The sequence below is a fragment of the Lissotriton helveticus genome, chromosome 12 (assembly GCF_964261635.1).
Source record: "Lissotriton helveticus chromosome 12, aLisHel1.1, whole genome shotgun sequence".
In the NCBI taxonomy this organism is placed as follows: Eukaryota; Metazoa; Chordata; class Amphibia; order Caudata; family Salamandridae; genus Lissotriton; species Lissotriton helveticus.
In genome coordinates, this window is record NC_136073.1 from 54,146,468 (window position 1) to 54,218,556 (window position 72,089).

At 44.8% G+C, this 72,089-nt stretch overlaps 1 long non-coding RNA gene across 1 annotated transcript; it reads left to right on the forward strand.

The window, feature by feature from the left end:
• The first annotated feature begins 33,626 nt into the window (after nucleotides 1-33,626).
• Nucleotides 33,627-46,935, forward strand: LOC144798347 (uncharacterized). The gene is made up of 3 exons (XR_013603509.1): nucleotides 33,627-33,961; nucleotides 45,786-45,889; nucleotides 46,481-46,935. It is a non-coding gene; the product is annotated as an uncharacterized LOC144798347 (long non-coding RNA).
• The last annotated feature ends 25,154 nt before the right edge of the window (nucleotides 46,936-72,089 follow it).

A 72,089-nucleotide genomic window follows, 5' to 3' on the forward strand; every position in this document is an offset into this window, starting at 1 on the left:
AAAAATTAGCAAATTCAAAACAATAGAAATCAGGTGGGCAGAACTCAAGGAATTTGACTCTGTGGAATTCTGAGGAGTTACATTAAAAATCTGCGAGATTCAACAGAGCTCCGCCAGTGGATAGAAAATATGCAGGTCGCACTGCTTGTGCTGCCATTTAGCGCCGGTAACATTAGCAGCGCTGACAGATCAGCGCAAGCTGCACCATGTACTGAAAAAGGGGAAACATCCTTTACAACGCAACTTTTACCCCGCACTACCATTACAATGCAACCATTACAACGCAAGTCATTACAACGACTTGCGCTGGAGGGCGCTGTAGGATAGGGAATAGCTAAATTTTCTATCCAACACCTTCCCTACTATCCACGGGGACTGGAGTTGGAATAGAAAATTAAACTATTCCACTATCCAACACCCTGCAACACAAGTCGTTGTAACGACTTGCGTTGTAAAAACTGCGTTGTAATGGCATGCGTGGTAAAAGCATGCATTGTGATGTCATACAACCCTGCACAAGAGCACACAGCCATTCGTGTTGATTTTTGTACCGCCCGAGTAGAAAATCCACTCGAGTTGAAGCATATCTACTCAAGAAGCAGCTCTGACCGGAACCACCGCATTAGAAAATGGCACTTGGAGATGCCTTAATCTTGCTTGCGCTCGCCCGCATTTCTGGAGCCAAATGGGGGGGGGGAACATTCTGCCTACAGAGATTAAAGGAATTTGGCTGTAACTACGTTGATAGAGTATCACAGAGTCACCAAATTCCGCCAATTCCACAGGCGGATTGAAACATTCTACCCACCCTTAAACAAACCTTTCTTCTCCTCCCAACACTGCCCCTTATCTCTATGCTGCCCCTTTATCTATTAAATATTTATTTCTCCCAATCATTCTCTCACTATCCAGCCTCTACCTCAATTCTCTCCTTTCTTACCTTTCCCCATCATTCTCTTTCCCTCCCTCTGTCTCTTGTGCACGTCTTAAGGTTACATGTATCTCTCTACTCAGTCTTTTCTCACTTTCTCCTGTTTCACCTTCTTTGTCTTTTCACCCTTTTCCCTTATCCTCAATGCCCTCACACTCTCATTCTCACCTAACCCTATCCCTCCCTCTTGTATCCCAGTTTAATGTATTATACATACCTCCATCACACTCTACTCATTTTCCCATCCCCCTACCCCTCTGCGTCTCACACAGCCCCTCTCTTTCTTACTTGTCTCTACCACTTCTATCTCTGTCTTCACTCACCTAGGGCCAGCACTAAGATTGTTGCCATCCCTTGATTAAGGTCCATTTTTCTCTACCAATCACACCATCAATGGTTCTACATTTGAAGCTTTTCCTGGAAATATGGGACCCCCACCCCCTCCAGTGGAAGCCTGGGCATCCACCTAGTATTCTCTTGCATAGAAATATCCCCTAATCTCGTCTGTAACTTAAATCAACACAGTGATAACTTCAGAATGAAACAAGGATCATTAGTTGGAGAATTTGAGCAACAAAAGTTTGGGACAATTTGTAAATTATTGGGGTATGTTGATGCTTTGCTTTTTCACGTTTTAAGAAGTATATTTTACCTAGTCGATCATTGTTATTTGGAGCAACACAGTCACAGCCTAAAAAAAGTGGTTCTTAATGTTTTGAGTTCTGTGAACCCCCACTTAATACTTACTGGAACCAAGGGGCCACCAATGAACCATTATTGGAATCTGAAGACCCCCGCACAGTCATTCCTTGAAGTCGGAGTCCCAGACCTAAGCATTTTCGACGACTTGAACTGCCAAATAATACACACAAAAAATCCAGAAACAAGCATTAGTCAAACAAATACACAAATGATGAAATATGTTATTTAATTTAACAAATATATTAAAAAATATAATAATAATGGGAAGGTTGGAGCTTTTCTAAATCCAATTAGGGACACTCGCCGTCCATACTCTATGGTTTCCTTCACTTGCACTGCTCCCAGTAATGAATCTGCGGATACTGATTTTATTTTTAGCCTCCAATTTCAAATGCCTTCACATTTGCATAACATTTTAAAATGCACAATCTTACTTCTTGCCTCTTTATATTCACTTTTTTCATCTATTAATATGATTTCATTTTCTTGGCCGTGGTGAAATCCCAGGGGTCCCACGACCACAGGCTATGAACCAATGCTCTAGGAAGGCCCACAGGTGGCAACGTCTTCAAAAAGCTTCCGAGTGCGCGCGCCGGGTGACGTGCAGTCCCAGCCTCGGTGCTGCGCCTGCGCAAAGCATTGAGGGCCACCCGTGAGGCTAGGATTGCAGTGCACTGGCAGCTGAGTGCCTTGAGCCTCAGTCTGACTCTGAGCAGGGGTGGCACTGTTGTAAGAAACCAGCAGCAGAGCTGCGTTGTGTGTTGCTACGAGGATTGTAATGGGAACTTTAAGTGCAGGGCATACGTCCTATAAAAAGAAGTGGGGGGGGGGCTGATGTCAGGTCTGTAGAACCTGGGGGGCGCGCAGGCTAAGAGCGCGCAATGAGGGACTCACACGGACACCTGGTTTGGTTCGTCGCGTGGTCCCGACTAACTCGGGGACACGCCCACCTTTATTTTTATAACGTACGCGGCGCTGTGCGCCACCGCGTATGCGCACGTCTACGTGCGCTGATCAACTAGACCGCAACTGTGCGGTCGCAACATTACATTCCTTTTCACCTTTGGTATGAACAAGGCCCCCCCCCCCTCAACAAAATGGTATTGCTCTGAGTGTCCAAACAAGTAATAAAACATGGCCATCCGGCCTGTTACCAGTCTCTAGTCTCTTCACGGTCTCTCAGCCCACTGCGTAGTCGGCCAGCTGGGAGGAGGGCGCTGGGTTCCTTCTCAGTCCATAGCCTGCTGCTTCGCCACGGAACAGCACTCTCCGGGGTGGTTCACTGCAGGGAGTGCTCGTGCCCAGAGGGCTCTGGGGGCTCCTGGGGAGAGCGGCACTGGGGGTGCTGGAGGCTCGTGGTTCATCTGCAGAGTCCACGTCCCAATCCTGGACGGCGGCTTCGGGAGTGCTTTGGTTGCTTCCTGGCCGGGCTGGCGATGTTGTTGATCCCCCATTCCTCTCCGAGCTAGGTGGGTCATTCCGGGGGCTGGCAGCCTTTTTGAAGAATGAGACATTCCTGGTGACTGTTTCTCCCTCTCGCTGGGCGGTGATCATGGTCCCGTTCCGGGCAGTGACAGTCCATGGTTGTGGTTCAAACGGGAGCCTGAACTTGCTCCCTGGATACCTGTCTCGGACATAGACCCGGTCATTTTCGGCAATAGATGATTCTTTGGACCTTCGCCGGAAACATGCATAGTCATTAGACTTTTTCCTGTTGGACACAGTCCTCCATGATTCTGCACTGGTGGGGTTCCAGGTGGGGTGATTTGGGAGGGTGTCTCGGATTATGCGTCCCATCGTGGACGGACCTGGGGCTGCCTCAGTGGTGCGGTGTGGAGTAAGCCTGTACTCTCGGAGGAAGGAGTAGATTCCCTTTTCCACCGATGTTCCCTCAGCATGGGCAATTCGGATGGTTTTGTTCAGCGTGCGCATAAACCTTTCCACTTCTCCGTTTGCTTGCGGCCATCTGGGTGTTATTTTCCGGTGTAGGATCCCCCACTCCGCTAGATACTCAGCAAACTCTTGGCTCTGAAAGGGGGGACCGTTGTCGGTCTTGACTCTCACAAAGATGCCATGGGTTGCGATAGTCTTCTCAAATTTGGCGATCACCTCTTTTGCAGTGAGGGATGTAACAATTTCCACTTCCGGATATTTCGTGTAGTCATCCATGATGACAAGCATGTGTCTTCCGTCTGGCAGGTGACCGAAATCGGCGCTGACGTGTTCCCATGGTTTTTCCGGGCCAACTTCTGTGATGACCGGGGGCGGGTTTTCTGGGAGCCCCGCTGCTTGGCACCACTGGCACTCTTTGACGGCCCGTTCCACTTGTGAGTCCATGTCTGGAAACCATAGTTTGGCACGAAGTCTGCTTTTTGTTTTCACCACTCCCTGGTGTCCTCGGTGAGCAAGGGCAATGGCTTGCTGGGTGAGAGTAGCCGGCATCACGATTCTGGGCCCTCTTAGCACGCAACCCTGGCTATCAACTGACAGCTCCTCTTTGACCCTCAAGAACGCTTCCAGGGCTGTTTTCGCTTGCGGTGTTCTCTTGCCTAATGACGCTTGGAGCGTCTTCCACTCGTTCGTGCGTATGGCATTCGAGACAATCTGGAAGATCTCGTCATTTTGGGTGGCTTCGATGATCATGTCCAAACTCATGGGGAGTGGCCTGGACCTTTCAACCACTGCATTCACATATGACTCAGTGTCTTCAGCATCCTCTCTTTCTCCCGGGGTGGCTGCCCTCGGGTGGCGTGATAGGAAGTCCGCTGGGTTGGTGGCTCCCGGTTTGAACTCTAGCAGGTAGTCATATTCCTGCAGCTGCAGAATCCATTTTTCAATCCTGGGCGGTGGTTTCGATACCGTCCCCCTGAATAGTGGAATTAGGGGTTTGTGGTCTGTTGAGACGGTGAACGGGTGCCCATACACATACATGTGGAAATGTCTGCATGCCCAGTGGATAGCTATGGCTTCACGTTCTATCTGAGAGTATCTCTGTTCCGTCTCTGTCAGCGATCTGCTGGCGTATGCAATCGGTGCCCAGTCATCTTCTCCTTGACGTTGTGTGAGGACAGCACCCAGACCGAACGGGCTGGCATCGACGGCGATGTTGGTCTGTTTGGAGGGGTCAAAGTAGGAGAGCGTCTTCTCCGCCGATAGGGCTGCTTTCGTGTTTCGGAATGCGTCATCCTGTTCCTTGCCCCACTGCCAGGGGGTGGATGTCTTCGTGAGCTCGCGGAGGGGTCGGGTGATGTTGGAGAGGTCCGGGATGAAGCGACCACAGAAATTGACCATTCCTAGAAAGCTCCGCACCTCGGAGATGTTTGTCGGGGCGGGAGCTGTCTGTACATCCTTGACCTTTTCTGGATCGGGGGCAATGCCCTTGTCTGAGAATGTGTATCCGAAGAAACTGATGGTGTTGCGGAGGAATTGGCATTTTTCGCGGTGCAGGGTGAGGCCAGAATCCTTTAGTCTTTGTAGAACTCCCCTCAGCCGCTGGTGATGTTCTTCCACAGACTGGGCATATATCAGCAGGTCGTCACTGACGTTGAGTACGCCTGGGAGTCCGCTGAGCACTTCACGGATAGTATTCTGGAAAACTTCTGCAGCACTCGATATGCCGAAGTTGAGGCGGCGATATCGGCGTAGGCCCACATGGGTGGAAAAGGTAGTGATGTACCTGGAGTCTGGGTGGAGTGGTAGCTGGTGGTAGCCCGAGCGAAGATCTACCTTGGAAAACCATTTGGCTCCATTGAGTTCGCTCAATATGTCGTCAACAGTGGGCGTCAGGTGACGCTCTCGCTTGACTGCGGCGTTGGGCAGGCGCATGTCCACGCATATGCGAACCTGCCCTGGCTGTTTAGGCTTCCTCGCTACTACGATCGGTGACACCCAAGGCGTGGGCCCATCCACTTTCTCGATTATTCCTTGTCTCTCGAGACTCTCGAGTTCTTCTTCGACCTTCTTCCGGAGTTGGAAAGCAATTCTCCGGTGTCGAAGTGCCACGGGTTGTATGGATGGATCAATGTGCAGCGATACCTCTTTCCCTTTGAGGCACCCGATGCCCCTGAACGTGTCCTCAAATTCTTCGATGATGGCATCGAGTTCATCCTCTAGGACTGCCATGGCATAGAAGATGAGTTGGAGTTCTTCGGCGGCTTTTCCGCTGAGTAGCATGCCGCTCCCTTCTTTTGTCACATATATGGTGGAGGGGACTGTCCTGTCCTGATGACAGATATTTGTCTTGAAACACCCGATGAGTGGTATTGGGGTTTTCTGTCCATAGGCGAACACTCGGATCTTTGCTTTGCTTAGGGTTGGCCTGTCACGCAGTTGGTTATACACGTCCGCTGCCATTAACTCGATAGAGGCCCCTGTATCTATAGTGGCTCTCACCTCTTGCTGGTTCACTCTTATGCGACACTTCGGGAGGCGCTTTTTCTTCCTGGCCGGATGGTCGATGGCAAACACATAGTGTATGGGGTAGTCATGGACATCGTCGTCCATATCTTCGCTCTCTGGGCTGTCTCTGATGGCGTGCGCTGCCTCCGCCTTCTGTTTCGAGGACCTGCATACCGAGGCGAAATGATTCAAACGCCCACACGCGCTGCATTTCTTGCTGTTTGCTGGGCAGTCTTTTGCTCTGTGAGGTGTGCCTCCACAGTATCCACATTCCTTCCGCCTTTCCTGTGGCTTCTTCCCTCCGAATGACCGTTGTTTGGGGCGGACGACATTCACTTGTTCTGCGATGTTGACTTGTTCACTTTTTACTGGCCTGTGCAGTGCTGCCTCCATGTGTGACGCTCTCGCTCTCGATAGTTCCTTGGAGCGGCCTAGTTTCAGGATCTCAGCAAGGGGCTTCCCATCTTCTTGGAGAATCTTGACCCTGAGATCGGATGAATAACAGTTCTGAATTATCTGACCACGTATCTCTTCTTGCTCATCCCTGAATCCACAAGTGCTAGCGAGCTCCCTCAGCCTCCCATGGAAAGCATCAAGAGACTCATCAGCCTCCTGCCGGGCTTGGCGAAAAAGAAAACGCTCGTAGTCTTTGCTGGCCATGGGCTCGAAGTAAGCGTTAAGCGCTTGTAGTAGCGTGACATAAGTGTGCGGCGTGGCCTCTGTCAAAGTCTTGTAAATGCGGTGAATGTCCTTACCCCCTAGGTGCAGGAGGAGTGCTCGGCGGCGGTCCCTCGCCGTCCCCGCACCTTCAAAGTAGAAGTTGAGGCGCTCCGTCCAGTCTTTCCATCTCGGCGCCAAAGAGGCAGGTGCGCCGTCGACCACAAAGGGCTCGATCGGGGGGATGGCCGTCATCGCGGCGCGGGCACAGGTGGCTCCACTAGGGGCACTCCGGGTCGGAATACGAGGCTCCTCCACGTGGGGATGGGCGCCACCGGCAGGTCAGTCGCTGCTGGGCACGTGTCGCGGTTTAGCGTGAATGTGCAACGCTACCGCGCGTCATCCTCTGCAGGCGCTATGACCAGGAGGCGCCGCGTGCGTGCGTGGCAGGGCGCACATGTGGCGGCCGCAGTCTCATACCCTTATCCGGGTCTCGGCCAGGGCCTCGCCGGGCCAGTCGGGGCAGCTCATGGGGCCTGGGCCGGCCCTCCAATGCAATACGGGCCGTGCAGGGGGCACAGCGTGGGGTCAGACACCCCTCGTCGCCATTGTCAGGTCTGTAGAACCTGGGGGGCGCGCAGGCTAAGAGCGCGCAATGAGGGACTCACACGGACACCTGGTTTGGTTCGTCGCGTGGTCCCGACTAACTCGGGGACACGCCCACCTTTATTTTTATAACGTACGCGGCGCTGTGCGCCACCGCGTATGCGCACGTCTACGTGCGCTGATCAACTAGACCGCAACTGTGCGGTCGCAACATTACAGCTGACAATATGCAAATGACCTCATGATGTCACGTGCTGAACGTGTCCCGGTGTCTCATGATTACACCAGGACACGTTCAGCATATTTCTGTGGGGCCCAGCTTCTTGGCAGGGGGGACGACGTCCAACCTGTGAAAAGAGTGGGGGCATGATGTGTACCTGCATGTACCCCCGACTCGATCCCTGGTTAAATGGCAGGACTGCAGCGCATTGGCAGAACCAGGACATGCATATGAGACCCGGCCCACTTAAAGCCCTGGTTATAGGGTGTAATGTGTTCTAACTGGACTGGATTTCCCAGAGTGCACTCCGGTGGGAGCACTATGCAAGCTTGTCTTGCAAAAATGCCTTGCGCCTGGGGCAGCGCGTGGCGCTCCTAAGCGCACCTGCGGTTTCTGCGCGGGTGTGGCTGAGGTTCGTGAGAAGGCGGAGGCTTTCGATTGGCGGGTGTGCAGGCAGGCAGGTGAGGCTCGTGAGCTAATTGGGGGTTCTGATTGGGCTAGCACTGAGAGCGATTACCCGAATTGTTTACGCAGGTGCGCACGCGGCGAAGGGTCGAGCCGTGTGTGAACGAGGCGGTGTCTCAGAAGCAGCGTCGGAGCCGAGTACAGAAAGCCGGGTGAGCGCCGTCTGTTCATGGCGAGCAATAGTTTGATATTCAGAGCGAGTGCGCGGGGACTTTATTTTTGATCTGTAGAGACGTGGTGGCAGAAAGTGAGTAATAATGGTTCAGTTTACTCCGGTAGGGTCAGAAAATACGCCATTCCTCCCAGTGCCTGATTTGAACTGGTGCTTGCAGCTGGGGTCCACCGGCCTTTATTTTCTCTCATCGGACTTTGGCTCATGTAAAGAAACTGACAACGCACTAGGAGGGAGAGGAAGGCGGAAAAACTGTGGCAGATGTGTTGCAATTTGCAGTAAAATTTGACATTTCAACTGGTCGGTTTAAGGTGTCTGGAGCGCGGCCCGGGCCCGCATGTGAAATCCCCGCACCGCAGCCCAAAAAAAACCGCGCACTTAATCCTACCTCTCAAAACTGTAAAGAGGAAAGCGCCAGTCCCTTTAAATGGGAACCCATTAAACGTAAGGGATGGAAGGCGAAGAAAGGTAGTGACAGAAAATCAACGTTTGTATCCTCAGCTGACGTCCTTATAATGTGCCCCCCTAAACGCCGCCCCACGCTAGAGGTGAGCGGTCCACCCCCTGGGGGTGAGGAGGCTTCGTGGCACTAGAATGACCAGTCCGCCCTCACTCCTCGTTTAAATGAACTCGGGGCTCTATAATGACGGGTGAACGCGCACAATGGACCTTATTGCTTTGCGCACGAGCGTAGCTTGTTCCAAGGAATGGTTACGAACCTCGTAAAGGATGGTTAAAGCATGTTCGATCAATACTTTTGTTAGCAAAGCTATTTTCTCAGGGGGCGGACAGACTGCTCAAGGCGTAGGTGAAGTGGACACTTGTCCAGGCCCCCAAACTACCAAGCTCCCCATTGCAAAGTGCCCTTTCTCCTTCTCACTGCTACATATTCCTCGCTCATGGCGAACAAAGTGGCACAAAAAAGGGGATGGTGATGGGCGGAGCATCTGAACCAATCAAACACTCACACCAGTCAACAGATCTGGGTTTAATCCATCACCGTGAGTCCCTTGCTCACTTTGCCACTGGATTCAAGCAAGCCTGGCTGAAGACGGTGTCGTGTACTGATACCTCAGCTCGGCAATGAACACGCAGGAGACCAGGTACCAGTTTACAGGTCTTTATTATCATACATGCTCAGTGTGCATCTCACGTCTGTCCTCGTCGTCGTCCTGGTCTGCAGTGTCCTCTTCCTGTCTGTCCACAGGAAGTCGTGTCCAGTGACCTGGACGCTGCCCTGTGGCCCACAGGGTCCTAGTGCCCTGTGTTGGTGCACCGGTCCTCGGAAGCTTGTTTCCGGTCCAGGGAAAGGCATGGCTTGGCAGTTCGGGCTGGACTGTTCCCATGAGGCACAGGGTCAGACTGATTTGCATATAGCCATGTCTGAACTGGGGTGGCAGAGTGGGCTAAAGAACGGTGATGTATTAAATCCAGATCTGTTGACTGGGTGCGAGTGTTTGATTGGTTCAGATGCTCCGTCCATCACCACCCCCTTTTGTACCGACATATTCCTCGCTCAGCATGTGTTCTTGTCTCTCTCCACCAATGCAGGGATAGCTTAATAACTATGGAAACCCTGGGAGAAATTTATTCTGGGGCCCCTGTTCGCAGGGTTTTAAGCAGCGGAGGCCCGTCCAGGTCAGTGGTGATGCCATCACTCTTACCTGCACAGGTGTGGCTGGCTTTAAGTGGGATGAAAAACCTGGGGGTGTCGAAGGGGCGTGGCCGATGTAATTAAGGGCGTGGCTTAAAACGCAGAAGCTAAAAATCTGTGCTTAGCACAGTGTACTCTATTCTCCCCCCCCCCCCCCCCCCCCCCATATTTTGCTGTTTCGGTCGTTGCATCCAGATATATAATTCAAAAAGTAACATTACACCCACAAGAAGACCAAGACTATTGGCTTTGTCAATGGTTGTTAGTTTCATAAGATAAATAAGCAACGACTATGGCTTTGTTGTATAGAATATTAAAAATACTTCAGTTCTGAAATGAGACTGTGAAAGAACTAAGACGAGTCTCTGTGAAGTTGCATCAAAAGCTTTGAGACGTGGTAACGCTGCAGAGTTGAGGTTTTTTCTCACCCTGATGTTGAGGGCAAAAATGGAGAGCTGGGTGGGGACCCGTCTGAGCACCTGGTTTTAGGAACTGCCGACGGCAGAGCACCGGCAGGACCCAGGCCACTTAAAGCCCTGCCTGTTCGGAAAACGGCTTTGAATTCCTGATCAGATTCCAGCTCTCCCACGCCCTCTTTGGCTCGGTCACTGTCAGTGCACATATCCATTCAACACAAGGACAACCCAACATGCCCACACACTACCTCGGTAACTATTTATCGAATAATACAAAATATCACGTGAGACTCACTTAAGGTAAGAAACCTTAAGTGAATTTGAGCGTTCTACAGAATATAGGTGAATACCAAAAAAAAAAACCCAAAAAAGACACGATGTAGAAAATGAAAACTCTCTTAGGGAAAGTAAGAATGCGTAAAATGCAAACCGGGGAAGTATATTCACGAGGCATCTTATTACGGTCATTGTTAAGAATTTACTAATTTGGCCTTTAAAGTTTAGGAACTGAAAATAGCCATTATGGAGCTGTTTAAACATCTATTTTTAATTACTGCTGAGTCCATAAACTTGCAGGATTGGCTCAGTGAAACTGCCAAGGGATTTCAGAAGTTCAAGAGGGGGTAGGTGGCTTAGAAGAGACCAAGGACAGCAAATCAAAAACGGCAGTCTCATAAGTAGCGTAAAGAGCAGAAAAGGAGCTACAAAAAAGGAGGAACAGCCTCTAACTCTGGATTTCTTACCTCACCGGTGTGTGTGCAGGCCTGAATAACTCAGAACAGTTCCTAGAGCTGAAGTTAAAAATAATACCACGTCTGGTCTCACGAACGACCTTGGGAGCCTAAAACTGCAAATGAGGTCCTTGTGAGGCAGTAGTAACAGCAGAGCCCTGGTAAACAGGAGCACCCACCAGGGACTGCACACAAGTCTTGGGATCCTGGATGGAATTGTGTGTGAAAAGGTGGTGCTTATGTGCTTTAAGGTATAGTCTCTTTCAGCCCCCCTACCCAGACAGACAAACCAATCAATAGGCTCTTTCCAACACCGGCAGACGCCAGGGATGCATGCCTTTGTAGGCGTTAAGGGGTCTAAACTGGTTCAAATGAGCACCTAGGAACTCTGTATAGGTGTTCGCCACTCTATCCATCTCTTCTAGACCTTGTAGAAAGCTTGTTGATGTTTCTGGTCTCCACCTGCGCCCTCAGGGCAGCAGTGGACGTGGCAGACAATGAAAGGTCAAATGTACTATTCTAACTCCAGTCCTAGAATATTTTGGTTAAAGTTATAAAGTCCTCTTGTAGTTTAGGAATGGTTGAAAAGTAGTAATTTTGAACTGCAGAAAGCACTACCCTAATGGTATCGCTCGGCCTAAACCACCTAAAATACCTGGCAGAAAGGGCTGCTTTCCATGCCTTTGTGATCTAAAAGTACGAGCATATATTTCATATTCAGCAACATTACAGATGAGCTGGAAACCCACTGCATGCAGTGTTTTCTAGCTCACCCTGATTACTGATTTTTTTTCCCTGCATATTTGCTGCTCACTGAGAGACAAGTGATGCTGGAACAGTTTTCAGACTGGGGGTGCTGCCATCAATGTTACAAAGGCAAAAACAACATGTGATGGACAGAATGCAGAACATTGTCATACATTCACCCCAGTACAGAGATCTGGGCCTAAATCCATCGTTTTTTTGCACCCCACACCACCCCAGGTCAGACATGGCCATATGCAAATCAGCCTAGTCCCTGTGCCTCATGGGAACAGTCCAGCCCGAACTGCCAAGCAATGTCTTTCCTGGACCGGAATCAAGCATCCAAGGACCGGTTTCTGGCTGTCAGCCTTCTTCAGCCTGGATAGCTTGACTCCAGTGGTGTGGAGAGCATGGGACTCACGTCTGAGCATACCCATCCCTCTCTGGGCGACAAAGGCAAAAACAACAGGTGATGGACAGAATGCAGAACATTGTCATACATTCACCCCAGTACAGGGATCTGGGCCTAAATCCATCGTTTTTTTGCACTCCACACCACCCCAGGTCAGACATGGCCATATGCAAATCAGCCTTGACCCTGTGCCCCATGGGAACAGTCCAGATGGAACTGCCAAGCCAGGTCCTCCCTGGATTGGAATTAAGCATCCTAGGACCGGTTTTGGGCTTTCAGCCCTCATCAGCCAGGATAGCTTAATTCCAGTGGCTTGGAGAGCACGGGACTCGCTTCTGAAAATACCCGTCCCACTCTGGCAGACAAATGCAAAAACAGTGGATGGACAGAATGCAGAACATTGTCATACATTCGCCCCAGTACAGAGATCAGGGTCTAAATCCAACGTTTTTTTGCACTCCACACCACCTCAGGTCAGATATGGCCATATGCAAATCAGCCTTGACCCCGTGCCTCATTTTTTTGCAGCCATCAATGTTACATCACTGAAGTCACAGGGATTGTGAAAAGTCCAATTATCGCACAAAGAATAAATATAGTGAGCGATGCGCATTCAGCAGGAGTGGTTAGGGGGTGGTATGTAGCGGGTGGTGCATTTTGGAGCACACAGTCACAAGTATGACACTGAAATATGGTGGGATAGTACACTGTCCTTTAAGGACATCAATTTCCATTGGACAAAAAATCGCACTGACAGTGCAGTTTAACTGATAATGCCATTGCTCATGAACAATGTGTTAAAATAATGTTTCCCCAAATATTTAAAATGTGCACATCACCAAATCGAGTGTTTTTTATTTGTTTTGAACCCACTCAAATCTTTGAATGAATCAGCCTTCAGAATAAAACATTTTTGTATCCTTAGCTGCTGATTTGTTTTGAAATATTTGTCCAGTGTTTTCAGTTAATTAAATGTTGTATATTAGAAACACACAGCATTTCCTTTGTCACTTCTTGTACCCCAGCCGGATTGCCACTTAGTTAACTTTACAAAATGCTCTAAGTTTTCAGTTAAAGAAAAATAGACAATGAGAAATTGGATTCTTGGCTGACTGGGGTGTGAGCCCTGGTAAAGCAACAGCCACAATCCCTTTCAGGGTGAACCACAAAAGTCACTATATTAACCTGTGCTTAATCCTGGGTAACTTGACACAAAAAGCAGTTAGGCATAACTTTAAGGCAATGCGGAAAGTATGAATGCAGTGCACACACAGTAATAGTGAAAACGCAAGGAAAACTTCCACACCATTTAGAAAAATAGAGTAGATGTTAAATATTTAACACCAAAATCCAATCAATAGAAGCAGAGTTATGAATTTAAGTTTTTAGTAAAAGCCAGCGCCCAAAAGTCAAAGCGACAACCATTTAATCTAGTTGTGTGATACCGGGTCAAAGTTAAAAAATATGGCCAACCGTGGTGGAGCACGGACAGCACTTCACTTTGGAGTTAGACAAAATTCTATGAAGGAAAAGTTCTGCAGGGCAAGGCTGCAGGAGGTGTCCATGGAGGAAGTGTCTGCACCGGTGAGCCTTCAGTCAAAGCCGTGGTGACGATTTCTATGTTCTGAATTAGTCATTTTTATGAAAGTCAAAAATCTCCACTATGCCGGGGCAGATGCCTGTAGTTGAAGACAATTCCATGAGGCCAGATACCCCTGGAGAGAAGGACCACTCATAAGGATTTGCTGTTGCAGAGAAGAATTTAGCTGAGAAGCTGCAGTGTAATTCCAACCGGCCATGCACCTCGGGGGGGGTGGGCCAGCAGGTTGGTCATGGTCTCCTCCTGCTTCTCAAAGCAATTTTTGGCCAACATTTTTTAAGTTCTTTGCTTTATCCATCTGGGTACATTTAGCACTGCAAAGAAGGGACCAAGACTGGTCGGACACCTCTTGGGGATTCAGAGCTCATGCAGGCTGGGTCCAGGTGTGGGTTCAAGATGGTGGGAGCCACTTAAATCCCTGTGGCTTTGAACAGGAGGCCGGCAAACTAGCCCTTGGAGTCACTCTGACTGCAAGGGGTAAAGGGCAAAATCCGACTACCATTCAAGAGAATTTTCCATTATAATGTTATAGATCCCAAACATGAAAGGGATACCTGGTCCCAATCTAAAGTTAACTAGCTGACCCAGACTATGAAAGTGGTTCCTGCTTGGACTGGGTGCATACCTATGCTAATATAAATAAACAACAAGAATCCACCAGATTGGGCAGTGTGTTCCCTACTGTGGTGGGGAGCACAGTGTTATTTAAATACCCCTCACACACCAAAAGGACCCTTGGAGTCATGCTTCATCATTGGGGTCTTTGCACCCCTCTACGGGATGCGGCGTGCTGCGACCTACGACTACGCGGGAGCACTGATCAAATAGACTGTGTGGTGTGTGTGTGAGGGTTGGGTGAAAGTATGTGGTGGGATAATATGAGTGAGTGTGTAGTGTAGTTCCTATATTCCCAATAGGCTCTGCGCATTGGAATAATATATTCAGCAGTGTAGACGTAGGACTGAGGTTCGACTAGGTCTCTACTGACTATATTAGACTTAAGGTTTGCCAGCTAGCTCAGAGGTCACTAGAAACTTTCTCGAATAAACGAGGAGGAGTTTAACCTCCCTGGATAGACAAGAAGGGATTAGCTTCTGACAACCATAAAACATGACAACTTTGCTTTCCCTGAATAAGAGTGTATCTCTAGAGTCGTGTGAAAACAAGACGGCTATTTCACTCAGTCAAATGTGCGTACTTAGTTTCACCAGAATGCAGAGAAAAGAGAGACGGCCGTTTTCAATAAAAGGTGTTATTTTATTGAGCAGTCTTCTTCCTCATACAAGAGAACTGAATTGCCACAATTGCAATACTCATAGTAAAGTAAAGTGCGTACAGTAAAAGGAGGATTATAAAATAATACTGTAAAAGCATCGATATGGTTTCTGAGCCGTATGATACTTTAAAATAGATAAAATATATACATACATATATATATATATATACATTGACTAATCGTACTCAACTGGTGCTTCTAAATACGCCTACCCAGGTGTACCTGACCTAAGCCTAATACGTGGGAAGGAGTAAGTAAGTAGCAGTTTAAGTTAAGTTTGTTTTGCCAAGAATCTGACTCAAGAATTCTCTTTAAGGGTTTAGTCATTTCCGTACCTGGGTAAATAGAAAGCAGGAGGTCTGGTATCTCTCTCTCAGGACTCGATATCCCAGTAACCCGCAAAGGTAGGCTGGAAACGCCGGAGCTGGATTTTCTCGGCAGGAGAAAAGACAGCGTCTTTCTCAGCGCGTCAAAAGCAGGGGCAGCGTCCGTGGGCTCTCGCATCAGCTGGGCTCTCGGGCAAGTAGATAGCTGCTCCAAAATCACCACCGTGTGTTTGCTTAAGGCAACGTTGGTATATTTATACCTGAAATGTGCCGGGTTTGACGTAAGGTTGGACATAAGACGTCAATAAAGATGTCACTAAGAACTGGCTGTTCTTACAGTGCTTTACAGGAGTTCTAGGACGAAATCAAAACAAAGGCAAGGGGGATTTCCCAGGTTGCTGGAGGCTTGGTTTTGTTTAGAGAACTCGGTGTGCTTTCTAGGGGGCTGGGGAAGTAGTCTTGCTTAATGTGACAGCATGTGCTACGACTGAATTATGGATATGATTACTATGCCGTTGTATGGATATTATTGACTATAACCGGACAAGGGCATATAATAGAAATATCGATTCTGGTTCCTAGATAAACACACTACAAGTGAATGGTTAAAAAGTGCCTGGCTCGTGGGGTAAGACAGAACTATTTTAATGAGACCCCGGGCTGGTACTATTAAAATGGGTGCAGGTCGAGGTGATTATGTGATATTAGGCACATTGCCTTGGGGGTGCGTCGACATGTTTCGGAGTTCAACTCCTTCAGGACAGGGTGCAACACCCCCCACCTTACTCACATTTCTCTAAATAAGTGTATTTACAAAATAGTGGACATGTAGTACTGTTATGCGCCTAAAAAATCAAAGAAGATTATTTTGCCAATATGCAAAAAACTTTGTGTTCTTGGTTCAATGCCTCATCAGCCTCCAAACGTTGGGGTATGCTTTGGCCAAATGACTCGAGTTTCAGCATAGGTAATGTCCTTGTTTCCCCGAACGCGGCTCCGCTGTGTGCATACCTATGCTAACCAGAAACCCAATTTCAAACACAATATTACCATGTTTAAAGGAGATAGTACAAGCATTTTAGCACTGCTTAGCAGTGGTAATGTGTGCAGCGTTTTAAGGCCAGCAACAACAGGAGGCTGGAAGACAAAAAATGGTGAAGGTAAAACCACACCAATGATGTTGGGTTGAACTACAACATTTTTTTTTCTTTCTAGATAAGGGATTCTTTGAGGAAATTGTCACATTTGCATGCCAAACTGAGGGAGAATAAAGGCACTATGGGGGTCTAACTCTAGGGCAAGCCTGTGGACTCCCACTGTACTTGGGGAGTGGGAAATATTCATGGGGCTAACACTCAATGTGGTAATAGTGCACAAACCATAGAGGCCACTGGTCTACTCATTTATTTTGGGCAACATCCAGCATCACACCGGTCATGAGGAGAGAAAGACGTTTGATTCTGTAGTGTATGTTGCATTTCAATGATAATTGCACTGTATTGCCCTTTGACCACCCAGACAGGGCAGGTTGTTCAAAATTCAACTTGTTGTGGAAAATTACTCTGCCAACTTTCTAGAGATCTGTACTGCTACAAAAAATATAGTTGTCAATGAGTCCTGGATCGTGTTCTAAGCTGATGTTCTTACAGTACATGCCAATGAAAAGAGCTTGTTACAGCATCAAGATGTACATGTGCGTGAGAACTCTACCGGTTAAGTCAAAATCTCCAGCTTACACAGTGGCACCATGTCACAAGAATAACAGCTCATTTAAAATTAAATCCTGCATAGACGCCTGAGGTAGGGGTGCTGCAGCATCTCCAAAATAACTAGACCAGGGTTCAGAAAGTGAACGGGTAACAGATGCCTTTACATTTTTTTTTTTATCATGACACATTTGTGGTGCTGTCATAAAGAGGTCAAATGTCAGGCTATGCCGTCTTAAAAATTGCTGCTTATACTTTGCATATAGTAATTTACATATGTTAGACCTAGCGTCCTTAGTGTGGTTTTCTTCCAAACTTTCTGTCCATTTACCTTAATTGTTGTGCCTAGGTTTGTTAGCCTAAGGACTCTTTGCACTTTACCACTGCCAACCAATGCTAAAGCACATGTGCTCACTTTCCTAAACATGGTTTGATAGCTGACACCTGATTGGCAAATTTAATTTAAGTATACACTCCTTGTAGAGTGGTATACTATGTACGCAGAGCCTGTAAAACAAATGCTATCAATGGGCCTGTAGCACTTATTGTGCCATCCACTTAAGTAGCAATATAAAACCTGTTTCGATGTGCCATTGCAGCCTGAATGCAATTTTATACTGCCAGTTTGAGTTGGCAGTATAACCCCCTTGTTGCAAGCCTTCGACTCCCCTTTTATTGGATATGTCACCTCTAAAGTATGCCCTAGGTAGCCCATAGGATGGGGTGCATTGTAATTAAAAGGTTCTCGTGATTAAAATGTTCTTTTAAGTTTTGTCTTGGTACTAAAAAGCTCCTTTGTTTTCTACTACTGTGATGCCTACCTGTTGCATAGGATAACACCGAGCTGTCTATTTTTAAAATGTAATTAGTGATACACACTAAAAGATAGTCTGTGCTCACCCTCTGGTAGCTTGGCACAGAGCAATTGAGCATATCTGAAGAGGCAATATCTCATGTGATGTATTTGTGCAACAGGCAAACACAGCAACGCAATGAAAACACCACAAAGACTCCACATAGGTTTAGAAAAACAGAAAAGAATGTCATATATCAAGGCCAGCGTCACTAGAATCCAATAAGTAGAGGTTGAGTTATGATTATGAATAATGCATAGTTTTAGCGCTTAGAAGCTGTAAGCACCAATGGGTGTTACCTGGTCGTGGTTGACTGGGGCAATGTCAATTGCTCGGGGCGATTGCAATTGAGTACAGGCTGGCCACAGGACCCACGGAGGCCCCGATGAACAAAGTCATTTTTCCTGGTCTCCACTGTAAGATGCGGGTTGCGGTTGAGAGACGGGTTGATCCCCCAGTAGATGATGCATTCATTTTCTCCATGCAGTAATGGTGATACCTCAGTTTTGTAGATGAAGCAGAGAGGTGTTGGTTCCGAAGTGATGCAACGGGTTTCTCTGTGCAGTCAGCAGGATGTGCCAATCTCAAGCTGCTGTGCGATGAAGCGTAGTTCTATGCTTCAGGTTCTGCATGCCCTGCAGCGGTTGCGATATGCCTGAGTCTCATTCTTCTAGAGGGATGATTCAGCGATTTCTGCTAACTCACTCAGTGGATGGATCGATGCCTCTGAAGAAAGTATCTTGGTCCACTTCCAGTGCACCAGGCACAAGAGCATTGGTAGAGACTTTGATATCCTTGAGTCTCACACAAAAGGAGGCAAGCCAATAATCCCTTGGAGATCACTTTGGCGCAAAAGAGTCTAGCTTTCTTCAGCAGTCAGAGCAGCAGGACTGCACAAGAGAAAAGCAGGCCTTACAGGTTAACAGTACAGCAGTGTCAGTACTTGATGCAGCTGTTAGAACTGGGGGTCTCTAGTTGACAATGGTATACACCTTTGTCTGAATAGGGACCCTTGCGTCTAAGTCAGAAAAAGGGGATTACACTACTGGATAACCCCCCTGGTAGCTTGGTGCGATCAGGCAGGCTTATCTCAGAGGCAGTGTGTTAAGCATTTGTGAACACATACAGTAATACAGTGAAAGCTCTACAGACGGACACCGCACTGGGTTGTATGAAAATAAGTATTCTGTATATAGACTTATCACAAGATCAAAAACGACAAAAATCCACAATACTGTAATGACAATTAATACTTCACAATGGTATAAGCAATTAAAAAATAGGTCATTCACTTAATCAGTCTCTAGCAACAGATAACCCCAACAGTCTCTAGCAACAGATAACCCCAACAGGAGTTAACACGACATCAAGGTCAAAGGGTTCTCAAGGACCCCCACAGAACAGTACCTTGTAAAGCAAAAACCGACCGCTCACAGCGTCGTGGAGACGCTGTGTCATTGGCGAATTGCAGCATTGGTTCCTTGCTTCGGGGGAGATGATGCGTCTGTGTCCTGGATGCTTGCGCAGGCAGGGGAGGTGTTGGTTCCTGACTGGAGAGGAAGTGACGTTACGATGGCACTGAAACCACGGTTCCTTACGATGTCAGTGTCGATGAGTTCTTGGCCACCTTTGTTGAGGTTCAGCTCCGTGATGATGTCGGTTTTGGAGTCAATGCAGCACAGTAGCAGGCGTCAGCCTATGTGCACAAGTCGGAGCAGCGCTCACGACTTCGATGCAGATTGTGGCGACGTTCGTTGGTGTTACAGATGCCTTCCGTAGTGACTGAAACAGCAAGTTCCAGAAGCAGGCGAACAGAAGGGGTGAAGTCTTTTGTAACTTCAGACATGAGGCAAGCTCAGTTCCAGGCCTTGGAGAAATCCTCCGCAGATTATGGAAGTTCTGTAAAAGCTCCTTCTCCTTTCCTCTGCAATGAAGACACCAATGCAGACCAACCCAACAACAGCACACTGGCAGAGGGGCAGTCCAAACTCCTGCAGCTTCCTTTGGTTCTTCTCCTCGGCAAAGGTACGTCTTGTGTTCCCAGAAGTCATCTAACCTATTGGGGTCTGGGTCCTCATACTTCTCAGAAATCCTTTGTCCTCTGAAGCCAGAGGGTCCTGTACCTAGTCCAAACCAGTTCTGGGTGCATTCTGCCAATGCACAACTTCTTCTTTTGTAAGAGTAGGCCAGGGTCATCAGACGGAGGTGGAGTCAGCATTGTGGAAGCCTGGCACAACTCTATTCAGGCCCAGGTGCTATTCCTCTCACCACTCCTCGGGTAGATCGGCCTATTTAGCCAAGTGCTGACTCACCCTGTCTCCTAGACCCTGCCACTCACAAATCCAGGCACACAATACACACGCTAGCAGAGGCAGGCTGGATGGTTAGGTAAGAATATACCAACTTTCTAAAAGTGTGTTTTTCTAACACAGAATGTTAAAACCAACTTTACTAAAAGATGTGTTTTATCATTCTGAGGTAAGGCATACTAAACTCTAATCTCTACCTCGTCCCCCGGGTCAGTTAGGATTATAAACTGTTATAATCAAACCGTCCGTTCTGGCCTATGGGGACAGGTAGCCTTGCAATAGTGAATCACAACCTATTTCATTTTTCACTATCTGGTCATGCCACACATGCCAGGGCATGTCCTACCTTTTACACACAACGCACCCTGCCCGAAGTGGTGACTGATATGCAGAAAAGGGAAGGTTTAAGGACTGGCGAGTGGGTGCACCTACCTAGTCAACACAGCAGTTCCAGACTGCGTACGGGCTCTGCAGTAGCAGGCCCGAGTTGCACTTTAAGGGCTTCTTCGGTGGGTGGCACAATCGGTGCTGCAAGCCCACCAGCAGCATTTGATTTACAAGCCCCAGGCACACGCGGTGCATGATACGGGGTCTGACAGTAAATCAAGTAAATAAATCATGGATTCGCTAATCAAAACATCAATTTAACACTGGTAGCACTTGCACTGAATAGCAGTGGCACTGTGCCCAAAGCAGCAAAACCTATCCAAAACAGAGGTGGCAGCCTTTCAAAATGGAAGGGAGACTCGCGCCAATGGTACCAGGTCTAACCGCAGCATAGCAGCTCTTCTGATAGTCCAGTTGTAGGTCCAGGATCTGATTCAATGTGGTCAAAGACCCAGTACTTACACCTATATCTGCCTCTGAAGTGGGAGCGACTTCAGAGAATGTTCTTTGAAGTGCACATTAACCTTTCTTCCTCAGCTCTGGCTCCGGACTATCTGTGTGGGATAATCGGGCCTTTGTGTGGAGTAAGTCCACTACCTATCCGATGTGCCAACTCTTCCCACTCTCCCTTCCTGCCCAGGAAGAGCCATCAAAACGAAGAGTAGTACTTAAACACACCTAACCTTCTTGCATTTGTGGCTGTTTTGAGGGAATTCACAAAGTTGCTGTCGTCCACACCGGACATGCTGAGACAGGCTGCAGGAACACAGAGCAGAGAAATATCCACTTTCTAAACGTGGCATTTCTAAAATGGCAATGGTAAATCCAACTTCACCATTAAAGAGGGTTTATCATTACCATTCCAAAGATATAAAACATGACCTGGCTATTCCTTTCTCATCAGGAATTACAGCTCCAAGTATATTAAGGAATTCCAAATTTTAACCTATTAGAGAAGTAGGTCTCACAGTAGTGAAAATGAATTTGGGTGTTGGTTACAACCAGGACACGCAGCCCTTAAAAGTACATGTCCTACCTTTTTTACTTTTACAGCGCCCTGCCCTGGAAGGCCTGAGACAGGTTTGAAGGGCTACTTGTGTGGGAGGCACAGTGTGTGTTGCAGGCCCATGTTTAGCTTTTAAATAGTGGTACTACATGTACACAGGGCCTGTAAACTAAATGCTGCAAGTTGGCCTGCAGCACTCATTGTGCTACCCACTATATTATGTAGCTGTTTAAACATTTCAGGCCTGCAATGCAGCCTGCATGTGCAGTTTTAAACTGCCATTTCGACCTATGGAGATAAACCACTAGCAAGGACCATAACTCCTTGTTCTCTTTTTACTTTTATTTTTTTTAATGCTCCTAAATCACCCCTAGGGTAAACCCTGGACAGCCCAGAGGGAAATTTGCAGTGTATTTAAGTATTTGGACATGTAATTTTACATGCCCTGGAAGCGAAAACCTCAAATTGTAAGATAACGTTGAGTTAACTTATTTCATTTAATAAGTTATGACTTTCAATTGGGAGCAAAAAGGAATGTTCAGTTTGGAGTCTGTGAGATTGTGATTAAAAATAGTCTTTAATGGTAAAGTCTCATTTAAAGTTGCAACATTGAAAATGCCACTTTTAGAAAGTTTACATTTCTTGCTGTAACTATTTGGTGCCTGGACTGGGCCACATGGGTGGGTGTAGTTGATAGTCGGACTTTGTTTCTTCTAGACAGTCCACAACAGTGATTAAGGTATGCCTAGTTGGGTCATCAAATGGCAGGATGGAGGGTGGAGCTGGGTATTATCCCACTTGCAACTAAATAGGCTGTGCCCTGCTTTCACCTACAGAACTAGTCACCACTGCATTGTTCATGCAGCCACCTTAAAGCCAGGGCAGTGGAGGCAGAAAACTTCAAGGACTTTAAAGGGAGGTCTCTATAAACATCTCCTACTTCAAAACGGGCACCAGATACACATATTGGACCATCATACTCTGCTTTAAAGCACCATCCTGAACCTGCTGATTCTACAGAGGGACTGCTATGCTGCTTTGCTACCTGGACACCAACTCTGCTCTCCTGCTGCTTTCTGGCCTCCCACCCTGCTTGCTGGCAGAAAGACTGGGCCTGCACTGGCATCTGTTGGAATGGATCCTGACCACCAAATGGACCCCCTCAGGTCCGGGACCCTTTGTGTGACCTCAGTTGAGCTCCTCTCTAAAGAAAAGGAGAAATCCTGAGGTTTCAGGCTCTTGGTAAACAGGCCCATTTGTGCTAAGATCTCGCTGCCTGCCAAGGCAAAGTTCAGCGAACCTGACTCTTAATGCCTCTAGACCACCAACAATGCACTGTTCCTTTGAGCCCTCTGGACTGGGTAACTCTGCCACCAGTTCTTAATTTGAACCAGTGGTTGGACCCAATGGAACATATTTTTCTACATATGACCCAGAGCAAGATGGAGTGGAACACAAACCGTGCAGAGAAAGGGAAAGACGGAAGACTATGACAAAATTAAGCATGGATAAAAATAACCTCCAATGCTGAGATAAAAAGGGGGTGTCTGGTGGTGGATGTGAGGCATAAGCTGAAATCAATACTTTGAAGCATTTGCATACCTCACATCCTATCATTAGAAAACACCTGCGGTGGGCTTCTGAGCAAAACACACTCTTCTTCACAGATTGTGCTTCTGAAGGAACCTCGCACTGCCATAGGAATGTTCATCAGAATCACAGGAAGACAAGTCAAGTCCTCATAGAATGGACCTCAGAGAGAAAAATCACTTCTAGATTCAGCTCCCTGAGCCTCTCAATCAGATGATGTCTCCATATCCGACCTGCCTTTGAGCTCACCTTTGCCATTTAAGTTGGGGCCTGGGAAGCATTCATCCATTTTAAATGCCATCGCTGTATTCAATCTAAAGCTTTTTGACCTAGGTAGATTGCAGGGATACTTGTACAATGAATACCGTGTGCACACTAAAAAGTGGGGAAAATACAATGTTGTGTGTGTATTTAAAGTGTGATCACAGCAATACTTGTAAAGAGGGAAAAATCACTTATATGGCCATGATGCGGTGCAAAGAACCTCTCCAAAGAAGCTAAAATAAAATACAAAATAATTTAAGTTGCAACACACATAATGAGGTAATGCACATATTGCCACAGTTTTCCCTGACGCCAGGTAAACTTCTCTGTGACTACGTGCTCCTTGTGGAAGAACAAAAGGCAGGTGAATGGCAGTGAACTTAGTTGTGATCCCTCCAATTCTGCCCACCACAGCATAGTGCAGTCTCATTTCACTTCAGCAACTGATCAATTATTTTCACATTCACATGTTACTTCTACCCAGAATGGCATTCATCTTGGGGCAAAGATTCAAGCCACTTCAGACTTGGATCACATACTCCATCATACACAGTTTTTGCCCCTGCAGCTGGGTGCAATATGTAGACCCATTTCAGCCATCGACCAAAAGCACAGCATATACCCCTTGACCTCTGTCTGAGCATCCTGCCATTTATCAGTTATTGTGCCATTCACATTTTACTTTCATCTCCCACAACATACATAATGGGGCAATAGGTCCCCCCTCTTTTTGTTTTGTTCTGACTATTTTACAATCCCTGTGGGACAGATTTGCCTGTAACTTACATTCTTCCTACAACCCTCCCAAGGGAGAGGGAAAATCATTCATTTATATGCAACCCTTAGGGTTGGAACTTAATTCGCCCCACCGTTAGATCCAAAGCAAGCAGATCCCTAGTGAATAGCGGGACACCTGCTGGTGGAACATGGTACCCTTGCAGTCTGGTAGCAGGTATCTGTTTCAAAGAGGCACCTCTGGTAAGTGGACACACTCCTTTCTAGCAATTCTTCCCTCAAACTGGTGTGTTACTTGGAGGTGCCTGAAAAGCCCTGGGCAGAAGTCTGGGGGAAATAAAAGGCCAACAGTTTTACTCTTCCTTTTTGAAGGGACAATCCGCCCTTCCTCAAAAAAAATCCAACGCACCTCAACCCATACAATCCTCTAAAAAGTGAAAATCTCAAAGCACGTAGCTGATTGTGGCCCAGACCCACCAGCCTTTAGAGGCCTTATCCCAGATGTGTCCAAACACTCCGCTTCCACTCCACCTACAACCACTAGCATGCCCCAGTATGTGGGAGTGCATTTTCTATCACAATGTATAAAATGTCTGTACTTAGTACATTCACAGGGGTGTGAGTGTAAAAGAGGGAAAAGCGATATTTAACAATTAAATGTTGCAAATAATGGTTAGCTAAACTTAGAGATGTTAATATCTTTGTTAATATTCATACAACTCTAGTTATTTCTGCATCGCATACTGTAAAGAAAATCTTTGAAAATATGGATTTTTTATAGAGCCCTCCCCCTTGTGTTAATTTCAGTCTAAATTGGTTATTTCTTGACTGACCTGAGCTTTCCTTCCATGGTGCATCCTTATAGCAGTGGTGCTGTCATTAATAAAGTTCAATAAAGCTTGGGGTGAGATGGTGGCAGAGGATATTTTTGTACGAAATTCCTCCTGAGGCATCCTTGGAACAGCCTGTCACTTATATGTTTCTACTTCTCATTACCCAAAACGAGATGACATCCTCCCAAAAAGTGTGTGTGTGGGGTAGGATGGGGAGGAGGTTGAGAAGTGGGGTATGGCTTCTGTTTACCTTTATTGCATAAATGGCAATCTTGTACCTCAAGTAGTGGGCTATGTTATGATTTTGGTACTGTGATGCAGAGCTTGAGCCTGGTGTGCGGTGTAGAGGCGGAGAAGGTTCTTGATGACGTGGGTGCCCAGGATTGCGTTTGTTATGGTATGGTGAGTGGTCAAATGGTGCGGAGAGGAATTGACCTAAGATCAGTGTAGCGAAGCACCTGTGCTGTTCATATCCCTGGTTGAGGATAAGTGAGGCGTACAGGATGGTCAAGAGCCCAGTAAGCGGCCAAAAATAGAATGGGGTGCACCCAATCGGACCGCCAAGTCGCTAACATAGTTCATGGCTTAGATCGCCCTTATTTGTTTCTAGTATTCCTTTGCATCATGGACCTTGTAGTTCTGAAACGTAGTTTATCTACCCAGCTTCACAATAGTCAGTTCTTTGGCTCAGTAGCCCATTCAGTGTATTAACGGTCCTTGCAGTACAATACATATGTGGAGTGTAATTCCTGATGCTTATTTAGCCCTTTTGGAGCTTTTCAAATAAGAGCAGAACAGCCGCTCTGAAAGCGGTTCAAATTTCAGTTTTTTAAACTGAATGGTGTACCTGTTTAATAACTTCCTCTGCTGGGATTTATCCTCATTTGGTGCACATCCACTTTTTGCCTGTAGGAAGCCACAACGGAAAATCCCAAAATTGTTGAATGTGCACGCTGAGGCCATCAAATCACTTACAGGTGCAATTCATGGCTTAAAAAGTCCAGAAAGACCTTGAGGTCTTCAAAGCTCATGTATAGAAGTGAGAGTTGGTGGCACCAGATCTGGAAACGGCATCAACACATCGCACGCCTTTGCATCGCAAGTTGGAGCCTAGTAAACTGGAAGCTCTCCCGGCAGCCTGCAAGGCTTCCTTCTTGAGTTGCGGGCTGCAAGCAATAGGGCATCCGGAGCCAGCTGCTGCAAAGTGTGTGCCCAAGCGGGCCTGCGGAGGCAGCCGGATTAGATGCGGGTGAGCATCTGCTGTATGTATTCCACCAGCATCAGACTGTGGACAAAATGGTGGGTAATAAAAGTGTAAGACTTAGAAGGATCAGGGCCTGTACCATGGACTCCATTGACCTTAACCGTCAGAAAATTGAGTGATACAGATCTGGGCCATCCTTGGACCCATCATCAGGCCCCAGCCTTCCAAAGTCTTTGGCAATCCCTAGGGCCAAAACAAAGGTAGACCCTCCTCCCCTCCTGTTCCCAGGAATGTGATTACTGTCTTCTTTCAGAAGTCGGCAAACTCAGCACTGGCTGCTGGTACTGGTGCCAACCCTATAGAAGTTGCTACGCGGGTTTTTTTTTGCAGCAACTACTACACGCCATCAGGTGCCACATCCAGTGCCTCCCACACTAGAGTGCAGACCGGAGCAGACGGCACAGTTGACGACTCTCCCAGCCCTGCTGCCCATCTATGAGAGGACTTCTCAGGTTCCAGCTCTTACAGGTACCAGAGCTACTACAGCAAGGAGGCCATTTCTGACCTCACCCAGCTCGCCAAGTCCATAAGCTCACCTGGAGTTTTGAGACCGTTTCACTCTGATCTTGACTTGGAAGACCTAGAGTTAAATGCCAACTCAGTTAAAACAGCTCAACCAACTATGTATCCAGATGCTATTTCATGATAAAGCAGCTCTGCTTGGTCCTGCAGATGACCAGCTGTGGTCAATGTTATGCCAGCTCAGGCCTTGCTCTGGTAAGGTTTGAGGGACCCCCCCTGCTCTAATCCTTCTCATGATCACTAATTCACAAACGTTTCCTCCTAGAAACAGTGCCTGAAATAACACCCGAAGTACCTGTCCAGGGTGCTCTGAGCTCAGTCTTTTCCGGCAACTTGGGATTCTCAGATCATGGTCACCAGTTAATAATCAGTAACTTTACTCTTTTTCATCAATGTCACAAATAACTGAAGTGTGGCCTTCTCTGCTAAACACCCTTTAATCCATGGCCATTGCCCTGACCTACAACACTAACAAACTAGATGCACAAGTAGACATCCTTGGTTCTCTTGCAAGCCTGGTCACAGCCTGGGTATTTATGGTAAACTGGATACCTTTAAACAGCCTGATTAAGCGTGTGCAAACAGTGATAGAAATGATTGACCTTTCTGCAAGTATGTCGGGGGGCCTGCCTGTGTTCTCTGATTTTAAACCAACTGTCCACCTTGCTGCAAGTTATGGAAACTCAGCTACAGGGCCTTAAGTTACAGCTTTCACTATCCAGCCCCCCAGTTAAAGAGCATATTTCACAGCATTCCCCCCAGGAGCACTGGTAAACCACAAGTTGTGCCAACACGCCCTGATACAACTACAGCTTTGGATGCTGGAACAAGCATGATTTTCCCATCCAGGATGAAGTACTCACTTCTGACCCTGTGATACCATCACAGTCCCTTCAACAGACCACGGATTCTTATTATGTTATGTTTAAGGTATTTATTGAGCTCATGTACACCATATGTTTTCATGGCAAGTAGGTCCAGGGAGTGCTGCTGCTAAGTGGTTCATTCGTATGCCTGGCAAAACAACCAGGTCTTTAAGAGCTTCCTGAATTGAGGATGCAAAGTAGTTGATCTAATGTCTGGAGGAAGAGACTTCCAGAATTTTGGGGCCAGGACAGCGAATCTTAAACAACCCGCCCCCTTGCCCCCTCCCCACCCCTCCCCCACCCAGGTTCTCACATTTGAGAGGAGTAGTAACTAAGAGGTTGAAGTGGGAAGACCTAAAATTCTGAGTAGGGAAGTATCTCTGTGCGTGAGAAAAATCACACTGGACGTTGGCCATAGAGCGCTTTAAGGTGGAGAAGTGTGGCTCAATGGTTAGAGCGGCAAACCCTGATGCAGAGGTCTAGCCCGGGACCAGGGTTCAATTCTCCGCCTCGGCGGGTCTTGGGCTCAAAAATTCCCCGGACCTGATAATTCTCGCCTCGGTGCCTATTCTAATCATGGGTCCCACTCTGCAACTCTGGGCAATAGCTTGCTTAATCTCCACAACGGCCCCCACAATGCTAAGGACCTTGGGGGTGCCCAGGAGTGGGTTCCTCATAGGGAAAGGCCAGGAAGGGTTCCACAGCGGTATTCGTACAAGCCCCTTGAGATCCTTGCGGGTGAGTAGTGCGCTATACAAGTATCAATTTACATTTAAATATGATGCATCCCAATTTGAATGCACTGGGCAACCAAGAGCCAGTGTAACTTTTTCATAATTGGGGAGACATGGTGCCATCTCGGCTGGTGATCAATTAATCTAGCTGCCTGATTTTGCACCAGTTGCAGTCTTTTGAATTGATATGCTGGTATACCAAAGTATAGAGAATTGGCATAGTCAATATGAGACATGACTAAGGCCAGTACTACTTGGGTCAGGGCATCAGTGGTAAGAAATCTGCTAATCTTCCTGATGCTTCGGAGCTGAAAGAAACTGGTAGAAACCACTGTCCCAATCTGGGATTTCAGCGACAAGTCGCTGTCGATAGTGAGGCTGAGGCTTGTAATACATCTAGATTGAAGGGGGGAGGGGGTGTCCCCAACTCTGGCGGTCAGAAGTTGGAGTTCCAGATGTTTGAGGGCCATCCAATTAGGATCAATTCAGTTTTATCAGAATTCAGATTCAAGTGATCACCATCATCCAGTTACTAATGTATCGCGTAGTTGTTTGAAAGTTGGTGACAGAGACGGGAGAGTTGTCAATGCCAAAAATAAGTTGGAGATAAAAGCATAGTTGAAGGTGCCTGCTTCTTTTCACCCAGGGATTGAATAAGTGGATATACATTGAAAAGGTGTGGTGAAAGGGAGAAGCCCTGCAGCACCCCACATATCAATTTGACTTTGGAGGAATGGAATTGAGTGATGCGTGCCCCTTGTGAGTGATCCTCAAAGGATGTGAGTCAGTTGAGGCCAGGCCTTGTATCCCTAGGTCGCTGATGTGGTCAACAAGGCGTTCATAGTCGACCGTGTCAAAAGCGGCAGAGAGATCGAGAAACACCTGGGCCTGTGTGATGCCCTTGTCTGCCCCATTCCTTAATTTGTCTAGGATCATCAAGATAACCGCCTCAGTGGTGTGAGAAGGTCGAAAACCAGCCTGATTGGAGCCAAGAAAGTGACCCCTTAGCCCAGTAATGCACTGCTGGCAAGGCTAAGGAAACACAGGAATAGGATTCCCAGGGCACCCGCCACAGTTAAGCAAGAACTGTTATATCCCACCGTCAACAAGAACAAATATAACAAAACCACACACCCTCTGGATTTAATAGCGCCACCTCAACAGCCCCCCTTAAGCACTGTAGTGTTGGAAGCTGCCTCGATGGAGCAACCAAATTCCTAGGTTCTACCCAAAGCAGCAGCAGGCATTAACACTAAATGGCTACCGGGCCCTGACAACAGACAGGGGCAGGCACACAATCCACCTATTATGCAAGAATAGCCACTTCAAGCCCCTTTAAGTGCACCAAAGCACACTAATTGCACAAACAAGTTGAACTTCATGCCAAACAGGAGACTGGACCAAATAATGAACCCCAGCAATACAGATATCCTTCCAGGGCCCTGCTCTAACATGCATCAGAGCACCTCAAAGTGAATACAATCAGGGTGTCAACCAATCCTGCCATTCTCACTTTTAGATGCTGGGACCCTGACAACTGCCCCCCTGCTCCTCTGGGCTCAATCAGCTGGTTTTTTACACGTTAATACCAAACTAGGGCGGCCATGATATTTCAAATAGGGGCAACACTATTCTTTTGCTGCAAGAGCCAAGGACAAACTATTAACCAGAACCCCACTTGGGCCACGTCCTTTCCCCAACATGGTTGGAAATGATTCTGGCAAAATCTGTAGTCTTTGAAAGCTGGGGCATGAAACCCGAGAGTGAGGGTCAAAGGATACCCAACTGCTCTCGCACCAGCACAATCCTCCAACTTACTCCATTCTAAAAAGCACACAAGGAATTCAAGGCTCTAAAATATCCACCATGCTAAGTTGCACGATTTCCCAGACCAAGCCTTTGGTTGCAACAAACATGGATCACACACTTCTAGTAAAACCCACACGTCATTTGGATTGGGGCTGGCGGACAACTGCCCTTCAGGCCAGACATACCCTGCAACTGTAAACCATGTCGAACAGTGCCTGTGCAGGGACATTCTCGGCTGATGGTCCTGAAATACACACAGGCTCATGCAAAAACTAGAAAATGACTAATCCGCAACCTTTTGGCTGGACTTCAATCTTCTCGTGCTTCAAGAAACTCTGGCTCAATCAACTTTCCCTTTAACCGGTAAGTCGAGTTCCAGAAACTAGCCATTCAAGTTAACCGATATGGTCTCCCAATGCATGACCTAACACTTTATATTTCTACATCACTGCACCGCTCGGAAGAGGAGATTGCTCTGAAAGTACCTTGTGCCCAAGCAATCCATCTTTGCATACTCCAAGACCTCAAAAATGATTTGCTTTTGATTATCAATCCTACCAAGTTTAGGAAGGAGAAACCTAGTATTCATTCCAATTGACCTCGAGACAAAAAAATGTCCATCAGCAAATGTCCTGCTATATAGCGACTTTAATACCAATCTATTTGGGGCAGCAACAGGCTGTGAGGGTAACGGCCTGGACATAGAGTATGACATACCACCTCCAAAATGTACAATCTGCTATTCGTCAGAATAAATTCGTTTTCTTTCTAACCGTGATTCCCAAGGTCGTAGGCTCTTTAATGAGTGCTTTAACAGCTATGTAACCCCTGGCTGGACAAGTTCTGCAGAAAAATCTATCTCTTATATCAACTTTAGCCTCTGCACTGTGGTACTCTTCAAATACATGCAAGACTTCTCTTTAAGATCTTGTTTTGATAGCGACCGGAGACCTCAGTATATTAATCTCGACCATCTGTCCATTAAAAATGGAGGCTGCTCCTTCCACCAGTTCTGGGGTCTGGACAGAAAATTTTAAAAGGCTGAAACATGTTAATGAAATTAGCCGGGAAGTTATGCCATGGATAAAATCCCATTTTTTTGCTGCCACAGCCCAATGTAACTCTCCTATCAGACAATGGATGCTCTTTATTGATCAAATCCTTCAAAAAGTCGAAGCCAATTTCCCACTATTTACCAAGTCACATGACACTCATTTTTCTAAATTTAAATTGACGGAATCCTTGAAGGCCTTGAAAAGTAAACTACAATCGCAAATTCTTGTCAAGCCGCCTTTTTCATTAGCTGCAAAACTCAGTTTACGTAAATCGGGAAAACAATCTGGCATGCCAAAAAGGGAGGAAAAAAGTAGGACTTGTAGGTAAGACTATTAGTTGCAAGTAAGTAAAAGAACACCACGAAATTCTGGTTGCTGATCAATCAAGCCACAATAGGAAGCAGCCGGGACACTAATTCAAACATCACTGAAACCCCATGGTTCTCATTTCTATCGGCTCACTTGAATCGTATGCCGAATTTTCATCTTCCTCCTGTACTTTGCCAAGCTACTCATTTGTCTCTCCGAAGACTACAGAAACACCTGCAAAGGAACCACCTAAACCCGCCTCTCCAACTATCTTGGATGTATTCAGCCAAATAGAGGAACGCTGTGCACTAAAGCTGGTACGGATGCAGAAAGATGGAGCCCCTGGTCTCACCGTGGTTCCTACTACTTTCTTTACATCTGACCCTGTTTTTTTTTTGTTTGTTTTACTAAGGTGTTAACACCCCTGTTTAAACTCCATTCCAGAATCCTGGAGAGGATCCATCATTCAACCAATATTTAGAGGAGGAACTAAATCTGACCCCTGCCACTACCGACTCCCCACCCTAATCAATAATGATGCCAAACTTAATGCCAGCTTCTTACCCAATTATCTTAGTCTGTGAATAGGCACTTCAGATCATACAAAGAACCCAATGCAGCTTTAGAGATCAATGCAGTACCATCTCTGATGACTCTGGCCCCCATGTGTGACAAAGCAATCTGAAATAAAAGGATGCTTTATTTCTGCTTTGTGGACGTCAAAGCTGTGTTTGATAGCATACCAAGAGGCCCACTTTGGCACAGATTGCAGGAGTTTGGTCTGCCAGGCACCTTATTGAACACCTGGGTGCATGACGCACAAGTATTTTAAGGTGTATCCCTACAAATTCTAGGTTGAAGCAAGGCTGCGTGCTTGCTTCCTTGCTGTTTTATGTATACATAGCAGACATGCCGAAGCGCCTCGACAAAGCAAACTGCCACCCACCCAGACTAGGAGGCCAATGCATGACGCACATGCTCCTCAGTTACACAGAGATTGGCCTTCAATGGCAACTTTCCATCCCACACTGTTATAAGTCTGGTAATCAAAGAACATGACTGATTCAGCCTAAAACCAATAGTTGGGGGCAGCTTAGTGGCGTTTAGCTCAATCACAGCAAGAATTATAAATATCTGGGCATCCTTCTTGATAGGAAAGGATCATTCACACCTCACCTATGCTCTACAAAAAGCACAAAGCCTAAATTTAATGTTTGCTCTCTCAGCTGTTGCCCTGAAGCTATGAGGACCAATCCTCGCCCCCCCCCCCCTTCTCCAGGTGATGAAAGCAAAAGTCCTCCCCACACTAACTTACGGGAGTGAAATTACCAAGGGTAGGGAAGCTGGAACTGAACACAAAATGGTAACCAGAATCTACAAAGCTACTCTCAACCTTCCAAAGATCATCACCGGTGCAAGTGAGGCTAGAGGACAAGCTCACAAAACTGCACTTGGTCAGAGGCTGCTGTTTCCTCAATTTTTGTGCCTGGCTCAGATCTGCACCACCAAATTCCATGCACAGCCTATTCTGGTGTGACTTTGAGGGTGCAAATTCAACATGGTCGTACAGGCAGCCACTTGATGACAAACTATCTAAATTCTTACCGACTGAGGCCTTGAGTAAACCTCTATCCTTAAGAATCTAACCACATTCACGGCATGGTCCTATTCTTCCAACAAGCAGCAGAACTACATTACCTGTACTTACCTTTATATAGTACTAATTGCAGATCTGTTGCCTCACAATTCTTGCACATTGTTTCTAAATTTATGTTCAAAGGTTTGTTCTGTTTACCTGCACTGACCACTTTTATCTACTTAATAAAGCTCGACGGAATCCTCTGTCTGTATTCAGCCTTGTATGTTCTTATCACATGTTTTCCAACCTGTTATGTTGTACATTTTAGCTTGCTTTGTTTGTAAAGGTTTTAATTAACTGTACAATAAAACAGACTACAACTATGGTGGTTCATATCCCAGTGTGGGTATGCAAGAACTTCCACCTGTCTGTATATAGAACAGATTTGCTATGTGTTGCTGAAATTGGTTTCCGTTTGTTCGTTTTCCAGCAGGGCTGCTCTATGATGAGGAGGAAGGCTCATTCCAGACACTCTTGGATCTTCTTCTGACCTATGTCCTGGCATCTCATTCACAGCTTCATTACCCAGGACTGCCAGCTACACATGTGACCTCTTGAGCGCACCCTCCAGAGGGTTATTTGACCACCAATCAACATCTCTGGGTCATAAAAGCTTCATGACTTGGATTTAAAGGGTCCCATAGTTTGATTCATCCTCTTTAACCATCCTTCATACTGCTAGTGCTACTTGAAGCAATAGAAGCTAAACCTACCCTTTCCCATAACACCATCCACACTGATTTCATCTAACATAGGATAGTGATCTGAGGTAAGGATGCTTCTGCAAGGTAAGACACCACACAAGTTCACTTTGGCTTCAATGGGTCCCCACCTCACAAATGTTTTTATTTTAGTACCTCTATAATGTTCCTCAACTGCCACAGAATTAATATTGTCCCATTTATTTTCATTTTGACTTTAATTGTAGCACCTGATGGATTCAGATTAATTTGTATACATCCACCACATTGCTTTTCTTATCCACTGTATTTACCTATCTTTTTATTAGCCTAGTTGTTTAGTTGTATTCTTTCTCCACCATTGGACTCCCAGCTGCAGCTCTGGCATATTTGGGTTTATATCAATAGAGATTTCTAAAGCCCTTGTACAACCCTAGGGGTCTCAGTACTCTCAACAGAGGCACCAGCATAGAGCAGTGGACCATTTTCAAAGAATGAGACTTGAGATTAATCTTAAAGATGATACAAAAGTAAATGGTTTTTAAGATTAATAAAGCTTGAGGTGCCACAGCAGAAAGTCAGGTCACAAGATTTTTAATAGTGGGGTTTGTAAAAAAGACCGAGAGATGAAGAAAGTAATGAAATTGTGGCGGGCATGATCTGGTCTAATAGTAGTAAAAGGAGGTGATTGAATGAGACATTGCTGTCCTATACACAACATTAAAAGGGTACTCTGTCTAGACCAATTAAGAACCATGGAATATGCCAAAGTGAGTGCAGATCCTTGTGAAACATCTGGGGTGACTAAAAGGGAGTCACCAAGTGATGAGAATCACTCTACATCCCATCTTTCAAGAAAAATAGTGCATCATTCCTGTACGGAGTCCTGTGACCCACAACATTTTAGACTACTTATCGGATTTTGTGGCTGCCTGGGTCAAATGCTGCTGAGCAATAGAGATGGATAGGGTAGTGACCCTGTCTGAAACTGCTGCCACATGGAGATTTTCTATGACCTTCAATCTAGTTTTTTCTGTAGTGGTGTGTGAAGGGAAAACAGGGTATCACCAAGAATTTGACTTTCTTCTGCAACGGTGGACAGTCATTTGCTGTATGGCTTTCCTGGAGTTTGATGGTAGAAGAGCAAGTGGTTCATGACTGGACCAGCCCTCTGGTTCATATTGGGTTTTGTGTGTATTTGATTCCAGAAATTTTGAGAGAGATCCTCTCACTTGACGTCCTCTTTTTCTCCAGCTACTGAGATGTGTCGGGCATTCAATTTTATTTGAGCTGCCCCGACTTTAGTATCACACTTATATTTCTTTAGATTCTGGCACGTTATCACATGATGTACTGGCCAGCTCTTTGGTTCTTCAGGTTCTCCTCTAGTGAGTAGACTTTGCTGCTTCGAATTTATAGTAATGGCTACCTGTATGAGTAAATGGGGAAACTCTTACAGTACCTGTTTGTAGATGGAGTTTGCAGTGCTTGTCCTTTTCCAGTATGTGAGGGAAGCTTGCTATGTCTGTGATGCTTTGTGCGAAAGAAGCTCACTACTTATGCGGTACCTATCTGTGGGGGAAGATTGTATTAGGTTGGTATTATTCACTCCTGCTGCATGTGTTGTACACGAATGAGTGAAACTTGCACTGTCTACACTGATTGGTACCAAACTGTTCCATTTTGTCATTCAGTGTTGAATCTCACGGTAACCAAATACATTAAATGTATTTGTAACAGAAGTTTACCATGCAGAAGTTTAATTTTAATGATTTTAACACTATCGCTGTTTCGAATGTTCCGCGCCAGTGAGGAACGTTCGAAGAAACGGGCGGGGCAGCGTCGTCCGTTCGCCGCACCAGCCAGGTAGTGCTCGCAATGGCCGACGGGAGCACTTTAGGGGTTAAGATAGTGTGCGCAAGCTTTTTGTTTTCGTCTAGAGCGCTAATGTATATTATGGGTATACATTCCTGACTACGTAGTCTCTCTCTCCTCTTCTTATAAGCCCAACTTCCAATTTTCCAATTCACCTTTTGAATCCCAGCTCATGTTCCACGTATCCTGCTCAAAACATCAATAAGCCTCTTTAACATTGAGATAAAAAAGCCATCTGCAGCTTTCAAATGCTGCCCCCTCCTTTCCAGCCTTGAAAAGAACTTCGGAAAAACTGTTTGGGTAAGGCATATTAAATCCAACCCCTTTCAAGTACCCTTTGGCCAATTTAACATTTTACCATCATTACTGCATCTGGCCAGGGTAGATTATTCCTTTATCTACAAGTGTAATGGAGCGTGGCTTGTACATTTTCTTTATTTGTCTCCATCCTTCATTGTGTTTCCAGCATGCTCTTTAGAAGATGGCTGTGGCCTTAACCCTTTGTTACCAAACCTATTTGGACCAGACGTTACCAAAATGTTTCCATGCCAACATGGCATCCAGCCTCTGCCATTCCCTGCGCCAATACCAGATAACGTTTATGTATGTGTGTGAGTGTATATATGTGTGTGTATGTATGTATATATGTATATATGTGTATATGTGTATATATATATATATATATATATATATATATATATATATATATATATATATATATATATTTGAGCACAGGTTTCTCACCGCCGTCGCTCCTCTTTCCACCCGGGTGCTTCAAGCCAGCGCTGGTGAAGACGCTAATAAACTCGAACGCAATCTTTCCTTCCTTCGTCAGAAAAACGGCAAGCACGCTGGAAATCCGGTATAAAGATTTTATTTCTGCAAAACCCCCCTCACCCCAGACAGACGCGTTTCGCTATGAAAAGCTTCGTCAGTGTCAATTAGTGTTCAAATTACAAAGCCATTTTAAAGCCCGCCAGCCTCTAGTGTTTGCATCAACATAGAAAATGGACAATACACGCAAAGAAACACGGCGGCCATATTTGAGTGTATCTATCACCACATATATCTATTGCTATTCAATGGCTAAGAATATAAAGTGCATAATAAAAATACAAAACATTAACATGCTAATAATCTCATATATGTACATACTTCATTTTTACGTTCATAGCATGAAATTTCATTTTTAGTAGTGACTTATTATGGCTTTCTTATCAACATGATTTTTGTTTTTGTGGGGTGAATCCCCCTAAGTCAACCACTACTGCTTTTTCTTTGTCTTTTTGCCCTGTATGGGCGGTGTTTACTATTTCTTCTATTTACAGTAAGCTGCAACATACTACTGGGCAACATTGCCTTGGGATCTATCCCATCTCTTTTCATGTTTCTGAAAGATACATTCAATAACAGTTTCTGACACATGTTATGTTTTATAGTTCTGACTTTCCCTGTTTTCATGAAAAGCAATAGATATATGTGGTGATAGATACAGTCAAATATGGCCACCGTGTTTCTTTGCGTGTATTGTCCATTTTCTATGTTGATGCAAACACTAGAGGCTGGCGGGCTTTAAAATGGCTTTGTAATTTGAACACTAACTGACACTGACGAAGCTTTTCATAGCGAAACGCGTCTGTCTGGGGTGAGGGGGGTTTTGCAGAAATAAAATCTTTATACCGGATTTCCAGCATGCTTGCCGTTTTTCTGACGAAGGAAGGTCAGATTGTGTTCGTATATGTATATATGTATATATATATATATATATATATGTGTGTGTGTATGTATATATATATATATATATATATATATATATATATATGTATATATATATATGTATGTGTGTATATATATATATATATATATATATATATATATATATATATATATATCCAAACACTTCAGATGAGCCCTCGATGGGAAACAGCAACAAGTCGGAAATTTGCATCCATTTCAATCAGGATCAGATGCAGCATGAGACGCACTCCGGCACAGGCATCTCTCCTGTTCCTTGCCAAACCGGTTTCGGGATCGTCCTCCCTTTGTCAATGGCAGCTGTTCACTCGAAGAACCTGGCGTGCACTTTCATACTTAAGAGCCTGCCCCAGTGGGCGTGTCCAAAAGGAATTGTGGTTCTTGTAGTGCTTAAGATAATTCCTCAGGTGAGTAGGTTCTGCGTGGCAACAAAGTTAATTATAAAAGTTTATAAAACCCCTGTGGGCTGATGCATTGTGGCGTTGGGCATCCTGCTGTGTTTTGTCATCTGGTCACAGGACTCCGACCTCACGAAGAGATGACACCGCTTTGGCGCCATCACGGGTCCGCCCTGGGGCGGCATACTTCATTCCCGGGGCTGGACTCAGGCCGCAAAACATCCAAACACTTCAGATGAGCCCTCGATGGGAAACAGCAACAAGTCGGAAATTTGCATCCATTTCAATCAGGATCAGATGCAGCATGAGACGCACTCGGGCACAGGCATCTCTCCTGTTCCTTGCCAAACCGGTTTCGGGATCGTCCTCCCTTTGTCAATGGCAGCTGTTCACTCGAAGAACCTGGCGTGCACTTTCATACTTAAGAGCCTGCCCCAGTGGGCGTGTCCAAAAGGAATTGTGGTTCTTGTAGTGCTTACGATAATTCCTCAGGTGAGTAGGTTCTGCGTGGCAGCAAAGTTAATTATTAAAAAAGGGAGGACGATCCCGAAACCGGTTTGGCAAGGAACAGGAGAGATGCCTGTGCCCGAGTGCGTCTCATGCTGCATCTGATCCTGATTGAAATGGATGCAAATTTCAGACTTGTTGCTGTTTCCCATCGAGGGCTCATCTGAAGTGTTTGGATATATAGATATATAATATATAATATATATATATATATATATATATATATATATATATACTTGAAGACTCAGTCCAAATGTCTGAGACCCCTGTAATAGGAGCGTTCCGAAGACCAGAAAAGAGGGTGACCCAGAAAGTGCAGGTGAGCAATTAGGTCTTTTATTCAAGAAAAGCGCACCCTGCCAGCATGATGTTTCGGCCTGCCCAGCGGCCTTGATCTCATGACGCCATGGAGGGAGGAATCTACTTTTAAAATGCAAGTGCAATACAGATAATGCATATGATTGGTTATCGCAACATCATGGCCACCCTCACTCAGATCAAAGAAGACATACACATCATCAAAGAACTACTCTCCACACACCCCCTACACCCCTCACCCACCCCCACCTCCCCTCCCAACTTGTCCCATACCCCTCCGGCTGACTCCGTCACTCAACAAGCCCTACAACGGGCGTCAATCCCTGGTCATAGGCGCAGTAACTGCCCTCGTCCCCCTCATCGCCCCTGCAACCCCTCACACAAATACACCTCCCCGCACAACTTGTCCCCCACCCTACCGATTAACTCTCTCACTCAACTCTCCCCCAACCTGACCTCAATCCCAGCTCGCAATCGCAACAGTCGCCCTCGTCGCACCCACAACTCAACTTCTGACCTCGACACACTCACCCTTCTCCGCTCCTATGACCCTGCCCCCCAAAATCACACAGCCCCCCAAAATCACACAACAACCCTACACCTCAACATTCCCACGATACACCCAAACCCCCTTAGACCCCCCACACTAAACAGCAGATTCTCCATCCCCAATAACCTTAGAAAAGTCACTCTCTCTAGAACCATCTACCACCCTCAATACACCCCGTCTCAAATGCACTCTCCTCAACTGCAGATCGGCCACGAAACACTCCGCCGCCATTGCTGATCTCCTCTTATCGCTGGACCTTGACCTAATCATCTTGACTGAAACGTGGCTAACTGAATCTTCGACACCTATAATGGACATTCTGGTTCCCCCCAACTACCACATTATCAGGCTCGACAGAGTAGGCAAAATAGGGGGTGGAATTGCGTGCATCTACAGGAACAACATCTCTGTTCAGAGAGTCAATTCCACCTCCCTTCCATCCCCAACATCCTGGGAATACATCTGCCTTGACATTATTAGTGAGGGCAAACCGATATGCTCGCTTCACAGCATTTACCACCCACCCAAGGACAACTTCACCTTTTCCCAACAAATCATGGATATGATCTCAATCAATTCCGGAAGGCAGCTCACCCAAATATATCTTGGTGACTTCAACCTCCACTGGAACGATCGTAATGACGCGGTGGTAAATAGTCTTAAAAACTTCCTCGATGCCCTTAACCTCACCCAAATATGCAACAGCCCGACCCACGAGAAAGGTTCTATCCTCGACCTGATCATCTCCAAAGAGGACTCTATCCAACTCGAGTCCATCCAACCCTGTGACTGGTCAGACCATCATATTGTCACATTCTTTATCAATGAAAGTTAAAGTTAACCTGGCTCAACTCTCCAAGCCCAAAGTCTAGAAAAGAGACTTGAAAAAACTCAAAGCAGGAAGTTTGCCCCCTAATAGTTGCAACCTCCTACTCCCACCGACAGGCGCTACGGACGTTCAAACCCTGACTGACCATTATCTCAACGCTATGACCTCAATAATTAATGAGGCTGCACCTATGCAGCTAAAAAGAGCTTCTACTAAAATCTCCAATCCATGGTACGACGGGAGTCTCAATGAGGATAGACGAGACATGCGACTGGCAGAGCGTACCTGGAGATCAGCTCCCTCTGCAATGCACCTAAAAGATCTGAAGAAAAAGAGAAACGCCTACTTCAGGAAAATAAAACGCTCAAAATCAGACTTCTTCAGCCTCCAGCTCGACCAAGCAAAAAACCGCCCGAGAAAACTGTTTGAGCTAATTAGAACACAATCCAAGGATCAACCCCAACCACTCAACACTGGGCGTGGAGCACCCTCCTGTGAAGACTTCGCTGCTTTCTTTATCCAAAAAACTGACAACATAAAGAGCGATCTCCTCATTGATGCAAGCCTCTACTCCAAACCCCAGTGCCTAGCACCCACTGAACCAAAAAACAATGCTACTGGGTCAACCTTTGGCACATACTCTGAAGAAGAAATTGGCAAACTGCTCAGCACCCTGAAACCATCCAATCACCTTACGGACCCCCTTCCTGCTAACGCAGTAAAAGACTTTCCCCTTTGCTGCTCCCTCTCTGGACTACAATTATCAACAGTTCTCTCCAACAAGGAAGCATACCTGATTCCCTCAAAGTTGGCCAGGTCACACCTCTTCTAAAGAAACCTACAGCCGACCCCTCTGATCTCAACAATTACAGTCCCATTACCAATATTCCCACTCTCGCCAAACTGCTGGAAAAATGTGCGCAACTACAATTGACTAAACACATTGAACAATTTGATCTCCTTAACCCTCACCAGTCAGGCTTCCGAGCAGGACACAGTACAGAAACTGCTATGACCCACATAATTGACGACGCACTTCAAATGCTAGACCAAAACGAGACCTGCCTCCTCATCCTCCTTGATCTCTCTTCAGCATTCGACACCGTTAAACATGAGAACTTACTAGAACTACTAAACGCTAGAATGGGTCTATCTGGAACTGTTCTAAAGTGGTTCACTTCCTTTCTTCACAACAGGTCGCAGAAATTCAAGAGCAACAACCTGATGTCCTCGCCAATACCCGTAACGCTAGGCGTCCCCCAAGGATCCTCTCTATCCCCAACTCTGTTCAACCTAGTCATGGAACCGCTCACCACCTTGCTACAAGCATCCAATGTACACTTTCACATGTACGGCGATGACACCCAACTTTATCTCAAATTACAGTCCCCCAAAGACATCTTGCTCCTGAACTCAACGATCAGATGCACCCAATCCTGGCTTGCCGATAATCATCTCAAACTCAATGCCCTGAAAACAGAGTTCCTTCTGATTTCACCTCCAGCGAAGATCTCCACCACTCAAACTTGGCTTAAACACCTAACCGCACTCAATGTCCAACCGACCATCGTGGACTCAGCAAAATCTTTAGGCATAACACTCGACACCAATCTCAACATGCAGCAACATATCAGCAAGGCAACAAAGGGAGCGAACTTCCAGATCAATACTCTGAGGAAACTTAAACCCTTCCTCCCAGCCAAAGACTTCCAAACCGCAGTACAAGCACTAGTCATCCCTCGAATTGAATACGGCAGCATCGCCCTCTGCGGACTCCCACTAACTACAACCGCACCGCTGAGAGCTTCTCTAAACGCTGCAGCGAGACTCATCACTGGGTCAAAAAAGCACTCCCATATTACCCCTGACTTGAAATCCCTGAACTGGCTGCCTTTTGAAGCCAGAATACACCTGAAAATCGCCTGCATGACCCACAAGGCGGTACACCTAAACTCACCCGGATACCTCGCTCAGAAACTGACAATCTCTGGCGGAGTTAGAAACACTAGAGGCACAAACAATCTTCTGCTGAAACCTCGAAGATTCCGGAAGGAAAAAACATATAAGCGCTCCTTCTCAGGAATGGCGCCTAGGATCTGGAACTCACTCCCGCCCGAAATCAGGCTTATCTCTTCCACTACACTCTTTAAAAATGAAGTAAAAGCTATCCTCATGGCAAAATACACTTGAGCTTTTATCTCAGACACTGTTAATACTCTGCATCGATTTGTACTAACCCTTTGATTATTTGTATTAGCTGTTTTATTACTCACATGACTGGCTTTGTAGCCACCCAGTTGTACTGTTTTGACCTATTGATTTATCTGTCTGACTATACTCCCTCATGTACTACTCTTTGTAAAGCGCTCTGATATCTGCGAAGATCTTGTCCGCGCTATATAAAACTTTCAAAAAATATAAAAATCGCGACACAAACCGCAATTGGCAATGAAGAAAGACTGTACATGAGGGATACATATACAAACATTGGAGCATGACACTGGTAAAGTGCAGCGTGCTACATTAAGGCTAGCTGACATTGTAACGCTAAAATCAGTATATACATTAATTCATTTTAGCAGCCAATATCTGTAAAGTAGCAATTATGACGATAGTGCAAATATTTATGTGCAAATACACAAAAAGTGCCGTTCATGATGATGTCATACCTCCTATTTATTAAGCAACAAGGAAAATGCCAGTGCTGAAAACATTTATTCTATGCAAATATTAATCAACCACAAACAGAAGATTAATTCCAGAGAGGGTATTGCTGTTTTAGTTGCAATTTTATTTTATACAAAAAATCACCAATTTTAATGCAAATTTTACTATACATCAGAGAAGAAAAAAGGAAGGGAATCCAAAATGGACGGACACAATATATTACATTCAAGTGAGAAAAATCACACATTCAAACATCCAATCATGTCACATTCACCACACATTCAGACGTGACTCTAGGCGGTGCTATTGTGCTGTGGGATACTGTAGAGTACACTAATGAGATAAGGAGGCAACTTGATGACACGAGCTGCTACCGAAAAATTGACAAAGATCCGACAAGCGATCTACAAGGCCAACTGTTTGCTATTATTCAGGATGGCTTCGATCAGGGCTTTGTTGGAAAAAAGGAATGCGAATACCTAAAAATCAAACACCCTAAGGTCCCACTGTTTTATGCACTACCTAAAGTGCATAAAAATCAAAGCAAACCACCAGGAAGACCCATCGTGGCAGGATGTGGCTCTCTCCTTGAACCAATCTCCAGGTATGTTGACTGTTTCCTCAAACAGTTTATGGACCAGGTGGTGTCGTACTTGCAGGACACCACAGATTTCATAAATAAACTGGAATCCTTAACATTCAGCGAGGGCACGGATTTGTTGGTCACTCTTGACGTAACAAGTCTATACACGCAAATCCCTCAAGATGAGGCTATAGCGGTGCTTTCCTTTTTTCTTGATTCCCGGCCAAGACCTACACAAGTCCCTACTAAGTTCTTGATCGATCTGGCTTCCTTTGCTTTAAGGAAGAATTATTTTTGCTTCAACAAGGATTTCTACTTTCAAGTAAAGGGAGTAGCGATGGGGTGTCCCTTTGCCCCAGAGCTAGCAGTGCTCTTCATGTCGATGTACGAGGACAGGTATATACACCAAAATAATCCCTTTGCTGAATACATCGGCAAGTGGTATCGTTTCATAGACGATGTTTTCATGGTATGGACCGGAGGAAGTAATAACTTAATCCTCTTTCACCAATGGCTCAACGCCAGAACACCAGACATTCAATTTAGCCTTTCCCATTCTGCATCCACAATCGCTTTCCTGGATGTTGAGGTGTTCCCCAAAGATGGCAAGTTGGCCACTACTCTGTTTGCAAAACCTACAGACCGCAATAAGGCGTTACCTTTTCAGAGCAACCACCCAAGATCTTTAAGAGAAAATCTACCTTACGGGCAGTTTCTGCGTGTACGCAGAAATTGGATAGATATCAATGATTTTTCCTTTCACGCGGAAAAACTGGTTTCCAAACTTTGCGACAGAGGGTACCCAAAACGATTGGTTAAGAACTGTATGAAAAGAGCCAGGTGGACCCCTCGTGAAACACTATTGGAACGCAAGGAGAAACCTGACCAGAAGCGCCAGGTATGTGTGACTACCTTTTGCCCTAATGCCAATCAACTGAAGCGCATTATCGGTCAAAACTGGCACTTGGTCAAGGGTTTGGATGCCACTTTGAAAGATCCACCTCTTTTTGCATTTAAGAAAGAGAATAGCGTTGCTAATCATCTGGTGCGGGCTGCCATGCCAACTAAAAGCCAACCATCTCTCCGCCAAATGATGGGGTTGGCACCCATAGTAGGCCACCATAAATGTGGCACCTGCCTATGTTGCGCCACCACTACACAGGGTTCAGTTTTTCAACATAGGGGAGTATCCTGGAAGCACGACGTTTTTAGCAATTGCAAGTCTAAATTCGTCGTGTACGGGATAAAATGCCCCTGTGATTGCCTGTACATCGGCAAAACAGAACAGGAGGTGCGTCAACGCATCTCACAGCATAAGTCGAGACTGAAGAGACAGGTTGAAAATGCTCCGCTGGTCAACCACTGGACCAGAATGCAACATGGACTCAATGAGTTCCAATGGACAGTGATTTCCAGGATCGAGAAAGACCCCCGAGGAGGTGATCTGAGTCTTCAGCTTTCCAAAAGGGAAGCAATGCTAATCGTAAAATTTGACACGGCCGTGTCAGGTCTTAATGAGCTCTCCGAAATCTTTAAACTTTAAAAAGTTTTAAACTTTAAAGTTTAAATTATGATCTGTAATTATACTGAATGTGGTAGACACCCTATCCTAGTACGAGTCTGTCCAGCTTGTATCTAAGCAAACCTGTGACTTCTGAGGCTAATTGTCGAGTCCACTGTATCTATGATACAGCGTTTTGAGCCAGCATTTAGGTGCACCTTAACCAAATGCTTTATCCTTGCTCGTGGATTTTCAATATATCACGTTGTGAGGTAGCATTGAGGTTTACTACAACTAAATGCCTCATTTGTTTTCCATTTTTTCCTTGCATGCTTTAAATAACTTTCCTCTTTTAATATTCAGGCTCATAGCAATTGGTGAAGCCTGCTCGCTGTAGAGAGTGTGTGTCTATGGAAATTGTCTCCGGTAACAAAAGGATCCACCCCCGAGCGGTGACTGTATGCTCGCTCCAGCTTGATGAGGTAGTGTCTACCTTCCCGCGGATAGTGTTCCACTACCGCGCATGCGCTGTTACCGAATATGCCGGGCTACCTTGTTCCTACAGGGTATAAAACGAGAACACTGCATCCATGCGGGCTAACACGCCTGCGCAAGTGATTAGCACTCGCTTGGACGCCGCTGTGACTCGTCGAATTCATTTGGATCCGGATTTAATCTCAAGTGGTAAGTGCCGTCGTTAGAACCTTTTAATGCCCTAATACTGGTTCTGGCCCTGGACCATGAATCACCTTCTGTTACTATTATTCTTTCCAGGACACGCTAAACATTATTTGTGTTCCTGACTCTACCACCAGCTAACTGATGCGACGGCACCTCTAATTACAGGTGACTGATGTCTAGTCCTGAACGACTACTAGACCCCGCATTTTAGTTCCTTTGGAATTAATAATGTTTTCCTTAACCTCCTAGGTCCGTGAGTTGGAGGATTAAGCATCTACGTCCCCCTATCTCTGCAAATTCCACGGGTCCTTAAGGCTGACGACATATGGTCCAGCTTTTCTCCTCACTAAAAGGTAACTGGTTTTCCCTTCCTCCCTCCCCCCCCTTTTTTATGTAAAGGGCTCTTTTTCGACAGTAATAAGCCTCATTCAGATGGTGGTCAATGTTGAGTTATGCTCATTTGAGTCCAGATTGTTTCTTCTGGAAACCCTTCCTGCCATGACCACTGGTGCTTTATGAATTCTCTAGCACGGTAAGTCAATGCAACCGTGATTTGCCAATTACTAGGTTTAATACACTCAGCGCCACCAATCCCTTAGACGCTGTTTCTTTAAATTCACAGGTGGTCCTTCATTAGAGAAGCCCCCCTGGCCCTTGGGTCCCATATAGGCCCTTGGACAGCACTATCTGTGGTAAGTGTACTAGGTCAGCCGGCACGGCCATGTATATAATCCAGTTTAGCTCAGTTCAGCTTTGTGGGACAATGGATCTATATTGTGTCTATGTCCTCTGCCAGTGTGGGCCACTAAGTTTTGAGACTCTGAGTATGCCTCTTATATAATAATACTAGGTATTTGTCATGTTTGTAAGTGTTCTACCCTGACTGCTATTATTTATGTTCACTAAATCCGGTATTTGTATGGTTTTTGTTTTTATCCTTGTAGCCGCCTGAGGCCCTGATGAGAATCTCCGCTGAATTAAAGGAGATTCGAAACGCGTAGGCCTAACATCTCCGTGGTCTGCTCTCCAGTATAGGAGTTGATTTGCTAACCCCTTACCATTTTCTAGTACATTAACCATGTGTTTCAAGTTAAAATGAATGTTTTGAAAAAGTAAATCTATAGGTCTTGTACTTCCTTTCAAAAATTGTGTTTCACCTGTTATTTAATTTCAGCAGACCGCTTTTCCTTCTTTTGTTTTTTTACTTAGAGTACTAGAGTCACGTCTGAATGTGTGGTGAATGTGACATGATTGGATGTTTGAATGTGTGATTTTTCTCACTTGAATGTAATATATTGTGTCCGTCCATTTTGGATTCCCTTCCTTTTTTCTTCTCTGATGTATAGTAAAATTTGCATTAAAATTGGTGATTTTTTGTATAAAATAAAATTGCAACTAAAACAGCAATACCCTCTCTGGAATTAATCTTCTGTTTGTGGTTGATCAATATTTGCATAGAATAAATGTTTTCAGCACTGGCATTTTCCTTGTTGCTTAATATATTGGCTCAGCCCTGCTGAATAGAGCCAGCCCTATTTTTGTTTCCACGTCATACCTCCTAAACAAATGGTCAGAATTGTAGTATAATACAGGAGTACATGAAAACAATGTTACATATTCAATAAGAAAACTGACAATCAATTTAGATTCATATGGCCAATTCCCGTGACTCCAGACCAAATTGATTTGTTGCCCTTCTGATATGATTTGTGCAAAATACACCAAGTACAAACACTGCCTGCCCAAGTGGGCCAATGAAAAGGTCCAATAAATAAGGTCTTTTGTGCCATCAACCATCATATGCAAAATTGTGTAAACTAGTGAATCTACGTGAATAGTGAAATTTAGAACATGTTTGATTAAAATATGTACAAATGACTGCAAAAACGGAACCAAAGTGAATATGCTTTTAGTCCTAACGGGGGAGACCACATTTCATACGTTGTGCTAGGACTATGGGTTCAAAGGCCCACCAGAAAGCAATACGCTAGAGACATGTGTAAAAGTCTTCAGTTGCGTTAAGGCCAAAGGGGGTCTTGCTATCTAATTCCAAGATGTACTTGGTTCCCAAGGCTCGCAAAATAGCCTCCCTGTTACGACCCCTTCTCAAGGGGGCAACCGCATCTATCACGAAATACTGCAATAGCTCGCTTGTTGCCATGATGTTCTTTAAAGTGCCGAGCGACTGGGTACGCGGCATCGTTGGTATTGATGGCCCTGATGTGCTGGAGTATCCGTTTGTGGACCTGCAACTTGGTACTCCCAACATATTGCAGGCCACACTGACACTCCAGCACATAGACAGTGTACTCAGTCTTGCAGGTACGTTGTTTGGCAATAGTTCGAGGAATGTCAGAAAAGGGTATGGCAAACTCCGTCTTACTGACCCCATGTTTTGCAACTGGCACACTTTCTGAAGCCCTTGCTGGCATGCAACCAAGTGTTGGGAGTGACAACTAAAGGACTGGATTTAACCAGAGCATCGCTCATAGAGCGTGCCTTCCTGAAAGTTATCGCTGGTCTGGGTGTCATGTACTCACCAATTACTGGATCATTACGCACAAGGCTCCAATGCCTGTTGACAATTTTGCGGAGTGCCCTGTGCTGTTTTTTATATGTCTAGATTAATCTGGTGGGCTGTTTAGATTCTACAGGGCTTGCCTTCTGACATTTCTTATGGATAAGGGCTTCATTTCTTGAAAACACATTGGCTTTCCTGACCGCGTTGTCTAGATCAGTCTCCTTATAGCCTCTGGCCAAAAATCTAGCTTTACTTGCCTCTTGTGCATGGTGGCATTGATGATCTGTGCTGCAAATACGTCTGATATGCAGCATTTCCCTGTAGGGAATACTGCGTATCAAATGTGCAGGATGGTGGCTAGTAGCTTGCAGCACTGTGTTGCCCGCCGTAGGCTTCCTATATAGCTTGGTTTCTAACTTGCCATTGACTATCTCAATCTCAACATCAAAAAAATAGGCTTTACTTTGACTGATGCTGGACGTAAATGATAAATTGAAGGCATTGGAATTGGTCAGTTCTACAAATGCAACAGCCTGCGTGTACGAGCCACGCCATATTAAAAATATATAATCGATATATCTATACCAATGCACAATATGTTCAATACAGATATCATGGTGATTGCCATGGAGGACCTGCCTCTCCCAGTAGCCCATGTGATGACAGGCATAACTGGGAGAAAAACAGGCCCCCCTGGCAACACCCCTAATCTGCTGAAAATGTTGATTATTGAACATAAAGTAGTTGTTATTTAAGCAATAGGTAATCATGGCTAATAACATTTTGTTATGTTCTGACATCTGTATAGGCCTGTTGCCTAGATAGTATTGGACTGCCCTGACACCATCATGGTGGTGGATGCTAGTGTAAAGGGATGATACATCCAAGATTATGAGCCAATTGTCAGGGTCCAAGGTAACACCATTAATTTTCCTTGGGAAATCACCAGAGTCCTGTATGAAAGAAGGCAGACTACATACAAATTCCTGCAAAAATTAATCCGTATACACAGTGGTGTTCTCCAACAAACCATTGCGGGCAGAAATAATAGGTCTGCCTGGTGGTCTCTCGGCGTCCTTGTGTACCTTGGGAATAAGGTAAAGAACCGGGGTAACAGGATGATCGTTTTTTTAAAAACTTGAATTCGTCCAAGCTTAAAAGCCCCGAACATCGCCAGCCCATCAAAAGAGAATAGAATTCTGACTGTGCCTTCCTCATCATGGTAATTACTTATTTTGGGGAACGAAGGTCCTTAGCCTAACAATAAATAATGAAAGCATTTCAACATAGACTACAATCTGAACTATGAATAGTCTTCCAATGCCCAGCCGGACAGAGGAACATTTATTCAAACAGATGCCAAAGAAATAAACCAAAAAATGAAAAACAAAAGGATGAAACTCTGGCACAATCCTGTACCAAGAGTAAAGGAAAAAAGAAAAGAAATGAGAGGAGGGCAAAATAGCAGGCAAAAATGTTAGAGCGAATGGTGGCTTACAATACAATTCAGGTTTCAGTAAGCTCTAGCCAACAGTAGCCACAATACAATTTACACAATGGATTAATCGTGGTACTGTTTTGAAAGTCGATGTTTCGTGGTACGTGATTAAATCACCTTAAGGGTGGTTGGGCATGGTCTCGATGGACGCAGTCCTGTGCAGTGTACCCAGTCTGTCACTTTGTTTCAGGAATCGTGCCGCATTTGGGCAGCAAGCAATGGCTGAGATATCCAATGGAGCTTAATGAAGTTTAGTGTGTGCGGCATGTGGTCCTTCGTTCCATATGGCGTGATAGCTGGAACCAACCGACTGGGCACACGGCACAGGACTGCGTCCATCGAGATAATGCCCAACCAACCAACCCTTAAGGTGATTTAATCACGTACCACGCAACCGGATCTGGGCTTACTACAAGCCCTCACATAAGGCGTGTAAATCAATACCAGGCAATTGTAATTCTTAGTTCTGAAGATGATCCCATGTATTACAAGCTAGGGATCGAAACGTCGGCTTTCAAAACAGTACCACGATTAATCCATTGTGTAAATTGTATTGTGGCTACTGTTGGCTAGAGCTTACTGAAACCTGAATTGTATTGTAAGCCACCATTCGCTCTAACGTTTTTGCCTGCTATTTTGCCCTCCTCATTTCTTTTCCTTTTTCCTTTACTCTTGGTACAGGATTGTGCCCGCGTTTCATCCTTTTGTTTTTCATTTTTTGGTTTATTTCTTTGGCATCTGTTTGAATAAATGTTCCTCTGTCCTGCTGGGCATTGGAAGACTATGCATAGTTCTGAATGTAGTCTATGTTGAAATGCTTTCATTATTTATTGTTAGGCTAAGGACCTTTGTTCTTCAAAATAAGTAACTACCCGAGGTCCGCAGCTACCTAAACGGGTTCCCTTGTTAACTATATTGTGTTCCTCATCATGGTAGAATCACAACGTTTGTAGCACATTGGGCCATTCAATTGGACAAGTGCTTCTTCCATATATAATGTTCGAGGCCACAAAACGACGTTACCACCTTTGTCTGACTGTTGGACTATGATGTTACTGTCCCCTTGTATTTTTTCACCAAGCTAACCTACTTGTTGTTTTGTATGAGATATTGACGTTTATTTTTCAATGTCGTGACGTGCAAAGCTTTAATTTCCTTGGCAGTCAACTCATGGAAAATGTCAATATTATCATGCAGCATCAGTGGCGTAAATGTACACCGAGGTTTAAAATTGGTGATACCAGCAGTGTTCAGAAGCAGTGGTTCCTCTGTGGTTTGTGAAATTGACTGTTCAACTTGCAATGCCTCCAAATTTTGCATCAGCCGCAAGTCATGGACACTGAGACCAGGCGTTACACTTGTTACTGGAGGTCTAGCAGAGAACAGCTGGAATTTGTTACAAAGGAAATGTTTCTGCAACTTGAGTTTTCGTGTATATTTGAAAAGGTCCATTCTAGTCCTTGCATAATCAAAGTTGCTCGCTGGACTGAATGCTAAGCCCAGCAATAGAGTTTGAAGGTCCGATTAGGTGAGGACGACATTGGTAAGATTTATTACTCCGGGCTCATTGGTAGCATGCAAAGATGTGTCTACTGCTTGTTGTTCCATCTCCTGGAGAAGTTTTTCTTCTTTGGTTTTGCGCCTTGCGCAAGCTTGTCTTCGCCTGCGCCCCTTGATGTTGCTTTTGTGTTTTGTTGCTTTGGTTTCCTGGGGCGCAATGTTTCGCGCCTGTCCTGGCGCAGGCCATCCACCTCCTGTGCCTGCGAGAACTGGGTAAACACCAAACGGGGGTCACCCCTGGTTGCCTCCGTGTCAGACCCACTTTCAAGCAGAGAACTTAGGTCAGAGGCCGAAGACCCCAGGAGTGGAGCAGCAGTAGAACTTGGGGTGGCCTGGATGGAAGAGGGAGCATGAGAGGTAGTGGTAGCTTTAGAGGTAGTAGCAGCTATAATGGCGTCAAGCTTCCTGGCAAATGTAAATATTCGCCCTTCCTGATAGTCTATTTTGTCGCGTTGTAACTTAAACGCCTTCCTCTTTTTGATAATCTCCTCTTCTTTACGAAGTCTGACCAGCATTTCATCTTTTAATTTGGTGCATTCCATAGCTGCCTCAGCATCCAAGGTGTCAATTTCACCATTTATGCCCTTAATTTGAACCTGGAGTGCGGCACAATCACTTTCAGCATATTTAACTAGAATGGTAACTAGTCGACGTGACGACTCTAGGTTACATTCTTCCCAATCCTTGAGCCTGTTGGGGTCTGGGAGCTCGTAACTGGGGGCAAGCATAATCCTTAAACCCCTAGGAATGCGTCCCACCTCCAAATACCTGCTAAGTTATCGGTGTTCCCACCACTTAGCTTGTTCCCTTTTCATTAGTCTTTCCAGTTTTTTGAATTTGTCCCGAATGCTAGAACCCCCCTCACTGCGTGGTTCCGCTGTTGCAGTCATATGTGACCCCCAGCCGGGGAGTCATCAAACAGATGGAGGGCTGCTTCCTCTCTCCCGCTCATATTTTCTTTTTAAATGTCTGTTTCTTAAAAACCATACATGATAAAATAGATACAAACATCACTAAACCCGAGCTGTAACTAATCACCAGGTGACACTCATTCCTCCCCAAATACGGTGTTCTAGAGGGCACTATTCAAGTCATTCTGCATTTGTCTTCATGCCTTTTATGCAACTAGTGTGTTCTTAGGAAATGTGTTCCATAAAGTGGAATTCTAGAGTCTGCATGTATACATAATAGGTGAAGACAACCCATGGTTAAGTGGTAATCACACCCCCTTTGATTCTCAGACGTCTACTCACTGAAAGACTTTAATCCAAAAATGGAATGATTAAACTGCTTGTTTCATATGTAGTTTTCCTTCTTCAACTTGCTGTAAAAGAAATGATATACATGTGTAATATATATATATATATATATATATATATATATATATATATATTTCCTTAATGTTAATGCTCATACTGGATTGTATATCTCAAAGACTGCTGGACCATACACACATCTTGTCTTAAAATATGTGCCTCAATGTACCAAGCTTGATCTAGTTTGTTTTTTCCATTTATATTGTCTAGTAAAGGGATGACCACTTGTCAATATTCATAGTTTCAGCACATGGCTATGTCCAATTCTGATTCTACAGCAGAGGTCTTCAAACATTTCGATGCCGAGACACCCCCCCCCCCTGTCAACATTTTGAGGTGTAAGGACCCCCTCCTGACAAAAATTTCTAAACCTGTAGGCAGGGCTACTGGACTTATAAGGCAGGTGAGGACCAAACTAGGCGACAGGCTTGACTAAATTGAGTGGGAAGAAAATGTAAATTGTTATGAGATGCAGCGTGTTTTGGGATAGCATTACTTCATTATTTAGAAACACATTTTTTACACAGAGTAACACTGAGGAAAGATTTCAACGAATCAGTACCAGTTTATAACCAAAACACAGCAATTCACATCAGAAAGATTTCTAGTCCACCTTTGTGAAGGGCCTTCCACTCCACAGGAATACGTGCTGCCACATTAAAAGCTCACCTGTCCCTGGCCGGGAGATGCGGGGTCCCTTAAAACGCTGGCGGTTTTGTGCAGAGTTAAGCAGTTTACCCATGCAGCTTTCCTCCTCCCCCCCCTCCCCCCTCCCTTTCATCCCTGTCTCCTCTCCCAACCCCTGGATCCCACTCTTACTTTGCAGGCCATTTTCTTTCACCCCTTTTTACAACTGCTAAACTCTCCCCATTCAACATCTCACTTCACCTTTAATCACCTCTTGCCATTCTGTCTTTTCACTGCCCTCATCTCTAACACTCTCACATTTATCTCATGGCCTCTCTGACCCGTCACCTCCCGTGCCCCTCAGCACTTCTCATTCACCTCGTCTCTCCATTAAAATTTTTGTCTATTTGTATCTTACACCTGTCCAGTCCCCCTCTTCATCTTTCACATCACCCCCTTTGTTCTAATAGAAGCCCTCACCTTTGGCTCACACTCACTTCTTGCGTGTCCACACTTCTCTTCAACAATTCACATTTCTCCTCATTCCTGACCTCTTCAATCAAATACTCACTCCCTTGCTGTCCTCTCTCATCCTCTCATCTCTCCTCACCAAGCATACGGGCCGTACCTGTATGCTCCTCTCGGCCTGTGCCACTCTGCTTATTGTTCCCTAATTCAAGAAAGCATGAGTTGTCTGTCTCGCTGTTTTGGTGCAGGCCGTGCAGTTATGGAACTTGCACCCTCCTTTGCTTTACTCCACCAGTGGAGAGGTGTGGTGCAGCGGCCAGTGCAGCTGACTCCGGAGCAGAGGGTTCAAGGTTCGATCCCTGGCTCGGGCGGCAGCTCAGCATCTTGTGACTCTGGGCAATAGCTCACTTAATTTCCACAACCGCCCCCAGCGCCTTGAGACCCGTAAGGGTGAGTAGTTTGTGGTTTAAAAATATGGAATTTATTTTTACACCAATAATCTATTATCCTTTAGGAAGATATATAAACCTTTCTCGTGCTCTGTAGGTTACCCCATTTGGCTGGTTCTCCTTCTGTGTTACTCATTTGCCTTCAGGCCGCAGATGGTTATTAGCCCCAGGACATCTTTTGCTAACGGTACAGCACTACAAATGTAAATATTAATCGTCAGAAGCAGTGCAGCCACTAGACCAGAACTTCGGGGGGGGGGGGGCGTGGGACGGGGCTAACACTCGCAGCCAGGGCTGTCCCTAACACTGGTTGCACATGGTGCAACAGTTTTTTTTGGTGCCCCACCCCCGTTACCATTTGTCTCCATGAATTCCCTCACTACCACTCACCAACAATGCACTTCATCTCTCTAACACCTTGCTGACAAACATTTCATTTTTTTATAGCGCTACTCATAGTTTACTCACCATCATTTCTGTGATCTGCATGGTACATATTCTTTGTAGCAGGCACATTAACCCTCCGCACTGTGTGGGTGACAAGAGTGCACGGTGAGCGATGCAACAGTGTGAGAGGAGTGACTGCAGGGTGAGTGAGGTGGGCGTACGAATTTGGGTGCAGATGCAAGTGCAGAATGGGACGTATTAATATACGATTACTGATGGGCTTGTTTGAGTGAGTTGAATATTGAGCAGTGAGGGGGACAGGTGAGTGAAGTGTCACATGAGTGCAGGAGGAGTAGTGTGCTTGTGTGACTGCAGGGTGAGGCATAGGGTGAACAGTACAATTGCATTGTGAGTGCAGAGTGATCACTGAGTGCAGGGTGAATGGTGTGAGTGTATGATCAGTGTGAGTGCAGGGTGATCTGTGTGAGTGCAGGGTGAGCGTGAAAGTGAAGGGCGAGAATGAGGATTGAGTTGTCTGAATGCAGGGTGCATTCCCAGACACTTGAAGTAACTCAGTATTTTATTGACTGCGGAGTAGGGCAATACTTACATTATTTTTAGTGTTGCTAGATTCTTAGCGGAAGCATTTAGAATCAGGAACAAACGAGTACCACTGAACGTTCTACTTTAATCATGGTATTGTTTTAATTGATTTTTAATTATGTATATATGATGCACAATAGGCTAACCAGGCCTCAGCACTGATTTTATACATAAATAAACTGTCGATTTTAATTCTGTGTGTATTGTTGTCCGCCTTTTATGATTTTTTAAAAATCAAATAAAGTGTACTTTGACTGACTGCGGGGTAGGGTTTAAGATTCAAATTAAACTATTGCTATTATGGCATTAATCGGGGATAGAGGGTGGCGGAAATAAATGATGTGCTGATCTTGCAACAAACTTCCAGTCCTATGGTTAGAGATGCCAGCAGATTATTTTGATGGCCCAATCGGTACAAAAATAAGCAGTCACCTAAAGCTGTATTTTAAGCACTTATCTGTGCATACTTCGAACAGCAAATATAAATAGAAAGCACTTTTAATTGTGTTATTGAGCTGCCTTGATGATCCATGACTGATAATTAAAGAAAACAAAGACAGAAAAGTTACATAATTAATGAATACCTACGTTTCTATTTATAAGTCTATTTAGTGTCAAGGAGGTCTTTGCAGGCTCCATAAGCAACACATGGCAGGAATTGTTCTTTTGGCAACCCTACTTTATATTCCTTTTCATGAAATGCATTCTCACACTACAGCTGTAAAATACAAATGTACGGAATAGGCAGAGTGGGGACCCAGGGGGTACTGGAACAAAGAAAAAACACTAAGCCTCTGTAACCAGTTTACAAAGGCATGTAAATATGCAAAGGGGAGTGCTTGAGAAGACTAAAGACACTGCCAAGCTGAGCCCCCAGCAGCTCGAGTTGCAATGCAGCAGCCCGGGCTAAGACACACGATGGGCAAAGAGGGGGGCTGAAGCCCTTAGGCCTGGGCAGAAGTGTGACTGGGAGTGTGCGACCCCCTCTGCATTGCACCACGGCCCCCCTGGGGGTCACGCCCCACAGTTTATCATCCCTGTAGAGCAGGGGTCTTCAAAGGAAAGATCTCTATCTCTGCAAAACATACTGGACAACCTTTTTACTCTAGCTACCCCAAATTTTCACATGATAATGGATTTACCATGGCAATCGGAACGTGCTCCAGTATACCAATACCACAAAAAGTCAGACCACTTCCTGGCGTGTCCTCGAGTCTGCCCTCTCTCTATCACCAAATCGTGTAGAAATAAGGAATGGGCTCAATTCAACTTTCATCTTATCCAGTATTCTCCTCTAGGAATACTAGGAAAAAAAGTACCAACTCTTTCGGCTCTTTGCTGAAGAATACTGGAAAATGATGGACTAACCTCATTTGTTCCTATAAGCAAGACTGGATAATGGTACAGCCATATTAAGAGATTACTAAGACATGCTCATCATTACATTTAGATTTAAAGCAAAAAGATGATGCATGGAAAATTATCTCTCCCTTATCTTACGACTGACTTCACCATTGCTTCTGCTTATATATCTTAAATCATTCACCAAAGGTAGAAGGTATACTCATGATATTACTTACATTTCTTTAACAAACCAGTTTGACTAATTCTGCGTGGCTCCTATTTAAAAGACCACAATTATGTGCTCGGCTAAGGCCCGCACAGTAGATGTGTTTTTCAATGGATATCTATATCATACTTAAGATGTTTGGACTGAGTAATAGATCAAAAAAATCTCTAGATTAGGAGGCTTAGTACTACAAGATGAAAAACCTAAACAACCAATTTCCTACTATGATTGTAGTGATCCAACAAGGACAGGTTTAAGGGCACCCTCCCCATAAAAGATAGTTTGCATTATATCTAATGACATTTTCCCATGGAATTTCATTATTAAGTCCTTTGTGCTTGTTAAAAATGAAAATCCAGTATACTTCAATTCTTTAACACACCTCAGTGGGGTTACACACTACTTTAGATGAGAATTATTCTAAAATAACCCAACGGATTTCTTCCGGTTTATGATGTTCATCTATGTAATGCTTAACAAGCGGGGCTGTTATCTTAGTGTGGATAACTGAACGGTGCTCCATGAGGCAGGTTGACATAACCCGGTCTGTGTCTCCTACATAGCCATGACCACAAGAACAAAAGAGTAGGTGTACTACATTTTTTGTTTTACAGTTGGTCAGTCTTTAAATGGACTGTTTATTTAGTGTGGCAATTTCAGTTACCATTGCTATGTCACACACTTTACATGTGTTGCATTTAAAATACTCTTTAACTGGGTTTGTGCCCACTAATGAAGATCAGGGTTTCTTCTGTTTATTAGACCTATGAGAATGTACTACCATGTCTTTTATGTTCTAATTCCTCCTTTGTGCAAAAAATTGATTTTTTTCTTCATCGTCTGTCCCTTCATTCAGAATATGCAGATTAGCACAAACAATTTGTCTGATCTTTTCATTAGGAACGGAGTGTCGTGTGACACAACAACTTGTCACTTGTAGGTCTGTCAGTGTTTTGCCGCAGAACATCCCTGTCATAAAAACATGCTCTTGAAAGCTTCCCTTATTAGTCGATGCCGATATCTTCTCGCAAGGACCTTTGTCTTCATATCGACCTTTGTCTTCATATCGTTTGCTCTCTGGTCATTTTCAGATACATTTGTGCACTTTCTATATAACCTTAAAATTGACAAAAGGAAATCCTCTGCGTTTATATCCTAGGTTGAAATGAAGTAATGCATTTCTGGTAGCGGTCTTAAAATATAGCTCCATTTCCAACAGTTCATCCTTTTAATGTATTGAATGTCTAAAAATTCTACTTGATCATAACTTTTCTGCGCTGTGAAGTGTATAGTGGGGGGTCACACAGATTCAGCCGGCTCAAAAGTTTTTCTAAAATGTTAATGGTTCCCGTCCATACAAAGAAAATGTAATCGATTTAGTCTTACCCACTTGGTGACTGATTCATAAAATGGAGCAATTTCATTATGTATGAACCTCTCTTCAAACTTTGCCATATAGATTTTGCCTATGGTTGGAGCACATGAGGCTCCCAAGCTAACTGCTTTTAATTTATTTATACAGATTTCCTCCAAATTCACAGGTGGTTTCATGAAGTACCACCTGTAAGCATTCAAGAACGAACAGGTGTGAGCCCTGAATGTTATGAAGTTTCGTAAAACATTATATTGCTTTTATAGCCTCTCGTTGGGAAATGTTACAATAGAGCAACTCTATCTAAAGTGACTAGAATTTGTTGGTCTCTTTTATAAGGAAGGTGTGAGACGTTAGCCGGGCATATGATGTCCACTATTCTAGTGGGCATCTTGCACCAGTCTAATCGACCCTTATTGATGGTGGTTGTAAAGTCAACGTTATAGAAACCTATCCTAGTGGTAGCACGGACCAGCAGTCATCAGGCTAAGACTTCAGCGAGCATGTGAAGCAAGTTGTTTTGCCAATTATCATCCCTTGAATACCAAATGAAAGGACGCCACACAAGGTATACATCAAATATATATGTATTTATTCTAAACACAACCCCTCTGCACTCTTTGAGGTCCGAGGTAAAAGTACATTACAAGTTACTGAATTAGCATACGATAAGTTGCACAGGATACGTTTTGCCCTAGGGGCCTCACAAACCATATACTAAAATAGTGGTATAAGAACCACGTCTGGGATAGAAAGTAGGCCTAGGGATTTGCTGGGGCTACACTAAATAACCAAAGGTTAGGAAGTAGGAGGCCCACGGGAGACGTGAGCAGTGTCTAAACACAGCCGCGAGTTACCATTGACTTTTTATGGGAAACAAAGAAGTTACAAAGTTACTGTTTAAGGGCACTTCCGGATGGACTACAACAAAACCCCTTTAGACTAGGACATTACGAGAGTCCAGACCCCCTGGAGCACCAGAGTACCCGTGTTACCTCACCCAGGGAAGCCGGGTGCATAGGTGCCTTTTGGTGTCTGGTTTTGTCGTCGTTTTCTATAGAGATCTGCAAAGAAGTGCTGCAGGCGACTAGCGGAAAAGTGTCTGGGTGGATCCAAGGGTGGATCGGAGAGCTGAGGAACCTAAAAGCAGAAGGGACAGAGTCTGAGTCACTAGCCCGTGACCAGGAAGGAACCAGGGGATGTTGCGTTGATCTCAGGTGAAGCTTGTCTCTGCAGCCACGAGGACAAGGAGGTGTCGATTGCATGTCCATGTTAGAGTTGAGATATGTACAGAAGGAATCTAGTTGGTCCTGGGATCCGGACTAGAGGAGGAGACCGTCATCAACATATCTCCCCAGTAGATGATGTATTCTGTCCAAGGTGCTCCCTTCGTACCCCGTATCCATTCTGTTTCGAGTGCACCCATATAAAGATTCGCAAAGGAGGCGGAAAATTTTGAACCCATGGCTACCCCTTTTGTTTGTTTGTACCATCGCTGATTGTAGATGAAGCAATTGTTATTAAGTATGATATCCATCATAGAGATGATCATGTTGGTGTGTGACCACAGTGTTGCCGGTCTATTGTGTAGGAAATGTGTAATGGTTTTAAGGCCTAACTCAGGTTTGATGGAGGTATATAAAGATACCACGTCTAGTGTGGCCATGATCATGTTCGGCTGCCATTGGATGTCCGTTAGGATTCCTAATATGTGTTTTGTATTCTGGATATGGGAGGCTAAGTTCTTTACCATGGGGTTCAGAAAAAGGTCTACATATTGGGCCAATTTCTCTCTGGGTCCCCCTATCCCAGATATGATAGGTCTACCTGGCGGAAATGGTGCTTGTTTGTGTACTTTGGGGAGTATGTTTAGGCAAGGGTAAGTAGATATGACCACTTTCATGTATAGTCTCATCCTCATCTAGTAAGCCTTACGTGTGCCAATTTTGAAATTTTTGTTGATCAGAATGGTGAGGGGGCCCATAGGGTTACCATCAAGGGGTCCGTAGCAGGAGTTATCTTGTAACTGTCTCATGATCTCCTGGTCGTAGTCAGAGCTGTTCATGACGATCACATTACTCCCCTTGTCAGCCTCTTTTATGATGTTGTCTTTCTTGCTAAGTGTGTTTAATGCTAATCTTTCTCCTCTAGTAAGATTGTCTCTAATGTGTTTGGAACTAGTGTGGGTTTTCACCTCGTATTTATCTAGGTCATCTAACAGAAGGTTGTATAAAACATCAATGGGATTGCCACCTGAGAGAGTGGGAGTCCATTTGGATTTAGTCTTGAGGCCACTGGGGTCAATACCGATATCTAGGTCTTGTAAGAGGAGATCTATGCTTTATGGTGGATCATCTGTGTCAGTTAAGGACAAGAGTAGATGCGTTTCCTTGATAACATTAATGGTTTGGATGCTGGGAATATTGGTGTTGTAAACACTGATTGTATCTCTGGTGGTATTGGGTGTATTCGCAAAATGCCTTTTTAGTTTTAGGCCCCTTATAAATTTAAAGAGATCAATTTTAGATCTGCACAAATCACCTGATTCGTGGGAATTGAAACTGAGCCCTTTACTATGAAGCGAGATCATGTCGTTGTTGAGTGGTGTTGATGATAGGTTGATTACTTGGACGTCTTCTGTAGCGCCTAGACCTTCTTCCCTAGACCAGACCAGAGGAAAAGTGTCTGGGTAGATCCAAGGGTGGATCAGAGATCTGAAGAACCTGAAAGCAGAAGGGACAGAATCTAGGTCACTAGCCAGTGACCAGGAAGGAACCAGGTGATGTCGCGTTGATCTAAGGTGAAGATGTGAAGCTTGTCTCTGCAGCCACGAGGACCAGGAGGCGTCAATGACAACCAGGAGCCGGATTCGAACTGTCCCACAAAGGATCTAGTTGACTGCGGTGTCGGTATCCGGATAGGACCCAACAAGCCTTGGCAAATGCAATCCACGCAGGAGATGAAGATTGGCTTCGGTGCAGACCAGCAAGGTCTGTGGTGCTTTTCCTTTGCAGGGAAGCTGGAGCAAGCCTGGAACAACCAGGAAAGAAATTTAGATTCAAGATGAGTCCTCCGGGGGCTCACTAGCCAACAGACTAGGAACCGGGAAGACGCGTCGAGCTGAAATGCAAGAGCGGGCCCCACGGGACACTCGTGGAGGGCTGCGCTTCGGTGCAAACAATGCTCGGGTCTGGGGCTTCTCGTACCCCAATGCACAACTGCGAGATACCTCGGGAGTCGATGCAGTTAGCAAAATGCAGGCTGTTCAGGAGTTTCGGTCCCACGTCTCTCGTGTCTGCCACAGGCCTTAGCTTAGCTGGGATCGTCTAGTAGAGTCTGATGTCTGGAAGTCCATGTCCTGAGTTGCAGAGTCTTCGAGTTCCGGCGGGAGCCTCGACAATGCAGACCAGCAAGTTACTGGTGGTGCCCGTTTGCACAGGGTGGTCACTCCTTGACCACAAGGGATCTGTCTTCCGTCTTCCAGTCAATGGAATGTTGAAGGTCCAGGATATGTCTTTCAAAGATTCATCCAGGGTAATCTAAAGTCCTAGGGACACAGCTCCTATACTTGTACTCAGTTTAGGATACTTGCTAGTAACAGAGCGTGTTATAAAAGTTTTTATAACATAACTACCTGGCAGGTCCCTCCTATGGGTGGACCTGGGAAGGGGGTGGTTACACCCCTTTCCCTTTGTCCAGTTTCATGCCAGAGCTGGGGCTGAGTGCCCCAGCAACTGGTGTGAACCGGGCTATGCATGGAGCACCTTGTGTGCCCCAGGCAGTGTCCGGAAAAGCATTTGCTGAATGCAGCCCTCCCTGCCCCAATACACTACAGCCTGTCTGGGGAGGTGCTAGCACCTCCCTGGACAGGAAACCTATTGTCCAGGCCTCACCTGCCGGAGTTTCGTCCAGCAGCAGGTGGTCACTCGTGTCTGTGGCAGCAGCATCCATTTTGTGATGCTGAGGCTCTGTTTAACTCTAAAAGGGTTAACCAGTAACTACATGTCTTCTCCCTCTAGAAGGGTGGAATGCTACCCCCGCCACCAGGACTGGTGGGGGGGGGGGGTAGTATTTCACTTTTTTTTTTATTTGTATATTTATTTGAGCAAGTTCAGAAAAATATACAACATACAGTTTATAGGTAGAAAAAGTATAAATATTTAAAAGTTATACATTGCATCCACCATTACAAATTCATATTGCATATTTATAGTCATAGTTTACGTCTTGGTTAATCAGGTAGATAGAGTATGGCGGAGTAAAATTATAGCATACATACAGATAAATACCGAATTCACATATCAAGTTGTTTTGGCAGCTTAAAGATTTCTTTTGTATTCATACCAGGCTGAGACAGGAGCCCATATCTGAGCCCCAAGAAGTCTGGATGTTTTCCCCCTGGTTTTATAGATGGAGGTCTCCTGTTGATATATTCCCAAAAATCTGCTTAACCACATTTGAAAAGTAGGAGCATCTGCCTCTTTCCAACGAGCTGTTAAGATGATTCGAAGTACAGCTGTACCCAGAAATATGGATGTTGCTTCCTCCTTACTGTATCCAAGGGTGTCATCATAGCCCAATACATAAAGTGTTGACGATGTTCTTAATTCATGCCCAAAGATTTCTGCCCAAAATTCAGAGATCTTTCTTTTAATTACTTCTAACTTAGAGCAGTCAGCCAGCATATGTATAAGATTAGCTGGGACAAGAGCACATCTTGGACATTGATCGTTTGGACTTTTACCCCAGGTAAACAATTTTGCAGGGGTATAATAAAGATCATATATTGTTTTATAAATTTGGGCCTTTAGGTTAGAGGCATAAAACAGTTTAGAGGATAGCATCAAAGACATATCAACATCAGTATTTGGGTTATCTAATTTTATAGCCCAGCATCTTTCAATCCGTTCTAAATCGTCAGGATGGTTATTCATCAGTAGTTCATAAATATTTCCTATCCTGGTGGACCGCTTGGCTATTAATTCTAGGAAAGGGATGTCTTTTAATTCTATTTTACCATCTAAAACAGCTCGTAATCTGGGCATCACCTTCGACTATCAACTCTACATGAAACATCATGTGATAAAAATCTGCTCCACTTGCATTACCATCATCAAGTGGCTTCGTAAGATCATCGGGATGCTCCCTCAGGAGACCCAGAAAACCGTAGTCCAGGCCTTAATCACCTCTAGACTGGACTACGGCAATATTCTTCTCCTGGGGGCGTGCAAAGAGGTAACCCGTAAATTGCAGACAGTCCAAAACATGGCGGCTCGGCTGCTCTGTAAATTACCTAACACATCTCCCACCTCCAACTTGATTGAGCTGTGCCAGAGAGGCTGTCATTTAGTTGAATCGGCAAGATTGAGCTGTGCCAGAGAGGAGTGTGTTTAGTATACTTTGGTATTTTCAGATGTTTGCTAGTGTGTTTCCAGATTTTCCATGCATCAATAATGGTCTTGAATTTAGTCTTTTTAAAATACGAGGGTTCGACTTGCCTTAAAAGCAGTCCTATCGCTTTGTCCCCTAGTAGCAGTTCATATATTGAAGGTATAGTATGGCCTGGTAAAGTGCTTGCAGGAGAATTAGTATCAAAAAGAGGAGCCATTTGTTGAAGGAGAGTTGCCCATAAGTAGAATGTCAAATTTGGTATAGCTAGCCCTCTTTGCTGTGGTGATAGCGTTGGCAAGGCCATCCTGATTTTTCCTTAATTCCACATGAATTTCGCCATGCAGGAATCAAGGATAATAATGCCATCCTCAACCAAGAATGGGATTGCTCGGAAAAAGTACAATATTTTCGGGAAAATACTCATCTTGAGATAGTTGCCCCTGCCAATAATTGACAGGTGAAGATTGTTAATTCTGTTAAGATCTTTTTTGATTTTCCTAATAAGTGGATTGTAATTAAGTTGATTGATTTTATTTACTTTAGGAGAGATGGATACGCCTAGATATACTGCGTTATTAACTCTATATGTACTTTCAAAGATTGTATTTTCGGTACATATGACCATTGTCTTGTCTCTATTCAGGGAATAGCCTGAGTAGGAGCCAAAGGATCGGGTAATTAATTCAATCTCCTGGATTGCCTCTGTGGGGTTAGTTGTTCATACCGCCACGTCATCGGCATAAGCCAGAATTTTGGTATAGAAACTGCCAACTTTCACAGGCTCAATTACAGGGGTGGTAAGCAGTTTTAGAATAAGTGGGTTGATATAAAGAGCGAATAAGATAGGGGAGCACGGGCATCCCTGCCTCGTGCAACTCTGGATATTAATGACCTCCGATTCCCTGCCCCCCACGGTGAGCTTAGCCTTCGGGTCAACATATAGTGCTTTGATGGATTTTAAAAAAGCCGGTCCGAAGTTATTCAATTCCAGTGCTTCCCATAGGAACAGCCAAGAGACCCGGTCAAAGGCCTTCTCGGCGTCCAGCAGGATCATCGACATCTGGCCCCCCGATACTCCCATGATGTCAAAAAGGGAGATGGCTCTACGGGTGTGGTCTGTAGTACCCTTACCGGGGATGAAGCCATGCTGCCACGGGGAGACCAGATGTTCGATAACCCTGCTGAGCCGGTTGGCAAGGATCTTGGCATAAAGCTTCGAGTCAGAATTAATAAGTGAGATGGGTCGATATGAGGAAGGTAGTTTGGAAGGCTAATCTTTTTTAGGAAAAATGGCTATATTTGTATATTTCCATGATTCGGGTGTATTACCATGCCATTGCACGCCGAGAAACAAATCTAGTAAATAAGGTATAATCTGCTTTCCAAGTACTTTATAAAGATCAAGAGGGGTTTTATCTGGACCTGCGGCCTTTCCAGTAGCAAGTTCTAACAATGCTAATTCCAGCTCAGTAATTGAAATCTCTTTATCCAGGTCGTCCCTAGTCAAATCATCGATAGTCTTACCTAAATTGGTCTCCAAAAGCCAGTTATTTAAAAAATCTTTTGTCGGATAAAGATAATTGATCTTCATTTTGATATAGCTTCTGATAGTAGCTTTGGAAAGCTCCTGCAATGCCTACTGAGGACGTGTGTTTGTGCCCCTCATATTCAATAGATTGTACAGCATTATGTGTTTGTTTCTGGCGTGTTCGAAGAGCAAGATGCTTACCCACATTTTTCCCATTTTCGTATACTTTGTTCTGATTTGCCTGAAATCTCAGCTGCTCTTTGGGTCAGACCACTATTAATTTCTGCTTTCAGAACTAAAATCTTACATAGAGTATTCTGACATTCATCCCCAAGGTGGATCTGGATAGCATGCTGTTGCTCTAGGTTTATTAGTTCTGAGTTTAGTTGTTCGTTCAGTTTATCCTGATCTTTTTTTCGTTTGGCCACAAAGGCGATAGTCTCCCCCCCTTAGGGCGCCTTGAAACAGTCCCAGACCACTAGCCTAGGGGCACTATACTGATTGCAGTCGAAGAATTCTTGTGTCCAGAGCTTTATATGTTATATATTCTTTATTCACTAGAAGCTTACGATCAAATGACCATTGAGAATATGGCCTATTGTAGTTAGAGATATCAAAGGTGATTATAAGGGCATTATGGTCTGATATAGTTTTAGGGGATTTAATAATTACAGAGTTTAAGGCAATATCTGTAGTTGACATTATATAGTCGATCCGGACGTACTTGTTATGTGGGTAGGAGAAGTATGTATAGCCAGGATCTTTATTATTTTTCAGGGTCCAGATGTCAATTAAATTGTGGCTATCCAGAAGTTGCCTTACAGCCCTATTCACTTTGGGTTTGCGTCCGTTATATGCCGGCTGTATTTGCCGAGACTATGTGTGCCCTAATGCTATATTGGAATCTCCACAGATAACCAATGGTCCTGTCCAAGAGGCTAACTCAAGTTCTAGGTCATAAAATATCTGTGGGTCATCCAAGTTTGAACCGTAGACCGAACACATAGTGATGCCAAGGTTAAGCTGTACTATAACCCACCTACCGTAGGGGTCTGCCAGTTTTCTACTAGGTTTACCAAGAAAAGTTTTTGCTAAAATAACACCTCGTGTCTTAGATGTTTGTGTTGTTAAATCGAGTATGTTATACCCAGATATTCTTAGCAGTTCTTTATCCCCCACTGGGATATGGGTCTCCTGTAGGCAGAGGACGTCATATGAACCGTGACGAATTGTTTGATGGAGTTGTGCCCTCTTCCCCCTATCGTTAAGACCTGCCACATTCCAACAACAAAGTTTTAATTTCCCCATGATATACATTGAACACTCAAACCGATCATAGTACTACATAGCGATACATGATTAAATAGGTATGCACACATTCTTAATTTTTCTCTTTGCCTTACAATTAGTTGAACCTCCTTTACTACTTTATCTGTTAATCCATTAAGTATCTTAGTTGTACATTTTATCTTGCTCTTTTTCTGTTTTTGCCAGCCCACCCCCTCCCTCCCGAGTGGGGACGCCTACCCCACCCCCCTTACACCCCAAAAAAAAAGAGCAATAAGACTCAGAGTCTGTGGTGATGGACTAGTGCTACCTGACCAGTACCCAGTGAACATAAGATATAAGAAAACGAGAAATAAGGAGAAAAAGAGAGAAAAGGAGCGAGACCTAGGACACCCCAAGAGTTACAGATAAGGAGACAAGATAGGATAAGATGGAGTAATCTATTTTTTTTTTCCTATCATATATTATCCTATAATATCACCAGACTAAGTCTTCCGAGCACCTATCTTTTTAATCCTTAAAAAAAAAAGAGAGAGAGGAAAATAAAGGGCGGAGACCAAATCTATATAAATATAGACAAGGCGTAGTTGCAAATGCTAATATCCATACTAGTAATCAATGTTCCCTCTAGTTTTTTTCCACTGTGTGCGGCAGTGTAAGATGTCTGTGCGCTGGAGACAAGTCTATGTGCACTAAGGATCCAATGAGGCATGCAATTGCTGCGCTCAGCTATGTAAATCGGTAGCAATCAGATTGCCAAACTTTTGTTAATAACAATAGCGAAAACAGGTGCAGTTCACACATACAGCTACATTTAATAAGGTTTTGAGACAGTTTTGTAATATCGATACACTTAGTCATGACCTGTATTGTTTACTCGAGTGGCACCTGCACCACAGGTTTAGAAAAGGATAAGACCATTATAAGATGTTGTTGAAGGTAAAGAGGTGGCCTGGCGACAATTACCTGAAAGGGTTAGAGCTAGTTATTGCAACCTTTATGGGCCCAGAAGAGGGGGTTGAGGTAGGTGGTATTTGTTACAGCATATGATTAGAAAACATCCTCCAAAGTAATCCTAATGGCGAACAAGTCATAAGTGACTAACAAAGAGAGTGGTGGTCGTCTTACCTGCAAGAGTGTGGGTCACTCCTTGAAGCTCTGAATCATTAGGGTGATCATGGCCCAGAAGGAGTACAAGGTCTTGGCATGACGTCTGCTGTTTTTCTTCTGCTATACTTTCTCTTTCTTGACTTGCTACCCCCAATCCTCTTTCCCTTCAGCCCCTGAACTCCCCTTACCAGGCTCTCCTTCATGGAATCCAGGACCTCCACGAGTGGTAGGTCTGTGGACTGCGGACTTCACATTATCTTCTCATTAAATATGTCTAGCAACATTATCAGTGTCCCCTCACTCCTGGACAGACCCAGTATACTACTCCACTCAGTGGCATTGCTATCTGCTGATCCACCATGAAGCTGGAAGTGCAAGTGAAAGTATGTTTCTCATCATGCTGGTAAAAACCAAATAGGGCAAAATGTGTCTGTGATTTTGAACATTTTTGAGAACTGTTTGACTCTGGCTATCAAAGTCGAGTTCAAACAGGTACTGGTACAGGTACTGAGGTACTGGCCTCAGACTGTGACAATGAGAACATTTGCTTGGAATCCTTGAAGCTAAAATTGGGTGTCTCTAATCCACAGTCTGCATAAGACACAACATTTCCTTGTGAATTGATTGTGGGGTGAAATCCTACAAGATGAGGAGTAGGGGCAAAAGTCGCTATGTAATGCATGGTTAGTCATGAGAAGTTGCATTTTAAACAAGGTGAAAGTAAATGCAGTCCTTACAAGTGAGCAGCTGATTGTGACACTATAAAGACCTCTACTATTTCAACAAACCCCAGTAACAGTTACACTTCTTTTTGCTGAGCCCCTTTTTGAGACTCCCCACTTTTTTATCCCATTAAAAGCCATCCATGGTGGCAAGTATGATTTCTCCTTTTGCTGGCAGCACACTTGACACATGAAACATACTGAGGTGCCGACGCTCTGTGCCATAGCAGGAGATTAAGATCAAATGAACAATTTTCTGCAGTCCAATGCAGAGTGGGTAGTGACTAGAAGTTGGCGAGCCAACTAATTAACAGGGAGACCGGAACCAAGGATCGGCTCTGGCTCGAAGAACCGCTGTAAGAGCCAAGCCTTGAAAATATTTGCCATCTAAATGGAGCAACAAACATTCCGTTAGATTATAATCAGTTGTCTTTGAGATTCAAGAGTATTTCTTCAACACACAGAAGCATTTTACCTTAGCACATCAGTATATCTGGAAAGTATTTCTAAAAAGTGGTAGTTTTTAAACATGAACCAAAAAATCTTTCTACCTAGGCCCTGATGACCATGCTATAACTGAACGAAGAGGCAAGTTAGTTATGTGCAGGAAATATGGCATAGATTCCTATTTTAGATAGAGCAACTTTATAAGCTATTAAATGACACACAAGAAAAGTTGTTTTGTACAGTACACATCCTGACTCAATTACTTCAAATGGTCTATATGTGATATCGAACAAAAATGCTGCTCAGTGAAATAATGTATTTGCCCAGGATCACACAATCTGGTCAAGCAGAAACTGATAACAGGTTTTCCAGTTTCAGGCTGTGCACTTCAGCCACTAGATTGGTATCTCTTAGTGTCATCAAAGGTTAATGATTTGGGCTTAATTCTTAAACAATGTGATTAGATGTTGGTTGCAGGCAGAATCCACCTTTTATTTTGTGCAGTTTTAACCAGCGCTTTACAAAAGGATAACGTATGTTACGCGTTATCATCTCTCTGCTGCTTCAGGCTTCCAGAGGCCACTGTTGCTGCTGAATCCTTGCAGGCCCCACACTCGACAATAATAAAAGAAATCCGCAATTTAACAACTGCATGTTCCGAGGGCTGTCATCTAACCATGCACGTAAAAGAAATGCTTTCATGTCCTTCCACACGCATTCTACTCTTAAACACAGCCTTGAAAACTCGCTGTTACTCAGCTGGCACTGCAGTTCAGCTCCAGGAAAGTGAGCTTTTTGTCGCCCCGCTCATAAACCATCTCTTGGTCTTGCATGGAGCAGTGAAGTGCGCGCTGTGGGAGACTGTGCGCGCGCTGGTGAAAGGAAGTTTGGGCGCCCGCTCAGGCGCGCATGCTACAGGGAACAATGCTAGTAATAATATAGCATAACTTTCCTCCAAACTCCTCGCTTCCCTTACTAACAGCAACATTAATTCAGACTATCTAGATATTCCTTTGCCTTTATCTCAGAAGTAAAAAATCTCGTTTGACCTCCATATATAATCTTCAGTTTGGCAGGATTATTGAGATATACTTGCGCCTTCTTCTCAAAAAAAGGCTTAAACAACTGTCGGAGGCGCCATCTCCTTTCCACTGTTACGTGGCAAAAGTCCGGTCGGACAAAGTAGGAGATGGAGTCTCGGCTGCGGTGTGATTCAGGTCTAACTTTGTCAGAGATGGCTTGCCGCAGTAAGAAATTCCCAAAATAGACTAGGATCGCACAGGGATATCCCCCCGGTTTTACTGAGGTTTTTAATGTTAATGGGACTCTGTGTGCTCGTTGCACCTCAAGATTCCAGTCCCAACTGGAAAGCTCAGGTAGAGTATCTCGAAAAAGTTGTATGATATATGAACGAGCATCTCCTCCCTCGCTTTTTTCAGGGATGCCTAGAACGCGTAGGTTATTACGGCTTAGCCGTTTTTCCCAATCCTCTAAATTCCACCTCACATCCTGCAGCTCAGCCTCATGAGAGTTGAGTCGTTCTTGAGTTACAGTTGCTTCAGCTTCATTTGAGACTATACGTGTTTCCATCTCATTCATTCGATCATTAAATGTGCCTACTGACTTAGTGAGCTTACGTACAACCCCTTGAACCTTTTGTAGGGCTGCCCGTGCTTTACGGCCATCTTTAGAGGTCTCTTCGCGATGTGAGGCGATGGCCTGAAGCACAGTATCCATAACTTGAGTCAATGTGGCCCCTGACTGATCTGGTTGGTCTAATGACATTGCTTGAGAAGAGGGAGACAGATGAGATAGATGAGTCTGGTTCTGGCTCAGCCCACGGAGTGTTGGAGTATAGTCCCATGCCAAGTCGGTTACACCGTGGCGGCTTTTTTCTTTTTTAGAACTGTCTTACGACCGGCCCTAATTAGTAGTATTTCAAAGTGTTTAACACCTTACACAACATGTTTTGATAAAACCTAACCAAAGTTAGCATTAACCGCGAGGATTATAATGCACTTAAGAGTATATGGTATGGCTAGATCATAGAACAGCTATAAGGAGATGGTTCCAAAAGCTGCAGAAGGGCTCAGCTCATGCTAGGGCACCCTCTCACATAAAACCAAGCACTCTGTCTCCAAGAGAGAGAGAGAGAGATCCAAAAGTAAAAGCCAGCACTCGCGGGGGGTTAAATCCAGATAGGATTTATTAAGGCACAAAAGAAAATTCACAAACGCGTTTCAGCGGTACGCCTTCGTCAGTGTAAGGCGTCCGCCATGACTCATATCATTAGTAGTACAAAAGGTGGTGGTGATGGACGTAGCATCTGAACCAATCAAACACTCACACCCAGTCAACAGATCTGGGTTTTAATCCATCACCGTTCTTTAGCCCACTCTGCCACCCCAGTGCAGACATGGCCATATGCAAATCAGTATGACCCTGTGCCTCATGGGATCAGTCCAGCCCAAACAGCCAAGCCATGCCTTATCATTATAAGCATGAAAAACATCAAATCTCCTGGGATTTGTTCTTCTGAGGCGCCATCTGAGTGTCAGGCATGGCGTGTATTTACCATTCACAATTAAATAAAGCATTGCAAATAAAAAAATATATATATACAGCGTACTGTGTCAGCGTAAGTACATTAATATAACCGGAATTGATGGCACGGTTGAGGGCTCGAAAAAGAATAACTACCAACTGGGAGATTATAGTTACCCATTTCAGTCTCATGATAGAATTAAGCTAAAAATAGCAAAAATCAATTATGTACAAATACTTTTCAAGCTGAATCACAGCGTGGTTCCTCATGATGACATGATGTAGCCTGTGGATGGGCACCTTCTCACAGTAAAATCTGGTAGTCCCCCTCAATCGGACCAAACAAGATAGAGCCCTTGGATGGGCAATATTGTGAAACAGAAAGGAAATCACATGATTATGCACATCATCCACTGAAACTGTATAAAATAAATATAAGCTTAAGCGCTGACTAAGTTCATTACTCTGTGACCTCAGATCCCACTATTGGCTGTTAAATTCAAAATGTGATATATACAATATTTAGCCTCGGTTCCTCCCCCATTTTCAGTCCCAAAGGTGTTTTCGTAGCCAGATCTATAATGTAGCTAGACTGTAATCTCCTCAGGTGTTTTTCCCTATCGCCGCCTCTTGGGTCTCGAGCCACATGATCTAAGCAAAAGTATCTCAAAAGTCTGCGATTGCTGTTGTGGTAAGTTTGGAAATGGCGTGCTATTAGTAGTTGTTACTGTCATTATTTTGGATGGCCCTCTGGTGTTCCAGTATGCGTTTTTTAGCTGGGTGGATCGTGCTTCCTACGTCCCTAAGGCCGCACGGGCAGCATAGGCAGTAGACCACATATGGTGTCAGGCAGGTCATGAACTTTTTGATGGCTATCGGATCTGTTCTCCCTGATATAGAGTAGCATGTGGTTTTTTTACTATCAGCACACGCTTTGCATTTGTTGCACGGGTAAAATCCTTTGGTTCCTTGTATGCCTCGGTTTGTGGGTGGTAAGTGGCTTTGTACCAAATGGTCTCTAAGTGGTCTGGTCTTACGGAATGTCACAGATGGGTGTGCAGGGATATCGCGACCAATGATGGGATCGGATTTCAATATACTCCAATTGGAATATATAATTTTCTTAAGACTTTTTGCGGCATTTGAGAAATTT